At 33.2% G+C, this 59290-nt stretch overlaps 3 protein-coding genes and 1 pseudogene across 4 annotated transcripts; 1 reads left to right on the forward strand and 3 right to left on the reverse strand.

The window, feature by feature from the left end:
• Positions 1-24465: 24465 nt before the first annotated feature.
• On the reverse strand, positions 24466-26288 carry LOC137814125 (uncharacterized). The gene is made up of 2 exons (XM_068616697.1): positions 26076-26288; positions 24466-25108 (listed from the first exon to the last, which is right to left on the reverse strand). Exon 2 carries the CDS (start codon positions 25054-25056, stop codon positions 24646-24648), a length of 411 nt encoding a protein of 136 aa, XP_068472798.1. The 5' UTR covers positions 25057-25108; positions 26076-26288; the 3' UTR covers positions 24466-24645.
• A 3606-nt stretch (positions 26289-29894) lies between these two features.
• On the reverse strand, positions 29895-32485 carry LOC137814126 (transcription termination factor MTEF18, mitochondrial-like). Of its 2 annotated transcripts, XR_011081607.1 has the most exons (2): positions 30326-32480; positions 29895-30233 (listed from the first exon to the last, which is right to left on the reverse strand). XR_011081607.1 is itself a non-coding variant. In XM_068616698.1 (1 exon), the coding sequence occupies exon 1, from the start codon at positions 32255-32257 to the stop codon at positions 30599-30601; it is 1659 nt and encodes a 552-aa protein (XP_068472799.1). In that variant the 5' UTR covers positions 32258-32485; the 3' UTR covers positions 29895-30598. The 2 variants fall into 2 exon arrangements, 1 of the variants encoding a protein (XP_068472799.1); XM_068616698.1 differs by having other exon boundaries at positions 29895-32485.
• A 16389-nt stretch (positions 32486-48874) lies between these two features.
• LOC137816780 (U6 spliceosomal RNA) lies at positions 48875-48985 on the forward strand (annotated as a pseudogene).
• A 5586-nt stretch (positions 48986-54571) lies between these two features.
• Positions 54572-58397, reverse strand: LOC137814127 (UBP1-associated protein 2C-like). The gene is made up of 6 exons (XM_068616699.1): positions 58210-58397; positions 57333-57453; positions 56977-57120; positions 56246-56442; positions 55623-55698; positions 54572-55135 (listed from the first exon to the last, which is right to left on the reverse strand). Exons 1-6 carry the CDS (start codon positions 58332-58334, stop codon positions 54797-54799), a joined length of 1002 nt encoding a protein of 333 aa, XP_068472800.1. The 5' UTR covers positions 58335-58397; the 3' UTR covers positions 54572-54796.
• Positions 58398-59290: the final 893 nt, after the last annotated feature.

The following is a 59290-nucleotide window of genomic DNA, read 5'->3' on the forward strand; positions in this document are numbered from 1 at the left end:
AAAAATTATCTTTCAACTATTTCAAATTACAACTTTTTTTTTGTTTTCGTATGAACATTTGATTTTTTTTTTCTTTTATCTCTTTTAATTTGCCTACTTTTTGTCTCTGTCTCTAAATTAAATTTCAATTTTAAGAAAATATTAATACTTAAGATAAATTATATAAAAGTTAAATGAAATTCTGTATTTAACTATTTATTTATTATGATGCATAATTATTTATTATAATTCTTTTATGGTCCATAAACCATATGTTCTTTGCACCTACTTCATAAAGCGTGATGCAAGAACCTTCATGTAGTTAGGATAGTTTAGTGCACCTATTCGGCAAAGTTTAGTGCAATAAATCTCTTTTATTTCTCATGACTTGATATATTAATACACTTTATTTAAACTATTAATGAAGACAACATATATCATGTTAGTAATGTACTTCAATATTCAACACTACAACCACCACAATATTGGATTACAATCTTAGGTAATAATCTATTTCTCAATCAATATCTATATATCACATCCCTTCTTTTAATCACCACTCAAATCAATACAATTATATTTTCAAATCAAAACACAAAATAAAATCTCTTACGAAATAATTCACTTTTATATTCACACTTTAAATCAATCTATCATTTTAATTCATTTCAATAATATTTTATATTAAAATATAGGCACTTATGAGGTTTTATTGTCAATTTACATATAAAATAATTCCTAATTTATGAACTAATACATTTTTACATTTTTATGATCTTTATTTGAATAAGAGCATTTTATTCCTAAATTTGGTGTTAATTGCAGGTTTCTAGGGAAGATTGGAGATTTGGATTAAAGAGAAATTATTTAAGCTAAAGAAGAGAAAGCTGGACAATCTCAGAATGCATAAAAGCACTGAAAAAGCCAATTTTGCAGCGAGGATTCTCACTTGAGCGAGAATGTTTCCGTACAGTTTTAAAAAATTGACGTCTTTCTCGCTCAAGCAAAAATGCGTTAGACAAATTGGACTTCTTTTTATGTTTTATCACTTAGCCCATCAGCACAACACAAGAAGCCACCTAAACCTAGTAAATTAGGTTAAATAGGGGGCTAGAGGCTCAACCTTAGGGTATCATATTGAAATAAAAACATCATAGAGTGAATTGTAACCCAATTGGGAGAATGAAAGGTGCTAGAAGTATGCATGGCTAATTCTACCCTTTGGGAATTAGAGTAATCTGTTCCAACTCTTATGTATTGAGGTGATATTTACATATGGTAATATTCAGTTTTTGATTGATTATTGATATTGTTGTTTTGCTTCTAAATAGTTGTGACATGTTTGAGAATCTTAAATCTGACTGAAAGGTATTTTTATGATTCTGACTTAAATAACAATACTTAACATATTTGAGTGCTAGAAATATACTTGAAATGTTAATTGTCATTAACGTCTGAGTGTGATTCTAAGTAGTTTTTATAAATATGCGAGAAATTGATATTTAGAAAACATTTTTAAGAATTTTATATGCGAAAAATCAATATAAATGAATTTTCTACTGCCGGTAATTTCAATCAAACAACTTAATATTGACATGCTAATCAAAATACACGAGGGTGAGAGAGATGAAACCTAATCCTTATTTTTCCAAACTTGAAACAACTAATTATGTGTCTGTTTTCTTATTGATCATTGTCAACATAATTACTTCAACACTTTTTATATTATTATGTTCTATAAGCGACTATTGTACTTAATAATTCAACTATTTCTTGTGGGATTCATATTCGTCATTAGGGACAAATTATTACTTTTGACAACATGGTGCACTTACCGTAAAAAGTCATCATTTTCATAATCTACATTTTTAAGGAATAGTTCGTTAAATCATACAAAACATAATTTCAAATACAAGAAAATGTCACTTGAGTGACCAATACAGCATTTGAGTCTCATTCCTTTAGGGGGAGTGAAATTGTTAGAGTCCCTCTCTTTCTTAAGTGTATCACTAATGATTGAGTGTTCATTTTAGTGTTTGAGGAACTAAACTCTCTAAAGAGAAAAAAGAAATCTTAATTCCTTAAGCGATAACCATATTCCTTGAGCAATCCACTAAATGTTGTTATGGTGCTCTCTCATAACATTATATGTCACACTACTGAGTCTCTCTCATGTGACCAACTTATCCCTTAAAGGAAAAACTTCATAATCACAAAGAAAATTTGATATAAAGATAATTAAAAATTAATTATTACTTAAAGCAATATGATACATTAAAAATTAAAAACAAACTTTATATAACTATCCTAGTCATAAAAATATTACTTAATTAAATCACAAATATAAAGATAATTCAATTATCATGATTTAAAATATTTCTATTATTTAGTTAATACTTTTATTTTCAGTATTAAACTATATAGTTGATAATATAGATTAATAAATAATATTAAAATATATAGAGGTATAAAAAAACAAAATATTTTTATAAAGAGTATATATATATATATCACTGACCATGACTTTATTTGGAGTGGAACCATTTTTAAATGTTTGAAGTGCTTTAAAATTATACTTTTTATTAGTTAAATAACAATTAAATTTAGAGATAAAAATAATTAATTATTATATTAACTAAATTAGATACTAATTTACAAACTAAAAAATTATTGGTATTTAAAGTGGTTTCTATTATTAATAAAAATTTATAAAAAAAAAATAATTAAATTAATATCTAAATTTTAGTTACTAATATTTTAAATTCTAAATTGTTCTCTAAAAGACTAATATAAAATATAAAAGTAGTAAGTAACTAAGGATTAGATACAGTATTACCGGGTTGCCGAGAAGGCCGAATGATCTTCTTAATCCAAACACAACCCATAAAATCACAATTAATGATAGTTAAGTCAAGTCAACAATAAATCATGATTAAGGCATGATTAAAGAGGTTTTTGAACTCTGTTGCTTAAGTATGTATCCAAGGCCAATGTCAAATACATTTTGAAGGAGCTACACCATGGCGCATGTGGCAACGAGAACAATGGCAACGAGAGTGCTTAAAGCAGGCTATTATTGGCCCATCCTGAGAGCCGATTGCACCAACTTTTTAAAGAAATGCTAAAATTGCTGAGAGCCGATTGCACCAACTTACGACTTGCAAAACATCAATTCTCTGTGACCTTTCGCCTTGTGGGAGATGGATATAGTTGGCCCTTTTCCAACAGCAACCGGGCAAAGAAAATTCTTGTTGATAGCGGTGGATTATTTCACTAAGTGGATTAAGGCAGAACCTCTCTCTAAAATCACTGCTCGACAAGTTCAAAGCTTCGTTTGGAAAGATATAATTTGTAGATTTGGTATCTTACATACTATCATCACCGATAATGGAAGACATTTCATGGACTAAAAGCTCGTCAAGCTCTATGTTAGCCTCGACATTCAGCTGAAGAAGAGCTTTGATGACTCCAAATCTCCATGGATTGCTTGAAGGTTGTTTTAAGCTTAGTTGGGTGTGTTCGGGGTAGTTTGAATTTGTTAATTCACTCTTAGTTTGAATCCAAAGTTGGTTTAATTCAAAACTTTTTTAAAAGAGTGTTTTATAAAGAAGCAGAAAAACAACCAGTTGTTTATTCGTTTCAATCGGTTGTTTCATACTTAAGGTTTTTGAAACTGGTTTTGGCATATTTGAATTTGGTTGACTTTGTTGTCAAACCAATTCAATCGGTTATTTCGACAAAACAACTCACTGTTTTTTTAACTGTATTAACAGAATTCTGTTAAGTTTGTTAAATCTGCTTTAGATAATTTGAAACTGATTTGGCTTTTATAATAAATGTTTTCAATTGCTAATTGGAGTATAAATGTTCTGTTATACGCTCCTAACATTAAGGTTACAAGATCAGTTTTTGAAATCAAGTTTTCTCTAAGAGTGAAGTAGGACTTGTTGTGTACTTTGATTTGTACTAGGTGTGATCAATCCTATTTCTTCTTGATTTGTAATTCTGTAAGTACTGGTGTTCACAGAGTCAGAGGATGTTCTGATTTGTGGTGTGTTTGTGGTGTGACAAAGGAAGTGTGTGTTCTTGAGGGGATTAAGATCATTTCTTTGGTGGGGTTGTGTTTGTAATCTGGTTTTTGATTGCATAGTGGATACCTAGTGGTTTCTGGGAACTGGATGTAGCTCTTGGGATAAGAGTGAAGCAATATAAATCTGTTTGTGTGCTTATCTCTTTCCCTTAACTCTTTAATATCTATTTTAAGTTGTTTTTACTCACTGCTGATAAAAACAACCGGTTGATTTTCTGGAAATTAACTTAATCAGTTTTGTTCTTTGGCTTCCTTGATTTCTTTCTCTGTGATTCATCATTGGATTTCATTATACCTTCAAAGTTTGCAAAAAATTGTTTATAAAATATTCACCCCCCTCTTGTTTAAGGCCATAAATTCTAACAATTCAGCATAAAACGAGTTTAGTGGAATACTTGCAGACTAATGGGCACGCCGAATCCGCAAACAAGGTCATACTGACCAAGTTGAAGAAAAGGTTAGGCAGCGCAAAGGGAAGGTGGACAGAAGAGATTGTCGAAGTCCTCTGGGCCTATAGGTGCATCCCGCATTCAGCCACAGGGGAAACTCCCTATAACCTCACCTACGACACAGACGCTATGTTACCAATTAAGGTCGGAGAGCCGACAATCCGATGAGAACTTGACAACCTCAAGATGAACGACGAGTGCCTGAAAATCGAGTTGGATTTACTTCAGGAGTTGCGTGATATGGCAAAAATATGAGAAGAAGCATGTAAGCAAAAGGCGTCCAGGAGATATAACTCGAAGACCAAGCCACGAGCATTCCAAGAATGTGATCTCGTATGGAGGATGAGAGGAGAAGCTTGCAAGGCTTCAATAAAGGGTAAGTTCAGTTCGAATTGGAATGGACCATTTAAGATCACGAAAAGCATACAAAATGGACCCTACTACTTAGACAGCTGGATGACCGAGAAGTTCTAAGGACCCGGAATGCGAGCCACTTGAAATTGTACTTTAGTTTATATGTATTGCAGATGTACTCTTTCCTACTATTGGTCTTTTTCTCCAAAAATGGTTTTGGATGAAGTAGGTTTTAATGAGGCATCAGAGGAATGAAAGCAGACTTGTCAGCTATATAATTGAATTACTACCGGCAACACGTCAAAGTAACCTCTCGGCTAAGGAAGAATTCACTTAAGTGAATCCCTGCCGAGAGCGCATTAAAGAAACCTCTCGGCCAAGGAAGAATTCACCAAAGTGAATCCCTGCCAAGAGTGCGTTAAAGAAGCCTCTCAACCAAGGAAGAATTCACCTAAGTGAATCCCTGCCGATAGCGCATTAAAGAAACCTCTCAACCAAGGAAGAATTCACCTAAGTGGATCCCTGTCGAAAGTGCATCAAAGAAACCTCTCGGCCAAGGAAGAATTCACCTAAGTGGATCCCTGTCGAAAGCGCGTCAAAAGAAACCTCTCGACCAAGGAAGAATTCACCTAAGTGGATCCCTGTCGAAAGCGCGTTAAAGAAACCTCTCAGGCAAGGAAGAATTCACCTAAGTGAATCCCTATCAAGAGCGCGTTAAAGAAACCTCTCGGCCAATGAAGAATTCACCTAAGTGAATCCCTTCCAAGAGCGTGTTAAAGAAACCTCTCGGGCAAGAAAGAATTCACCTAAGTGGATATCTTCCGAGAGCGCTTTAAAGAAACCTCTCGGGCAAGGAAGAATTCACCTAAGTGAATTCCTGCCGAGAGCGCGTTAAAGAAACCTCTCGACCAAGGAAGAATTCACTTAAGTGGATCCCTGCCGAGAGCGCGTTAAAGAAACCTCTCAGCCAAGGAAGAATTCACCTAAGTGGATCCCTGGCGAGAGTGTGTTAAAGAAACCTCTCGGCCAAGGAAGAATTCACCTGGTCGAGAGTCGAGTAAGAGAAGAAAGCAAAAGCAAGATAAGCGAAAAGGAATAAATGCAAGTTAAATTCATTAAAGCCTAACAAACCACCAATTTACACAAAACGAGGCACACGTTTACAAAAGACTAAATACGTGTGCCCATTCAAAAAGGAGAAAAAACTCCTAAGGGTCCATGTTTATCCTCTCGGCGTTGGGAGTCCCTGGCGGAGCCAACACAACTTCTTGACCACTTGGAATTTCTTCAATGGGCACAAGTTGACCCAGATAGAAGTTCTTGTCGACATCGAACTTTCCCTCGTCCAAGGGAATGTTGTAGAAGAAAGCCGCTTATTGAAGAGCTTTCCAGAAGTCGAGTTTGTGCCGATCCAAAATGTTATTCTTTGCGACCTCCAAGTTCTTCAGCAACTTCTCCACTTTCTCTTCAGACTGGTAGTTTGAGAGGGTCATGTTCGAAAGACTCTCCTTAAGCCCTCAGATCTCCTTATCAATCTTCATAGAAAGCTCCTTACTCACCTCTCGGCCTCAGCGCATAAGTTCTTCCAGTGATTAATCTTGGCTTCTAGGTTTTGATTCCTAGCCAAGAGATCATTATTTTCATTTAAGGTCGACTGGAGGTTGGCAGCCGACTGTTACAATTGTGCATGTAAGCTATCCAACTCAGTCATTTTTTTTATCTCGCTTCATCAACTCGGATGTTATACACTTGCCAAGTACCAAGGTGCGTGAGCACAACTCTATGAACACATCATGGACTTGGGAAGATCGAGCCGACAGGTAGGCATCTTGCTCGTAGAGGTTAAGTGTAATTGTCACCCCCTCGTCCACTTGTAGATCGTGACCCAAGAAATCATAGCCAATCGAGCTTGACCCCTCGGTCACGGGGCCTTTCCTTGGAAACTTGTCCGAAGAAGAGCGCTTTGACGCCGAGAAGAACGACCACAATCTTTTCCATTGTCTTCTTTCGTCCTCTTCTTTGGATTGATGGGAGGACAGTTGCCCTTTGGTGTCGACACCACAGTCATTGGAACGATAACTTATGCGATAGGTGTGGAGGATCTAACACCTATCTCGGCCCTTCCAGCCCTTTATGCTCTCGAAAGTAGTCCTTGTTGCTGCCTGCCAATGTCATGCCCGCCATTATCCCTACACACGACAAGAGAATTAAGTCAACGTCTGGATAGAAATAAGTTGAGACAAGTAGAATGACATACCATCAACATCAACGATTTTTTTAAGGGACAAGTAAGCACAAACGAGAGGTCGGGTTGGGATCTTGCGGGGAAGCTTGTCCAAGACTGACACTACTTCAAGGTCGTCCTCGGTCATCAGGGATCTCGACCACATATGGAACGTGTCGGATCCTCCTCAATCACGACCTTGAAGAAACTCCCCTCGAAGTTCTTATGAGATGTGGTAAAATGAGCAAGGAGGTTATTTTTCGGTTGGCCGACTAAAGATATTCAACTGATCCGGTCTCCCGACGTCGTACCAAAAAAATGTAAAAAAGACCTAGGCGTGGACTTAAGACTTAGCATCTCATAGCAACCGAAAAGCCTGAAGTGCAACCCAGTTATTCAGATGCAACTGGGTAGGAGCCACATTCAATATGTGCAACACCTCCGTGGTGAACTCATAAAAAAGAAAACAGACATGAATGTCCGAGATCAAACAAGAATAAAAATAGAAAAAATCTTTGGGTTCTCCCCTCTACCCAGAAAAACGGTTTCATACTCTATACACCTACGTAATGCAAAACACCATCTCGCAAACCTTTTAAAACGATATATACACTCTCGGCAAAAGATTAAAGCATAGATAAAAAAAAGTGGTGACGGAAAGGGAAGACATGGTTACTTCCGAAGACTCTTCAACCGGTACACATAAATTATAAGGAAATTCACTCAGCTCTCAAATTCTCGGAGCAAATTCACAATTTACGTGTGAACAATGGAACCCACCACCATCCCTATTTATAGGGGAGGAAAGGGCGAATACGAATCGCCACGCTTGACCTCCACCATTGAATCAAGTCGGCATCAACGGTTCAGATCATGCAACTCTGCGCTTCCTGAAAACATGTCACATTCATGCACCTCGAACGTACCAATGAACTCTTCTACTCAACTTTCATTTCATATGTCGAATCACACGGTAAAGCACTCATGAGGAGAAGACAATCACACGAAGTAGCGACTTCCCGGTCTATCAGTCATCTAAGATCCAACATAGAGTTCCTCTATTAGGGCCTGAGGGGCATATGACCTGGGGTGACCATCTAGCCAAAGATAAAGCAATTTTTCTTTTACAGACTCTATGTTACACTCAAATCACTCCACTCGAGTCTGGGAGGCAAATGTACTACCGAGTTCATCAAAAAGAAAACAGACATGAATGCCCGAGATCAAACAAGAATAAAAATAGAAAAAATCTTTGGGTTCTCCCCCCTACCTAGAAAAACGGTTTCATACTCTCTACACCTACGTAATGCTAAAACACCATCTGACAAACTTTCTAAAACAATATCTACACTCTCGGCAAAAGATTGAAGCATAGATGCTTCTCGGTACTTAGAGAAAACCCCTCGAACTTTATTATCTACCCATACATAATCGGTCTCTCGGGTTTCCTCTCCCTCATAGGCACTCAGGGAAGAGGAAGAAGACGACACTGCGAGCTCTAAGTCATTCCTACTCAAAGGACCAACAACCTGAGAGGACTTCTTAGTGCTCTCGGTATCATTAGAACTAGCATCTAAGGTCGTTGACCTTCCCTTACTCGGACCCCCGGACATAAATGAAAATAAAGTGGTGACGGAAAGGAAAGACATGGTTACTTCCGAAGACTCTTCAACTGGTACACACAGATTATAAGGAAATTCACTCAGCTCTCAAATTCTCGGAGCAAATTCACAATTTACGCGTCAACAATGGAACCCACCACCATCCCTATTTATAGGGGAGGAAAGGGTGAATACGAATCGTCACGCTTGACCTCCACCATTGGATCAAGTCAGCATCAACGGTTCAGATCACGCGACTCTGCGCTTCCTGACAACACGTCACATCCATGCACCTTGAACGCACCAATGAACTCTTCTACTTGGCTTTCAGTTCATATGTCGAATCACACGGTAAAGCACTCATGAGGAGAAGACAATCACACGAAGTAGCGACTTCCCGGTCTATCGGTCATCTAAGATCCTACATAGAGTTCCTCTACTAGGGCCTGAGGGGCATATGACCTGGGGTGACCATCTAGCCAAAGATAAAGCAATTTTTCTTTTACAGACTCTATGCTACACTCACATCGCTCCACTCGAGTCTGGGAGGCAAATGTACTACCGAGTTGTCGAAAAAGCTGAGAAGGCCGAATGATCTCCTTAATCCAAACACAACTCGTAAAACCACAATTAACGGTAATTAAGCCAGGTCAATGATAAATCATGATTAAGGCGTGATTGGGTCTTCTTTTGGACCCACGAGCAGACCCATGACAGTTGGAGCTCATCCAAAAGGTATAAATACCATAGGAGACCCAGCACCAGGTAATTTTTCACTCCCTCAGCTCACTTGTACCTTGTACTCAGACTAACTTGATCGTCAGAGTGTATTTGCAAGTTCCCCCCACTCATATTAGTGAAAGGAAGAACTAATCGGAGACCACCGCGTCTAGAGACCGAGAATACCGGAAGACGAATACAGAAGGAGTCACTATAGGAGGAACCCAACCTTTAAAAAAACAGATACTAATTTAGAAACTATTTTATAAATTTTTATTAATAATAAACGAATTTAGATGTCAATAATTTTTTTAGTTTATAAAATCATTTCTAATTTAATCAAATCACAATTAATTATTTTAATTTATAAAATTAATTTTTATTTAATAATTTAGATGTAAAACCAAGAAGTTAAAATCTAAATCCATCCGCATGATATTTGATACGGTTAAGAATCTAGAATCTACATAGGTGCCTGTGTTGCCTCGTGGATTAAAAAGTTCATCACTCAGTGTTAGACACCTTCAATACAATGTTCAACTCACACCGAATTATTTGATCAACCTAAAAGTCAGTCTTAGAAGAGGAAACTTAATACCTTTCCACCAAATGCAATAAATATTGCATAGTATGTTACATGGGAAAAATAACTCAGAAACTATACAATACAGTGTACGTACTCTGTACACGATTTAAATTATTTTAAGAATGCATGAAAACTAGTAATATATATTGAATGACTTGCATGTACGTGCGTACATACGTAAAAGAAATGGCATGATAGTACATGACTACCCCCATTAAGTTCTCCATGGTAAGACTGAGACATGAATGCAGCCATGGCCAGGATCGTGCCAAGTGTTTCTGATGTAGGTCATATGAATCGATAACCAATATATCTGTCACTTTTAAATATTATATATTATTTAAAAATTATTAAATAAAAACTAATTTTACAAATAAAAAATAATTAGTTCTTATATTTATTAATTTAGAATTAAACAAATTATTAATATTTAATTAATTAATAAAATTTTAAATTATTTAAATTATAAAATTGGTAGATAATTAATTAAATTATAATTTAAAATTTATTTATCAATTATAAGCACTAATTTAAGTATTAATGGTTTTTTTTTCTAAATTAATGTATGATTTAATCAATATAATAAATAATTATTTTTTATCTCTATATTTAATTTTTATTTAATAATTTTTTTAGTGATAAAAATCAATATGAAGTGACCATAAGATGTCAAAGTTTTAAAGTATGATGAATTGTGGTAGATTATGAAGCCAACCATATACTGCAATTTTTTTGTCAGATAGAACTTTTTATGCAATTTCTATCTACCACCAAATAGCACACTATTGAAGAAGATATTTGTTTGCACTATTATGAAAGGAAAAAAAAAGAGAGAACAAGAGACACAAGAGATATTGTATTACACACACTAAACTAGGAGAACCGAGAGAATATAAAAGAAAACCAGAAGCTAGAGAGGCAACATTTCTGGTATAACACATGCCAGTTATATTGTTATACATTATCATCCCCTTGAACTTTTGGGGGTTTAGCAACCATCTTAAGTTTATCTCTAAATATTTTGAAGGAAGATTTACAAGATCTTTGTGAGAATATAAGCTACTTGAAGTCTTCTTGAAAAATGTAGAATGCAAAAGTTTTAACTGATTTGTATAACATTGGTATCTTCTAGCCAGTCTAATAGGATACAACTAGGAAAAAATATAGATAAGAAGCTTCATGAAACAAATATGTATTTTGCCTCCCTCAATGTTTGTTATCATTAAAACTCTCTTAAGAAGCTATATCAGGATTAAACCGTCTAGAGTCTCAACAAGCTTGTAAGGTTTAAAGACATATGGTCAATCAATTTTAAGATGTTTGACTATTATTAGGCTATGTTGTTACAGGATATGAAGTATGTTCCAAAGCTTCAGATGAATATTTTTTAGTTAGCATGTTAGATCTTTTGGGTCTTTCAACTGAAATTGAGAATGGTACTATAAATATTTCAAATGAAGCATCTACAATTGTTAATGGGGTTAAAAAAATTATTTTCTTGATGGCTCAAATGTGATTATGCATGTGTTTATGGCTAGTTAGATTATGCAAGATAAGATAAAGTCGAGATATCTAAGGTTAGGGCACGTCTGCAAGAGAAGTTTTGTGGAGTTGGAGAAGTATAACATCTTGAATGGTGATAGTTTAAAGAAACTGAAGTTTTATGAATCAATGTGTATTGAAAAAATCTCATAAATTAAATGTTAAGACTAGTAAACATGTGTCAAGTAAACTATTTGAGTATGTTCATGCATATGTTTGTGAGATTGTAGTGTATCTATATATCCTACTTTTTGACACACCATTATTTTTGTACCAAGTAAACTTTCTCTCAATAAATGGTATATCAAACAATTCTACATATTCCACAAACCTATTAAATTCATTTATTTCAGTTAGTTTCACTTCTAGTTGGCCTCAACTCTTTCTCTCTCTTGGTTTTCTTATCATGTTAAAATCTCCCATCATACACTAGATTATATTGTTATCACTTCCTTTCAACTTTACAAGCTCCTCGCACAATAATTTCTTTTATGAGAAAGTGATAAGTGTCATATTTCAGTAATATTTCATATTAAAAGACAGACACTTATGAATATTAATTGATAAAAGAACTATAATTTAACTCCTAATTTATGAATTTAAACCTTGTATATTTTGTGATTATAATATGAATGAGAACGATTTATTCCAAAATTTGTGTTAATTTCATGATTCTAGGGGAAAATGGAGATGAAATGGCTAAATGAGAATAAACAAGATGAAAAGGGAAAGTTGGAACGCTCAAAACTCGCCTAAGTCAGATCACTCCAAAGGTACTCACCCAAGCATGCCCAAGCTTGCCCAGGCGAGATCACTCTAAAGACGTTGGTAGTTTTCTCGTCCAACTCGCCCAAGCATGCTATAGCGCGCTTAGGCGAGAAGTCACTTAGCCCAAGCCCAACTAAGTTAAATATGAGGCATAAGGCATAACCCTTAGGGATGGCAAAGCGGGCCAGCCCGCCCCGCATTGGCCCGCCCCGCGCTTGGCCCGCAAAAATGCGGGACGGGTTGGTCCGCCCCGCAAAGTTATTGCGGGCTAGAATTCCCAACCCGCCCCGCATAAGAGCTGGCCCAAAGGTTTGCGGGCCAGCCCGCGTTCTTTTTTTTTTAAAATTAAATATTTATTTTTTTACATTTTGTTATTAAAAAATTGTCAAATTAAACCTATATATTTGTTATTATCAAACCTAATTTTTTTCCCTTCCTTTTCAAATATAGTCAAACATCAAAACATTAAGATAAATATCAAATATCACTATTCTTCCACTTCCAAAACATTAAAAATACCTAATTCCAAAACATTAAACATAAACATTAATTCAAAAACATTAAACATAAATATTATTGACATTCTTCCATTTCAATAACATTGGATGCCACCTTAGTAGAACCTTCATCCATTTTTTCATAATTATAATCTTCCCCGTCATCTGCATATATTAAAACAATGACAATTAATTAATTAATTAATTTTTCATAAAAATAATACAATAAAAATAAGATAACTTTTGGCTCAATTGATGGTTTGGTCATGGGTAACTTCTAAAATACCCTCTGCTTACTTCTCCTTCTCTAACTGGTGTCTTGCTCCTTTATCGTGTTTGAAATTGATTTAATTGGCATGACCCAATTTAGGTTGCCCTGCTGCTACTAAGTGTCAATATTTTTTCTTGCGGGTTTGCGGGCTAGCCCGCCCCGCCCCGCGCGGGTTGCGGGCTAATGCGGGTTAGCGGGTTGAAAAGGTCATCCCGCCCCGTGTTTTTTACCTGCGGGCCGCGGGCCGTCCCGCACGGCCCGCCCCGCTTTGCCATCCCTAATAATCCTATACATCATTGGGAGAATAGAATGTCATAGAAAACCCTAGAGGAGGCAGCCGTCAAGGAGAAACATCTTGGATCTTCTTTTCTTGCTTTTTATGCTTGTAATGGCCAACATGAGTGGTTATTCTACCATTTGAGATTGAGAGTAATATGTTCAAACTCTTATGTATTGAGGTGATATTAAAACATAATAATTTTTTCTTGATTGATTATCGGTATTGTCATTTTGTTCTTAACTCTTGTTTTATCATGATTTTAACCTTAGATTTGATTGAAAAATATTTCTAAGCATTTGACCTAAATGATAATGCTTAACATATTTGAATGCTATGAATAAATTTGAAATGTTAATTTCTATCAACATATGCTCATACGATAAGGATTTTTTTATAAATATGTAAGGAATAGATATTTAGGAGATTATCTTAATAATTTTATATGTGAGAAATCAATATAAATGATTTTTATATGGACATGAATACCAATCAAAGATAGAATATTATTATACTTTTCAAAATACAAAAGAGTGAGAAGAATGAATCCCAATCGCAATTGAATCAAACAACTATTTACTTTGCTTCATTTACATTCTTGCAATCATACATAACAAACTCCCAACAAACTTTATTATATTATTTTCTATTTAGTAAATCTTATACTTGAGAATTCAAATGTTTCTTGTTGGCTCGATATCCCTCCTTTAGGACAAATTATTCTTCTGACACAATACATTTATTGTAAAAAAAGTCATCAGAAAGTGCACGAGGAATATATGGTTACTATATGACAAGTTTTATCACTTCATTTTCCTTTTATCTACACATATCTTTTTCCAACTTGAGATTATTCAATTCTAAAATAGTCCTTCTGCCATATATATAGGATCCTCCTACCCCATTTATTACATGATTATGTATATATTCAAACTTCCTATATCCCCATATGCTTAAACATAATTCATCAATTATTAGAATTGCTTTTTATTTTTTGGATACTAACCATTTTAATGTCTTTTTTTATTAATTATGTAAAAAACCTCTTTTTTATTGATCTCCCAAACCTTGAATATTTATACTTAAAATATTTATTAAGACATATTTTTATTCCATTCCATCCCTTTCGCTCTATAATTATGATCTTTGTTTTCCATTTTCTCAAACTTTCTCAAACCTATTCTTTCATCGCATATGAAATTAACACCTAAAATTTTTTTTTGAGTTGCTAAAGTTTCTATGCTTTTATTGTTTCATTATTAAGACATATTATAACCTATTGAAATTTCTAATTGCTTCATCAAAATTTGAATTGCTAAAAGAATGGACGACTAACCTAATTTGGTGTCATTTTTTAGATTTTGGTATGAATTTGGTTCTTGTTGATTTTCTTTGATTCTATTACTTGACACTCCATGGAGAATGCTTCTACCTTCTTGAAACTTAGTTGGTGATAAGTGTCTAATTTCAGTAATATTTCATATTAAAATATAGACACTTATGAGGATTTATTGCTAATTTACATATAAAATAATCCAATTTATGAATTTATACCTTTTTACATTTTTATGATCTTTATTTGAATAAGAGTATTTTATTCCCAAATTTGGTGTTAATTGCAGATTTTTAGGGACGATTGAAGATTTGGAATAAAGGAGAATAATTTGAGCTAAAAAGAGAAAGTTGGAAGGTCCGAGAATGGAAAAAGATGCAAATAAAGGTTGAACCATTTTTATGTTTTATCACTTAGCCCATTAGCGCGACACAGCAAACCACCTAACCCTAGAAAATTAGGATAAATAGGGGGCTAGAGATTCAACCCTAGGTGCCTGATTGAGAGGAAAACACCATAGAGTGAATTGTAATCCAATTGGGAGAATGGAAGGTGCTAGAAGTATGCGTGGCTAATTCTACCCTTTGGTGATTGGGAGTATAACTGTAGATAAAGATTTTAACAAAAAGCTGGATGACTTCTTAAGAAGAGAGGATTGAGAAAAAATATGGTTTTATCTTTCTAATTCTCTTTTCTTTTTAGTTATTTGAATTTTGTCTTCTTTTATTTATTTTATAGGTTATTTTGTTTTTTGTTTATTTGTTTAGTTTGTTTTTATTGCTTATTTTAAATAAATTTCCTGTTTTGTTAGTTTGTTAGTTTTAAGTCTTGAATTATCTTTCTTGAATAAATTTCAGTTTTAATTTGTTTGTTTTCTAGTTTATTTTTCTCAAATAAAAAAAGAACTAGAATATTAATTTTAAATTTGTGTTTAAATATTAAATAGTGAGATGAATTAGACACATGTTAGAAAAGAAAATATGATTGAATCCCTATTCAAATATAATTGAAATTGTGATACATGAAAATTTAACAGGATGATTGATCAGGACAAATAATGACAAGACAAAAAGGAATGAGACCAATTAAACCAAGTGAGTGTGTGTGAACCTTAAACAATTTTGAGAGTTTTACTGATGAATTGACAGTTGTGGTTGCTTAATTTTTATTTTTGTTACATCATAAAAGAGCATGAAGATGATTGAGGCATTTGTTTTGTTAATTAGGAGCCATGACCAAATAGCCAACCTTTATCTTATTAGAATCCCATTTTTTTATATATATCCCCTTTGGGCTAAGACATTTTTTGTTAATATTGCACCTTAACTTTTAATAATATATTTTCCTACCCTTTAGCATGTTTAAGGAAGGAGAACATAGATGCAATACATATAGAAAAGGGAATGATTGGTTCTAATTGTTGAAAATTCAAAAAGTTGAAAATAGGAAGAATCTTTTCCTATTATTAAAAAAAAAAGAAACAAAAGAAGAAAAAAAAATCATGAAAAGTCAGAAAGAAAATGAAGAAAAAGGTGACATCGAAAGAAAGTGTGAATTAGATAACATATATGTTCTCTGTAATTAAATTGTAGGTATGTTCTTCTTCTTTAAGATGTGCATTTTGTTATCTAAGAAAAACCAATATTTTTTGGAAGCTCAACCTCATTACAACCCTGGAAAAGACCTCAAGATTCATGTTTCTAATATGTTTGTGATTTGAAGATGAAATGAAAAGCAACCGTGATTTGTTATGATTCAGTGAAAATAAAGAGAAACACTTACCTGTGAGTATATGAGAAGATATTTCTTGATGAATTGTCATTTGTTTGTTTTGATTTGATTCTAGAAGTTGATTGTGTCTATATTTTTCTATATTTGAATTTGGAAGCATCATAAGTTTCTAATTTGATCTGTTGTTTAGTGAATTAAGTTGTTTGATATTTAAATTGAAATATATTCATTTACTTGGCTTGAGGACAAGCAAGATTCTAAGTTGGGGAGAGTCATAAGTGTCTAATTTCAGTAATATTTCATATTAAAATATAGACACTTATGAGGATTTATTGCTAATTTACATATAAAATAATCCCTAATTTATGAATTTATACATTTTTACATTTTTATGATCTTTATTTGAATAAGAGTATTTTATTCCCAAATTTGGTGTTAATTGCATATTTTTAGGGACGATTGAAGATTTGGAATAAAGGAGAATAATTTGAGCTAAAAAGAGAAAGTTGGAAGGTCCGAGAATGGAAAAAGATGCAAATAAAGATTGAGCCATTTTTATGTTTTATCACTTAGCCCATTAGCGCGACACAACAAGCCACCTAACCCTAGAAAATTAGGATAAATAGGGGGTTAGAGGTTCAACCCTAGGTGCCAGATTGAGAGGAAAACACCATAGAGTGAATTGTAACCCAATTGGGAGAATGGAAGGTGCTAGAAGTATGTGTGACTAATTCTACCCTTTGGGAATTGGGAGTAATATGCTCAAACTCTTATGTATGGAGGTGATATTTTATATATTAATATTCAGTTCTTGATTGATTATTGGTATTGTTGTTTTACTTTTAATTTTCCGTGACAAATTGAGAATCTTAAATCTGACCGGGAGGTATTTTTAGGGTTCGAACCTAAACAACAATACTTAACATATTTGAGTGTTAGGAATAGACTTGAAATGTTAATTGCTTTTAAACGTCTGAGCTTCGTTCTAAGTTGTTCTTATAATTATGCGAGGGATCGATAGTTAGGGAACATTCTTAAGGATTTTATATGCGAGGAATCGATATAAATGATTTTTATACGGGCATCAATTTCAATTAAAGAACTTAATATTGACATGCTAATCAAAATACATGAGAGTGAGAGAGACGAAACCTAATTCCTATTTTTCCAATTGAAACAACTAATTCTTTGTCTGTTTTTCTGATTGATCATCGCCAACACAACTACTTTGAATACACTTTTAATTGTTTTGTTCTATATTTAGCGATTATTGTACTTGATATTCACTGTTCCTTGTGGGATCGATATCCGTCCTTAGGGATAATTATTACTTCTGACAAAGCGGTGCACTTGCCGTAAAAAGTCATCAGTTGGCTCCATTTGTGTTTGTTGGATTAAGACCATTCTTCCTTCCCCTTTCATACTTGTGCCTCTTCTCATAGGTTCTTTGTTTTTTATTGTTTGTCATCTTCATTTCTACTTCTTAAGTTTGATCTTTCTTCATCTTTGATGCTCTTCTATGTATTTCTTGATTTCTCTTTCATTTTTCCTCTTCGTGAAGACTTGGGATTTCTGCTTTTACTCACCATTTCACAATCAAAATAGATATTCATTGTGTTGACTTAGGTTTCTGACTTTTGTTTATTTTCAAGTGGGCCTTCCTAGGTTTGATCAACTTCTATACAAAGATCCCCATTTCTTTTTCCATACTCCTTGCCTAATAAGTTTTGGGTTTCGTAGGTTTTCTCTCCTAGCACCTTGTCTTAGTCCAAGCATTTATAGGTATTATGGTCTTCTTGCAATGAGTTTGACACATGTGTACATAATGTTGTCGTTGTGTGCTCCACATCATTCAATTTCACCTTTTGCTTCATTTCATAATTCATGAAACATTCACTATGCTTTTGTTGCATGTGTGGGCGACTTGTAATTGATAGCCATGTTTGGAAAGGATCGTTGTTGATTCTTCCTCCATGTTGACTTAGAATTTTCTTCGCCCTGCTCGCTGTCTTGCATATCTCTGATCAAGTTTAGGTTGTTGTTTTCAAAGGTTTCTTTCTCTGATTGGAAACCAAGGTCCCCCTATGTACATATTTTGTCAATAATTTTTGGTTAGACACTTGATCACCCCAATGTCATTTGCATAACTTATTTCTATTACTTTCTTTCTCTTATTCTACTGAGACTTGGTAGATATCACTGTTGATTTTGAAAGCTCTATTTATCTTAACTGAGTTTCCAATTGGTAGCCTAACACAAATTTGAGCATATTCCACCTCTTCCCAGTTTTCCGTCTTTTCATCACCATCATTGTCCCTATTGTGGCCAAAATCTTTCGAAAGCATGATTTACTCCAAAGTGATATTGAGATACCTCTATATCTTACCTAAATGAGCTTATTTCCTGTCACAAATTTTTCAAGCCATGAAGTTCTTACAATAAATATTATTTCAAACCATGTCGCATTTGTTGATATTCTTTTATTCAAGTTTAAACTTTTTTTTTCAATAAGGAGCACGTAGTTGTCTCATATATGTGGAATTTAATGGATTGCAGACCTCAAGAATGAAGTTGTTCCTCAATTCTTATATTTTTGTTATGTTATTTACACTTCTGATCATACTTCTTTTCATCCATTGTTTTTCTTGGTCTTCAATCTGGAACTCTAGTCCATACGATTCATACTTTGTTTTGACATCATTTTTGTCTCCTTGTACCACTTGTGCATAACTGACCTCCTTTAGAACTCTTCTCCACTTTTTTTGTACTCTTTTTTGTTTGTTATTTGTTGTTGTTGTTGTTCTTTTTGGCTCTATAGCACTTTTTCATTCCTTTTATATTGAGGGCGATTTACATGTATGTTGATATTCCCTATTTTGATTTGTTAAGTTGACACTCAGCTTCGTTGCGTCTTAAACTCTGAAAAATCTGACAACTTCAAAGCATTTACCGTTTCTATTCAATCTTCTAAAAATAAATACCTCTAGTACTTTATCCCATCCTTGAAAAATTCTTCTCATTTCAAGTTCACGAAAATTGATAGAAAAGTGCTAAAAAAAAGTAAGCCTTTTCCTTTTCAAATTTCTAGTTTTGCATCGAAAATAATATACAATTTGACAAGTTTTAAAAAAAATAATAGATTAATATTTATTTTATTAATCAATTAAAATATAATGAATGTTACTTCTGATTTAACTTAACCAATTAAACAAAACTAATTCAATTCCATAAAAATAGAATAATTGATTTAATTATCAAACATTCACTTAACATATAAATCATAATCAGTTATTTTTTACAACGGTTCTCACGTCATAGTAAAAACATTTTCACTTTCACTTCTCTCCCTGAAATTTTATCAAATCTCATTTTTTTCTACTTTATCTTCATATAAGTTTTTCTTTTGAGAAGTTTCATCTCCACAAGTAAATCCACAACTCTTATCTCTTCTTTTTTCTTCCCTTAATGGATTCATGCCTTTAGATTTATAAATTTAAGTTCCTTCTAACATTTATTTGAATTTCACTTTGAATCTAGATTTGTCTTCATGCTTTCACTTTTTCTTTTGTTATATAGTTACCTATCTTGTTTAATCTTAGGATTTCCATATCAAAATATTCAAGTTTTTATATCTCGTTGATGTTAGTATTTTCAGATTAAAGTTTCTAATGGTTTTTTTTACTGTTTATGTTGTGTAATCTCTCAAGTGAAGTATAAGTTTTGTGATTTTTTGTTTATGTTCTTGTAAGAATAGAGCTTATACATAGATTTTTATCATTTGACTTATCTTTTTCTACCCTAAACCCTAAATCATTTATATAACTATCTTACTTTGATAATTATTTATAACTTTCGGTCTCTTCCATATTTACAATTATGAGCTTTGGTTATTGGTTTTACTTGTTTGAGAATTACTGTGATTTTGTTCCTTTGATATACATTACAACTTGATATTAAAAATTCTTTTAATTATTTTAAAAGGAGCAACATGAAGTAATGATGATAATGAGTTCTCTTTCATAGTTTGATGACAACAATGTCAATTGTCAGGCATCTCAGAGATGAGAAAGTGCAATAAGAATAGAAAGTGTGTGATAGTGTAGACTTGTATCACATGTATTGGTGTTCTACTTTTCCAGTTATATATATAAAACAACATATATCTAATTTCGCAAACTAAGTGTTTTTTTTTTTACTTCTTGTGGGGTAAGAAACAACATCATAATGTTTAAAATTGATTTTACAATATCACATTTCAGAAACTAATATTTAAATAAAACGAGTAAGAAAATTAAAATTTGAAAAAAACTGAAAGGAAATTAAACTTAAAGTCTTTTGTTATCAAGGTATAAACATGTTTACTTATTTGTTGTCATCATTCAAAATAAGAAGTGTGTCAATGTTTTTTGGTTTAACATTAAACCTACAATTTTATATCAATAATATTTAATTTATATCACTTTAATATTTAGCATACTATATATATATATGTATATATATATGTATATATGTATATATATGTATATATGTATATATATGTATATATGTATATATATGTATATATGTATATATATGTATATATGTATATATATGTATATATATATGTATGTATATATGTATATATATGTATATATATATATATATATATGTATATATATATATATGTATATTAAAATTAAAAATATTAACATATTTTTTTACTTAGTAATTAAAAATATTATTTTTTAATTTCAAAGATCAAATATAAATTAAGCACAAAATTTTAAAAATAATAATATTAGAATGTTATAATATTAATTAATAACCTATTTTCTTCATTCGGTTATATACTATGTTTGGATAATCTACAACTGATACTTCGTTTAGATAATCCATACAAGATATTTCGTATTAGACTTCTTAACGTGTTTATTTGTTTGTGCTCACACAAAATAAAAGTTTGTAATTTTTGTGTTTTAGTTAAAATTATTATTTTATGTCAATAATATTTTAAATATCCTTTTATATTTATGATAGTGTATGTAATTTATTTATTTATTTATACCTATATATTTAACTTCTACATATATACTATATCTTTATTTAAAGTAAAATAAATTAGCTTAAATTTGTTCTCATTAACTAAAAATGAATTATTTTATATTTTAGCAAGAAATGACTAATAAAAATTTCATAAAAAAAATATAAATTAGCCTCAAATTTAAAAATATAATTAAGACAAAAAAATATTAATATTAACATGCGATAATAGTTAATTAATTAATTAATTTTATTTACTTGGATAATTCACAAAATGATATTTTCGTCTTGATTTCCTTAACATATTCGTCTATATTCATCTTTGTTTTATTTATTTATTTTATTATTATGTCTATAATAGTACATCTATTTAACTAATTAAATAAATTCATAGTTATATCATTAACTAAAAATTAATTATATTATATTTTAGCAACAAAAGTTTTATAAAAGTTTCGTAGACTGAATCTAAATTATCCTCAAATTTCAAAATATGTTAAGACAAAAAAAAATCAATAGTGACTTGCGAAGTTGCGATAGTATTTATTTAATTATTTAATTAAATAATTTTGTCTGTTTTAATTTTCAATATTTCACATGGATAATCCACCGATGATATTTCATTTAAGTTTCTTTAATTGGTTTACTTGTTTGTTATTACTCAAAATAAGGATCTGTAAACATTTTTTTTAATATTAAGCTTATTATTTTTTATCGATATTATTTTAAATATATTATATTTTATTATATATTTAGCTTCATATAAATCTACATATTAATTTAAAACTAAAAAATGTATGCTTAAATTTGTACGTTGTAACTAAAAACTACTTTTTTTAATTTAAGAAACAATTAAGAAAAGTCAAAGACCAAATCTAAATTAATGTCAATTTTTTTAAATAAATATAATTAAGGCAAAAAAATAATATTAACATCTAATAGTATTTATTTAATCAATTCGTTATTTTATTTATTTTGTTTTCTTACTTCGTCTAGATAATTCACAAACAATATTTTACTTGGTAAACTCACAAATACCACTTCGTCTACTTTTTCTTAAAATATTTATTTTTATATTACTCAAAAGAAAGAGTAACATTTTTTAATACTAAGCCTATTATTTTATATAAATATTATTTATGATTTATTTTTATAATGGCATATTTATTCAAGTAAATGAATAAATTTATAACTTTATATTTAGCTTCAGAATACAACCTATATCTTTGTTTGAAGTTTTAAAAATATTAACTTAAAATTTGAAATTGGTAAAATAATGTATTTTTTTTATATATAAGATCAACTTTTCTTACAAATTTCTAAGCCAAATCTAAATCAACCTCAAATTTTAAAGTGAAAAATATAACTAAGAAAAATCAATATAAACATGCAACAGTATTTAAATTATTTAATTTCTTTGTGTTGATTTGTTTGTCTGGATAATCCATAAATGATAGCGTGGTTAACCCACAAATAATATTTCGTACGAGTTTTCTTATATGTTAATTATCACTCGAAATAGGGGTATTAAATTTTTTTTATTTAATATTAAATTTTTTTATTTATATTGTTTTATTATTTCATATTTAAAATTGTTTATTTGTTTAATTAAATAAAGAATTTACAGCTATATATTTAACTTAATTGTACAATATATATATCCACGGTCATGGACTATTTCAACTAATTTGATCATTAAAAGGTTTTATAAGTAGATGAAGATTAACCTCTGGTTTATGGAAAAAAAAAGATTCAAACAACTATTTAAGATCTAAAAAGAAAATCTGCTTTATCCTAATGTATTAAGAAAGCGTTTCGTAGGATTTTTAATTATGTTAATTAAAAATGCATACTCTCAAAGCACAAAACCCTTCTTCTCCACTTTCAATAAACCCTAAACCATAAAGAAGATTGGTGGGTCTATACATTTCAATATTTGGACTTCAACTTGAATTATTTAATCATCATAAGACATTTTTAGGCACGGCTTAAACTTTATTAAACCCTAATTCAACTCAAACACTTATTTAGAAGCTCCTAAGTATACCAACAAAGCATGCTATTATATAGGTTAATGGATTTAAGTCTTAAGACAAATTAACAAATATATAATGCCAAGACATACTGTAATAAAAAAAATCAAGAACATTAAAACCAATAATATTATGTTATTTATACTTGCATAGATAAATTGACTCATTAAAATTAAAAGATTTTGCAAATGACTATGTCTACAAGATTTACTTGTATAAGCCAGACTATGTCTATAGCCCCTTAAGTTCTGCCCTTTTCCAATATGATATAACAAAGGTCTAAATTTTGTACCAAAAGAGAGAAAAAGAAAAAAAGACAACACCAAAGCTCATGAAAGAGATTGCAGGTCTAGCTTCCAAGCAAGTCAACCAACCAGATCAAACAATACCTTAGGCCTTCTTTGGAGACTCACTCTCTACAAAAAAAAGGATCCCTATATATCAACATCATCAGGCTTTTTTCAGCTTTACTCCTGATCGATCACAATCATCACATGCACCCATTCTCAAACAGGAACATTTTATCCATGGCTTTTCTTTTCTTCTTTTCTTATGCATTAATCTTTCATATTTCCTCTCATTCTCCACTATAAATGCATATTGCTAGAGATACCTATGTTTCTTTCTCCTTCGAAACTAAAATCACTCAAAAGGCCAATATGTGATGGCAACTAGTTGACTAGATGGACGTGTGAGGCTTTATGTTGAAAACTTCAATGCAAGATTGGAGGATATTGAGGCTCATTGTTGACAAAAGTTGTAGAAGACTTTGAATATTAATTGGCATTGGACCATTCAACAAGATTAAGATTACTTGGCATCACACACACACATGTTTGTGAAGTAAACAAATGTATCTGTCAACAAAAACTTTGTTCATTTGAAAGAAGTGAGAAATCCCCTTATGCCTAACAATGATAAAAAATAATATCTACAAAATTTCAGACTTTCTTTTGGCAATAGTTTTATAGAAGACTAAAGGAGCACAGTCTGCTATGAATCATCAAAATTAAAATTAGAAATAGCATATGGAAATTACAAAGAACAAAATGAGTAATAACAAGCAACCATAACAAGCCTTACACAATCAAACAAACCCTGTCTCTGGTGATAACAAAACTCCATCAATACCAAGGGCCTTGGAACAGAACTTTCATGACAACCTTGCTGCTCACTTGCAATCTACCCCAGCCTCAGCAGCACGACGAGGCTTGTTCTTACGCCGGCTCCCATTCTGTCGGAATCCAGTAGACTTTATTGAATCGTCAGGGCCTGTCTTTGCTAGGATGCCATTGTCCTCTTTCAGGTGATCTATCTTTTCTTTAACCTGTGTAGATCTCTTCCTTTTCCTTTTATTTACTGTGATAGCCGGAGTTTTCAAATCATTGGTAGAGCCGTTAACTTTAACATTCTCCTCATCTTTCTCTATAATTTCAGTTACTTCCACTTCTTCAATTTCATCAGTCAGTGGCTTTAGAGGTCTTCCTCTTCTTCTGTAAGCTGGGACTTTATCCTCTTCGCCACTTCCAGGATCCTCAGCTATAACAGATTGCTTCTTTCCTTTTCCTCTGCCTCGACCCATTGCCAAAAGCCCCCTTGTTGATAAAATTAACTAAAATTTCTCTAAGAAAATTCTGCGCAGATCAAACAATTATACTTCAAAGGCCAAACAAATATCTATCATATAACTGAAACAAAACATGCTGTTTAAATCAATTTTGAGTGATGCTACTTGAAACCAATTCTTGATCACATACACTTTTGTGTTTTGAGTATCACTTGCATCAATTATTTGTTTATACTAAATTAAGAGTAACAAAAGTCAAGTTTGCAATTATAAATTCTCTTCTTGCTATTTAAGGATCAAATAAATACTGATGTGTGCTACACATCGAAATTCTGATGTGTGCTAGATCAAGGACTTTACGATACTATTTACATATGCTCACTCTTAAAATGGACAAGATCAAACACTTAAACAAGGTTTAGAAAACTCATTCCAGATGATTATTCCTTTTGTCAATAATCAGCAAAAAAAAATGCATAAACACATGCATCCCACTAATTCTGAAAATCTGAATAACCAATTTCAGAACAACCAACCAATTAAAGGACCAAGTTATCTTAACTTTCACCAAAGAAAAATTACCAAGACATCACGGTGAAAACTTTACATCGCATTTGAAATCATTTTCCTTAGTAAGAAATTGAACCACATCGCGGATCACCTAATCCTAAACCGAACAAAATGAAGACAGCTTCACTTTATGGCAACAGCTGAGAGGAACCCACTATATAACAAAACTCAATTTCAATGTAAACAGTGTAAATTATTGCAAAGTTTTTCATCTTCGATCTAGTTTAAGCTCATGCAAAGAGACTTCATAAACTCCTCTGCTTCAAAACAACATGAAATCTAACAAGAAAGAGGAATTCAAGCCAGTTTCCAAGTTTATCAAAAAGATCAAAACAGAAGAAGATAAACATCAGAAATAGAAAAAAGAAAGAAAGAAAAAGAAAAGGCAAGCAATAACATTATAGATTTAAACAGAATTGAGATTGACGAAGTAAGAGACATGGAAGAAGAGAAATGAAGCTGACCTCCTATCTTGAATCAACTTTCCGCATAACAAAGACAACCCATTTCACAAAATCAGATAAGAAAAATCCAGAAAGAGGGTAAACCCAGATGGAAGCAGCGCTGTTTTCTATTAATGGCTTGAAGGAAAGCATAAACAGAGAGGGAAAAAGGAGTCAAAAATTTGATCTGGGTCAAAGAGAGTGAAGAGACAGATCAGAGAAGTGATGTGATGAACAGCAATATAAGCTTAAAGACAGAGACTTGATGAGTGAAAAATGTAGAACTAGGTTATAGAGAGAGAATGCTGTGAGCAAAGAAAGAAGTGAAAGAATACAGAGAGAAAGAACACAAAAAGAGTGGAAAAATAGAGAATGGAAGATAGCAAGACTATGTGCAATTTTTCTCTCTTTCTATTGTTTTTAATTAATTACTTATAATAAATATCTGTCAGAAATAATAATATTTTTTAACTAGTATTCTGTATTAAGTTATTGTAATAATAACCAAACACTGCTATAAAAGGTTAAAACTTCTTATCTATTACAAAAAAAAATTCTGTTAAAAGAATAGGAATTTGAATTGTGTTTTTTCCGTCATTATTTGAAATTAAAAAAAAATAAAGAACTTAAGATTAAATGCATGTGATTAAATTAAAAAGAAAAACTACCAACAGAACAGAAAGAAAAAAAATTACTATTAACATTTTTAACTGATTTTTAGATTTGTAAGATCATTAACAAGGTAATTAAAATATTTATTAACACATTTGATATTACTATTTCAAGATTTTGATTATTATAAAAGTAATTTAACAAATTATAAAAATTATAAAAAAAACTTTGAAAATTGTTACTTTAGAATGAAAGAACATCATTTTAAAGAAAAAAAACACTTATTTTAACGTCATTTAATTTTATTTCTCAAAACATTAGGGTGATAATAATTTTTTTGTTAATAAATTATGAAAATATATTTTAGATATAATTTATTTTCAAAAATTAATTTCCATTATTTAACTTATTTTAAAAAAATACCTTTTCTCATTATATTTTTATGAAAATACATTTTATCATTTTATGATATATTGGAGGAGTATATAATAAATATATTTTCTAAGTGTCTTACTAAATAAATTACACAAAACATATATATATATATATAAGCAAAAACATTACAGTATTTAGGTAATTAAAATAGGAGTAAATGCTTCTGCCCATTTCAATTATTTTAATCTTTTTAGAGTTGGTAAAGAACTTAAATAATATCAAAGCAATTATTTAAAAAATGTGAGTGTTTATTGGTTTTTTTTATAACCTTCTCCGTAAGAGAAAAATAAAAATAAAGTTATCTATAAATTATAATTAGTTTATAAAAAAAATTAAAAATTTATTATGCAATTTCTTTAAATTTTTATTTTTAAAATTATACATAACTAATTTTAACTTTTAAAAAAATCTTTTTCAAAAATTACTATAGAAAACTTGTTAAAAGATGTCATATAATAGCACATATAATTACTATGAACATTGTTATCTTGTGTTTCAATGCATTAATTTTGTTTTTTGTTCATATTAATTTCACAGAGGATAACAATAGGTAGAAATTTCTATTTTTGTCTTCAAGTATTAACTTTTCTAAAAGACTATAGTTTCGCACTCTATATTAAACATGATATTTAAAGACTATGCTTATAGAGTTTGACATTGATATTTTATTTGGTTAGACAATAGAGGAATGTCTAGTAATCTTATAATAAATAGTATTTCATGTTGCTATTATATTATTATAGGATGAATGAGCCTTCAAAATTTTGCCTCATACACTTAAAAATTATCATAATAAAACTATGTATCTTTTAAACATATGAAATGCTAGGTTTCATCTCTATACATATTTAAAGTGATAATATTAAAATACAACATTCTCATTCATTTGAAACTTTGAAATATATAAGATTCACTTCTTAATTTTTAAGTAGACTTAACTAAAATATAGATTTTATTGATATCATGTAAAAAGTTTGTTGATTAAAATCCATTTCTACCCCAATCAATTAGCTATTTTTTCTTGCATATTTGTAAAATTAATTGTGTACTTGATTACTACAATTGTAACTTACATTGATTGTATTCCTTTGGCACAAACACTTCACCTTTAGACCCATTAAGGGCATTTAAGCATTACTCCTTATTAAATATTAACTAAAAAAAATCATGTTGTTTTTCTATATTTAGAAGTTAATTATAAGACATAGCAACTACTAGCAACATTTTAACAAGTCATTAAACTTAATAATTTGTAATTTAATTTAAGATAGTTCTTATAAATATTTTTATATATTATTAATTTTCCACGTCAAATATTAATCTCGTTGGTGAATTTCTTTAACTTTGAGTTCTGTATTTTATACATATTATCATCATTACAGCTAAATTATAATTTGTAGCATCATTATAATGTGGACATACACTAAAAGGAATTATATTTTTGAAATTTCTACTTTGTTGGTTAAACTTCGCTTTCATTTTGTTATATCTTTCAAATCATATTCAACATTAATTATCAATACATACATTTTTAGCATTTCCATACCAAAAAAATGCATGGTCACACACCATAACCATTTTGGTGATTATATAACCATTTTCAATTATAATGTTTTTTAAAATTAGTTAAGTATTAAATCAATAAATTTTCTAATATCTAAAAGAAATGTTAAAAAAAATCATCAAATCATCACTCATAGAAAATTAACATCACTTCAAAGAAAATTAACATATGTAAATTACCTAAAATGAATTTAATTTATTTTAATTGAGACCCAAGATACCTCAGATTTTGCTGCTTAACTTACAAATTATTGAGTGAATTAATTAAAAAGTATACAAATAACTTAAACATCATAATTTTAGCTAAATTAGATTTATATATTAAACATTGTTAGCCTCACTGTTGAATGATGGTGATATTTATAGTTTTACTTTCAAACAAATTTTGTAAATTTAATATAAAATAAAATACTTTATAGTTGAAGAAAAAAAAATAAAAGAACAACTTTTTGGCAAGTTTGTAGGACACTACACAATGTAAAATAAAAATTTATTATATTCAACATTTACTAGATTTTTTTTATAAATAACTAAAATTATCAATAAAAGAAAAATAAAATATATTAAATACTACTTAACCCCTACTCAAAATCAAATACAAAATGATAAATTCAACTTGGTAGTTGGGGCCGCCGTAGGGCCATTGTCCCTTTGTAATGATGTCATTTAACGAGTTCCAAGTTGAGTCCAATCTTTAATCATCTAATGAAAGGACAATTGAAATTAGACACTATATTTGCTCCACAAAGTATAGAATTGAAAACTTAGAATTCCAAGAGACAATTGAAGGGAACCACCTAAAATAGGATTCTAAAGTTAGGATTGAACGGTGGTTAGTTAAAAGTAGTTTGGTTGCTTTAAAAAATGTATTTAAAAACTGGACTTTTGCCCCATCAAGAAAGGCAGGAATTCCAACTTATCAGTGTGGAGGAATAACGAGCCACTAATAGTTCAAGATCACTTGTTTCCTCAATTTCTGATTTTCAAAAGATAATAATTCGTACTGTGGCAAATATCTAAAGATTACATTATTCATCATTAAGAAAGTTGATATTCTTGCTAAGTTGCTATGCATTGTGTTTGAAGGTTCTAAATAATTTTAGTTGGCTCTAAATATGGATACCAATTCAGCATAGTTGAAGAGGGACAACATTCTGAGATGACACGTGGGTTTTCTGCAACACCTAGATATCGTTTACCAGCCACTTATATCAATACTTGCACAATGTCTGATTTCAGAGGCAAATTGTTATAAAATGCCAAGTTGCAGAGAGCATGTATGTTCCTTAACAATTTCTTTGATTGGAAACATAATTATAATAACAAATTTATTCAACCCAGAAAACCTGGTCATCTAATTTTCAATTGGAAAATAATACAGTTTCTCATCCTCACCTCACCAGCTCCACTGCCCGTGTGGTTCATACTTGAGGAACAGATCTAGTCAGACTAGAAATTAAAACCTAGTGATCTGCAATGTAACCGGGGTAAGAAGGTGATCTTCACAAAAAATGATCTATCTAGCCAACGTTCTTTCCATCTACAAGACGTGTGATAAATATCACCAATCTGAAATCAGCAATCACCAAGATGTTAGACCTGCATTCATTAGTTGTTCTTTATGATTTCATGTCAATGCGATGCCTGCTAGCATATCTGACCTTCATTTGGCTGTCTGCAATGTTCACACCATATCCACCAACTTTAAGTGATTCATTCCAGAATACAACTTGCAGTTCAATCATCCTTAAAAGATGATGAAAAAATAGGGGATGCACAATTATCTGAAGCAGAACCACAACCAGATTGCCAGATTAAATCATTATTATCCACATCAGAAGCAATTAATCCCATCTCAGTGAAAGACTGGATTTATTGTCTCATGTATGCTTTCATCAAAAAATACAATTGAAGTGCAGGATTTCTTCAAACATCTAAACCTTCGAAGAAATTTGTGCCTTTAAATCCTGCCAAACTTGAAGGCCAGACGGATGGCGCTTCACGTACAGCTTCTCAAACGCTTTTTCAGAGCATGCAATTATAGTGCTCAAAGCAAGCCCTTTTTCTGCAGCTCCATGCTCTTTTAGCCAATTATACATTGAAAACCTCAGCTTAACCCTTTGAGCTGAATAGGAAAGGAAGGAAGGAAAAGTTTCCAAATCCGATATCGAATATCCTTCATTCACAAGAGACTCAATTTTCATGTTGATCCTATCCGTGGTCTGACTAAGAATCCGCGGGGAATCTCGAATTATCTTACAGGCAACCTCATAATCCAACCCAGCATTAACAATAAATTCAAGTCTCTCCTGAAGCTCAGCTCCCTTACCCCTGAACAACTTAATCGTCTCATCCATTGCTTTGGAGTTCTCTTCAAACCCCAACCTTAGCATGAACTCCTTCTTCAGAGCCTTCGATTCAAACTCCACATACGAGTTAACCAGAGGCTCAATTCTCCTTCCCAATGACCAACTCTTCATTACTAGAGGATCATCCCTCACAACTCTACACAGTCGCTTCTTGCCAACATTCAAGTTAGTAAGCAAAGTTATCGTTCTCTTCATGGTGAAGGAACCCAACACCAACCAGTGAGACTGCAAAACCCTCCCAATCTCCGAAGCCTCCATCTCAATCTCAGTCAAGAACAGAAAACACAGCCTCAAATTGGACAAAAATGTTACTACCCGAATCTCCGGAAACTCGTGCAGCATGACACAAACCCGGTTTACAGACAATCCAAATTTCAACAAAAAGTCAATCAAGGATAACACACAACCTCCAGACTCCTCAAAAATCAAACCAGGGTGACGAGAGAGTAAATCACCCCATTGTTTCTCATTGAAAACCCTAGAAAGCAAACTCAAAACCTGAAACATCACCTTCCAATTACAACAATCCTTGTTAATCAACAAATGCTCTCCAATCCAATCACAATCCTTTCCAATAACACCCTTCAACATCTCCACAACCTTGACAAAATTAAAATCCACACCTCCAACCAAAACGCAGGGGCTGGAAGCAACCACATTTATCAAAGTCTTCCGCGAAACACCGAGGTTTTCGTATTCTCGAAGCTTCGAGATCAAAACCCCGGGTTCATACCCAAAAACCTGAGGCGCGAGTTTGAAAACCCTCCCCATCTTGGTTCGGGGAATCCCGTAGTTGCAGAGCGCGTGGTGATTCTCCATTAGCAGAACGTCGTCGTTTAGGTAAATCATGTGAGGCGGGAGAAGGGGCGTGTACTCGGAAGGGGAGAGACCCGCGCTCTCGAAGAAGGGCTCGAACTCGTTGATCGGGTGGTAGCGGAGGTAGCGCGAAATGGAGCGTTTGGTGTCCACGTGCGGCGTGTGCGAGTGGGTTTTGGCGAGGAGGTCCTGGAGGAAGGAGGGCGAGTTTCTGCACATGTTGTCAGCGTCTAAGAAGTTGAGGCTGCGGGTGGAGTGGAGGTACTCGAGCAATGCGGCCTGGGCTTCTTTTACGGTGGTTTTTCCGACGATTTTGGTGGCGGGTTTCGTGCTCTGGAATCTAGGGTTTTGGCAGGGTTTAAGAAGGAAGAAGAAGCATTGAGTGTTGAGTTTTCGAAAGGGTAACATGGTGGGTACGGCGTCGTTGAGGGGTGATAATAGAGAGAGATGAAGAGTGAAGTTAGAGGGAAGAGAAGACACATCTTGGGGTCAACGGCGCAGCTAGGGCGAACCCACTGCCATGTTGGTGCGTTTCAGAAGCCACGGCGAAGCCCACAATCAACAATCTCCCAACTCATGTTACCGGCAGAGGTGGGTAAGTCATAAATACTTTTACAACACTGAATTTCTTATACAAACTTCACACCACCCAATCACTTAAACATGGAATTATTAATGGCTCTCTCATATTACAAAAAAAAAAATCATACAAGCAATCTTACAAAATCCTTCATTTCATAATTTTTTTTCAAACTATATTATTTCAAATAATAGAAATGTAAAATAAAAATGTTTGTATTTTCTCTAATAATAATAATAATAATAATAATAATAATAATGTTCTTCTATGTAATGAGAATGTGTCTTTTTTTTATCTTATTTATTTATTGAAACACTTGTATCTAAGCCACTTTTTGGATTTTGGTTGGAACGCGATATTTGTAAAAGATATTTAATACTCAAGTCAATATTCAGCAATGTTGTAAAAACGTATTTTTCACTAGAGTGATACTCATCTATTTATAGAGGTGAGCATGAGCATTGTTCACATTCAACCTATGTTAGCACGATTTTTTAGATTAATCTTGTTTTTACTTGATTTAGGGTTGTAGTTAGCCCCCTAGGCTCGATAGGCTTAACCTTAAGACCCTAAGTTTTATTTTTGGTCGAGATGCTCTCATTTCTCTCTCCTAGCCCTCGGTTCGAGTTTGTAGGTCGAAGAGTCTTTAGAAAAATTAGGAGCTGCATTCGTCCCTTCATGATTTGTGTCCAATGTTAGAATGTATGGCTTTAAACTAGAAGGGGGTGAATGGTTTAAAGAAGGTTTTCGCAAACTTTTAAGCCTTGAATGAAATTACTTCGAGAATATATTGATTAAGAAATCAGTTTTTCAAAACACAAAGCAAAAAGCACAGCACTAGAAAAATAATCGGTTGTTTCGCAAAAACAATCGGTTGTTTATACCAGTTTACAAATATAAAAATTGAATTTAAGGAGTTAAGGGATAGAGAAAATGCACACAGAAATTTATACTGGTTCACTCTAAACCCAGAGCTACATTCAGTCTTCTCATAAACCACTGAGAAATTTCACTAAGCAACCAAAGAAGTGACCTTGATCCCCTCAAGACACACACTCCTCTTGGTCAACACACCAACACTAAGAATGTTGATATTGATCCCCTCAAGAACACACAACACTTCTCAACAAACACACAAGGTTTCTATCAACAGATACAAGGATTACACTTGTTACAGAACAAATCTGAAATCAATACAAGAGAAAATCCTAGCTCACAATCTTTGATCAATCTCAATCTCTAAGCAATCTCAACTTTTCAAAAACTCAAAAACAATGAAAAACTCAAATATGTTTTTCCGTATATATCAAAAGATGTTGTTTGTTATCAAATCTTAACAAACTATTAATTGCATTTAAAGATTGGTCAAAGCATTAAAAACTGGAGCGTAAACAGTTAGAAAATCATTTAATGCTCAGTCAAAACACAAACCATTTTTCTGTTATGGTACCAAAACAAACAATTGGTTGTTTCCTCGAATCAATCAGTTGTTTTGGTTTTGACAGTAAGTCAACCATAAAAACAGTTTTCAACCTTTTCTAAAAACACCTAAGTATAAAACAATCGGTTGTTTCGACAAAACAACAGGTTGTTTTTCACTTAACTTGAAAAACACTTTTCTTTTAAAAGGATTGAGAGCGATTATGCTTTGGATTCAATCAAGAGTGGATTACATATTAAATCTACCCCAGATCCTATCTAAAGGACAACTCAACAATAGCAAGCACAACCAACCTTCATCATCCTTCAAAGGGTTTGGATTCTTCAAAGCTTGAACACCACTTGATTCAACTATCTCCCCCTATTTGATGAAGACAAATCCCTGGTGCTTGTGTTTGATCTGACTGAATCTGAAGCAGTACCTGCAAAAATAGCATATATACCATCCACTGCTTCTTACAACAACAGGTTAGATTTCCACACTTTGAAATCATAAATCCTGATAAACAATCGGTTGTTTCTATCAGCAGCAGCAGAAAACAACTTTATATCAGAGATTTTAACAGATTACACAGTTTCAGATAAAGATATACAAGAACCAATTAATTCTCCCCCTATTTGTCTTCACAAAAAGACTTTAACATGTATTTAAAACAGATTTAGGAGAGATTATTAAGATCAAGGATACCTAACTCATTTCTTAGGAAGAAGAACCTCTCTTTTGGTAGAGGTTTAGTGAAGATATCAGCTAACTGTAGTTTGGTCTCCACAAACTTCACTTCACAGTTCCCCTTGTTTACATGATCCCTGATGAAATGATGTCTTATCTCGATATGTTTTGTCCTTGAGTGTTGAATCTGATTTTTGGTAAGATTAATGGCACTTGTGTTATCACACATCAAAGGAACTTTGCTGATTTGTAATCCAAAGTCTGCAAGTTGTTGTTTGAGCCACATAATCTGTGCACAACAACTTCTAGTAGCTATATACTCAGCCTCAGTAGCAGAGAGAGCAACACATGCTTGCTTCTTGTTATGCCATGAGATTAGGCTTGAGCCAAGAAGGTGACAAGTGCCACTTGTGCTCTTCCTATCTAGCTTGCAACCTGCAAAGTCAGAATCTGAATAACCAATTAAATGAATTGGAGAGTGAGAAGGATACCATAACCCAACAGATGATGTTCCTTTGAGATATTTCAGAATTCTTTTTGCAGCTTTGAAGTCTGACTCTTTAGGATTTGCTTGATATCTTGCACATAGACACACCGCAAACATGATGTCCGGCCTACTAGCTGTTAGATATAACAAAGAGCCAATCAATCCTCTGTATTTGGTTTGATCTACACCCTTTCCAGCAGCATCAACATCCATGTAGCAACTTGATGGCATTGGAGTGCTTGCTTCTTTGCAACTCTCCATTTCAAATTTCTTGAGAATCTCCTTGCAATACTTTGATTGACATAAAAAGATTCCATCCTTTGTTTGCTTAACCTGCAATCCAAGAAAGAAAGAAAATTCTCCCATCATAGACATTTCAAACTCACCTTTCATTGCAGCCACAAATTCTTCGCACAAACTATCTTGTGTAGCACCAAAGATGATGTCATCAACATAGATTTGCACAAGAATTATTTCTGAATTTGACTTTTTGATGAAGAAAGTCTTGTCTACCATTCCCCTTTCATAACAATGAGATAGCAGAAAGTTGCTAAGCCTCTCATACCACTACTTTGGAGCTTGCTTCAGTCTATACAAAGCTTTCTTCAACTTGAAGACATAGTTGGGATGTTGATGATCTTCAAAGCTCGGTGGTTGATCCACATACACTTCCTCATTGGTGTAGCCATTCAAGAAGACACTCTTGACATCCATTTGGAAGAGTTTGAAACCACTCATACAAGCAAAAGCCAGCAGCAGCCTCACAGCCTCCAACCTTGAAACAAGGACAAAGGTTTCACCATAATCTATGCCCTCCTCTTGATTGTAGCCCTTGGCAACTAGCCTTGCTTTGTTCCTTGTGATCACACCATCTTCATCAAACTTGTTTCTGAACACCCACTTCGAACCTATGATGTTCATCTCAGCTGTTCTAGGGACAAGAAACCATACCTCACTCCTTGCAAACTGATTCAACTCTTCATGCATAGCTTCAACCCACTTTTCATCCTTGAGAGCTTCATCAATTGACTTCGGTTCAATTTGTGAGACGAAAGTTGTGTGCCTGCAGAAGTTTGAGATGGAGCTACGTGTGAAGACACCTTCTTTTATCTGCCCTATGATGTTTTCCACTGACAGATCTCTAGGAAGCCTCCACTCTTTGGGCAGCTCACTCTGTTGCAGAATTTCAATCGGTTGTTTCTGCGAATCAACCGGTTGTTTTTCTGCACAGATTTCCAGCTTCTCCAAACTGATGCTCTGTTTATCCTCTTCAGCACTGGTCTTCGGGATTTGGATGTTTCTGCGATCTACCTCATCAAAGACAACGTGAACAGACTCTTCTACATTCATCAACCTCTTGTTGTAGATTATGTATGCATGACTTGTGAGAGAATACCCTATCAAGATGCCAAGATCAGCTTTCTCATCAAACTTCCCCAAGCTTTCCTTTCCATTGTTGAGAACGAAACAACTGCAGCCAAAGACTCTGAGATGATTGATGTTAGGCTTCCTTCCATTGAAGAGTTCATATGGAGTCTTCTTCAGAATAGACCTAATAAGCACTTTATTCATCACATAACAAGAAGTGCTCACTGCATCCACCCAAAAGTACTTAGGAAGAGATGATTCACTAAGCATTGTCCTTGCTAGCTCTTCAAGTGACCTGTTCTTCCTCTCTATCACACCATTCTGTTGTGGAGTTCTTGGAGCAGAGAAGTTGTGCAAAATCTCCATCTTTTCACAGAACTTGCTGAACTTCTCATTTTGGAATTCTCCTCCATGATCACTTCTAATAGAGCCTATGTTGCTGTTCTTTGTATTTTGCAACCTTCTTGCTAGCTTCTTGAATGCAGAAAAGACATCACTCTTTGATTCCAAGAAAAGAGTCCAAGTTTACCTAGAAAAGTCATCAACAATAACAAGAGCATAGTAATTTCTACCAAGGCTCATAGTTCTTGAGGGTCCAAAGAGATCCATGTGAAGAAGCTCAAGGGGTTTTAAAGAAGAAACAACATTTTTTATTTTAAAAGAGCTTTTCACTTGTTTCCCTTTTTGGCAAGCTTCACAAATGTGATCCCTCTCAAACTTGAGCTTTGGTAGCCCAATCACAAGATCCCTTGAAATTAGCCTGTTCAAGTGATTCATGTGAATATGAGCAATTCTTCTATGCCAAAGCCAAGATTCATCTTGCTTTGATAGAAGACAACCAATTGAACATGGTGAAGAGATATCTAGAAGATACACATTATTGATTCTCTTACCTACCAACATTACCTCTTTGGTGTTGGGTAGACAGATTTCACATGTGTTTGTCTTGAACATCACCCGATATCCCTTGTCACACAGTTGGCTAATGCTCAACAGATTGTGCTTTAGCCCTTCTACATAGAGCACATCATGGATGACCAAGATGTCTTTGTCTCATATGGATCCTCTCCCAAGAATCATTCCCTTGTTGTTGTCCCCATAGGTGACATGCCCTTCTTGCCTAAAGGAGATACTCAGGAACTTTGATTTGTCCCCTGTCATATGCTTGGAGCATCCACTATCCAAGTACCATTGTTGCTTGCTCTCCTCCAAGTTTTCCTACAAAGAAGATTTTCAAGTACAAAGATTTGGTCCCCTTATGAATGTGGGTCCATTTGGTTTACATTCATGAATTGAACCTTTACTGCACTTAGGAATCCACTTCATAAAGTCCCTAGGAACAACATATTTTCTAATTTTATAGAACCTTAGAATGGCCTTTTTTCATGTAATAGAAGCATGTAACAATCGGTTGTTTCGATGGTCCAATCGATTGTTTTTCTGGCATTTTCGAAAATGATTTTGAAAATCTATCTTGTTGGTTTTGTGGGTTAAAACCCAATCCAACTTTTCCAAAAACACAGTTTTGAGATGCCAAGACATTCTCAAAGTTGGATTGACCTTTAGAAAGCTTATCCACAATTTTAACAAGATAGTGGACATTCTTTTCAAGATTTTCGCAATTTTCACAAACAAGACTATCACACTTGCAAGAGGAGTTTTTATAAACAATTTCAAGGTTTTCAAAATCTGTTTTTGAATTTTCTAATTCCTCTTCCAGTGATTTGACTCTGTTTTCAAGCCAGCTATTCATTCCCTTTAACCGATTGTTCAAGAGGGTCAATCCGTTGGCTTCTTCATGCGTTTCTTGAAAGGCTTGAAGCAATTAACCATAATTTTCAGAGTTTGAGGAGTTAGATGAACTTACACTACTTGAGTCATCTTCCTTTCTGGCCATGAAGCAGAGGTTGAAGCTTTTCTTGTTTTGCCTTCTTTTCCTTCTTGATTGACTCTTTGACCTTGCTTCCTTTGGTTCATTGTTTCCATGAGCAGCCTTGAGTGTGTCCCACATCTCTTTAGCAGTTTTGCATTTTGATACCCTGAAAAACTCATTAGTATCTAGTGCGGAAGCTATTATGTTTTGAGCAGTACAATCAAGCTTGGCCATTTTACATTCATCATTGGTCCATTGAGACCAAGGTTTTGCAATGAAAGAACCATTCTTTTTAAACTTTGGAATGTAAGGACCATTCTCAATTGAATCCCAAATTCCTTGATCAATAGATTCCACAAAGATTTTCATTCTGGCCTCCCAATACTTGTAATTCAATCCACAGAATAAAGGTGGTTTGTAGATTGAAGCACCTTCCTCAAAAAATTGTTTTCCAGCCATAGAAAAAAGATTTTTGGATCAACTTGAAAATTTTTCAAGAACCAAGCTCTTAATGCCAATTGTTAAAATGTATGGCTTTAAACTAGAGGAGGGGGGGGGGGGGTGAATGGTTTAAAGAGGGTTTTCGCAAACTTTTAAGCCTTGAATGAAATTACTTTGAGAATATATTGATTAAGAAATCAGTTTTTCAAAACACAAAGCAAAAAGCACAGCACTAGAAAAACAATCGGTTGTTTCGCACAAACAATCGATTGTTTATACCAATTTATAAATATAAAAACTGAATTTAAGGAGTTAAGGGATAGAGAAAATGCACACAGAGATTTATACTGATTCACTCTAAACCCAGAGCTACATCCAGTCTTCTCATAAACCACTGAGGAATTCCACTAAGCAATCAAACCTAGATCACTTACACCACAACCAAAGAAGTGACCTTGATCCCCTCAAGACACACACTCCTCTTGGTCAACACACTAACACTAAGAATGCTGATCTTAATCCTCTCAAGAACACACAACACTTCTCAACAAACACACAAGGTTTCTATCAACAGATACAAGGATTACACTTGTTACAAAACAAATCTGAAATCAATACAAGAGAAAATCCTAGCTAACACTCTTTGATCAATCTCAATCTCTAAGTAATCTCAACTTTTCAAAAACTCAAAATCAGTCAAAAACTCAAATTTGTTTTTCTGTATATATCAAAAGATGTTGTTTGTTATCAAATCTTAACAAACTATTAATTGCATTTAAAGATTGGTCAAAGCATTAAAAACTGGAGCGTAAACAGTTAGAAAATCATTTAATGCTCAGTCAAAGCACAAACCATTTTTTCTGTTATGGTACCAAAACAAACAATCTGTTGTTTCCTCGAATCAATCGGTTGTTTTGGTTTTGACAGTAAGTCAACCATAAAAACAGTTTTCAACCTTTTCTAAAAACACTTAAGCATAAAACAATCGGTTGTTTCGACAAAATAACAGGTTGTTTTTCACTTAGCTTGAAAAACACTTTTCTTTTAAAATGATTGAGAGTGCTTATGCTTTGGATTCAATCATGAGTGGATTACATATTAAATCTACCCCAGATCCTATCTAAAGGACAACTCAGCAACAACAAGCACAACCAGCATTCATCATCCTTCAAAGGGTTTGGATTCTTTAAAGCTTGAACACCACTTGATTCAATATCCAACACAATCCTGATCATCATGACCATGTGGTCATCTTGATCAAGGTCAATGCCTTGAAGTCAACATTGCTAAAGGTGATTGGAGGCCTCCTTTGCCGAGTGTGAGACATGATTGTGTTTACTGACTATATTGCAAATGTCATTTTCTCTTCGAGGTCGAGGCCCGACCCCGACAAACCTTCTGGCTATTGTATTGATGACTCCCCTAAGCGAAGCATCTCAATCAAGTTGTTCCTGGTCGACATGGGTACATGGCATTGGTCTTGACCTGTCATCATCATCTCGACAAGACTCTACTCGATAGTCCTATCATTCATAGTCTCAGTGTGGTCATTCCTCCCTTTGTTTGGGAGAGTGAGGCGTATACCGATATTCTTGTGTAACGAACCTTCGAACGTGCCTTGCTTGTATAAAATCCTCTATCTTATCTTTCAACGTCAAACACTCTTCGATCGAGCGGTCAAAATTACGGTGGTATCAACATTTCTTGCTTGTGTCGGTATTTTGTGGTGTAGGAACCTTTTGAGGGGTTGGGATTAGGTTGACTCTTAGAGCCTCATCTCGAATCTGGCTCCTTTCTCTATTTAGTAGGGTGTAATACGAGAACTTAGGCAATCAATTTTTCTTGATTTTATTTGATGGTTAAGGTCAGCTTGACGTCTCTTTCTCCTTAGCTTTCTCGGGTCCCCTCTCATCTTGGACCTAACTCCAAAATTCATGAAGTTCTTCTAGTTGCAGAAATTTCGCAGCTTTCCTTTTTAGCTCATTTATGTCAACGACGAATTTTTACATAAACTATCTACAAATGGCCTCTATCTCAATGTTGTCACCATGTGATGAAGGGCCACCTCCAGGTTGAAGTTTCAGATGTTCAAAGCTACTTTTCTGAACCTCTCCATTAGTGTTATCGATATCAAATAATAGAAAAAGTCGGGGATCCAAAAATTCTTTTTAAAGTTATAATTAAAACCATGACAAGTTATGGCAGAATCATTGTAGTCAAAAGAAGTTCAATATATACATATAGATAATTTTAAAAAATACAAAAATATAATTGTAACACAAAAATGATGAAAGAGACAATCATAACTAATAATAATATTATGTCTAGAAATTCAAATAATAATAACATCAAATCAAAACATTACCAATTTCAAAACTTAAAATAACAACAAAACATAAAATAAAGTCTTAAACTCTTAATTATCCAACTCTTCTTCAATCTCAACATAATTGTCTACATTATTTTCTAATGTGGCACATTCATCCTTTTCTTCCCTTTCAGAGAAACTCTTATCAAAGTTAGTAATTTTTCAAACTCAGAATCAGAGCTATCATGTAATTCATTCTCAACCACAAATAGAATCTTCTCTATGCCTTTCTTTGTCAGGGTTGAAGTTGCACCGGGACCTTTCTTAAAAGCATGGAAAAATCCAAAGACAATACCACCACTTGATGGTTGCTTTCTTTTACTGGTTCTTTGTCTCCTTGTATAAGTTATTGGTTCTCCAACACTCAAAACTTCATAAACAATTGCCCAATTAAGAGTGAGATCATCATAAAAAACAACTCATTCCCCATCCCTCTTCATTATCATTATCATCATCTACTTATTTTATTAACCACTCATTATACTCGTCAATGTCATATAGTACAATAAGGCTTATTTCATCCCTAATATTATATATTTGAACAATTTTTTTATTATACTTTATGTAAACCAAAGCATGCAACCTTTTGTAGTCTAGCCTACTCCTTTTTTTTAATTAATCAACATTATGAATAAGTAAAATGTGAATGAAATTTCTTTCTACGTTATACAAAAAAAAGATAATAATGAAATGATTCATAGTTATTACTTGCTCAAATGCTTTGTTCATGTCCCAATTAACTATATGTCAAATTTAAAATCTTGATTGCTAGCTTTTGTAAGTTGCGAGTTGCATGCCCATAATTCTTCCACCATTGAGTTATAAAAGTAAAGAAAGTAACTTAGAATGTAACTATTATATGATATAATTTATATCTTAACGCATTTTAGAATATGTTTAAGTGTCTCACCTAGGGTTATAGTCTTCCTTGATTCCTTGGTAATGTCATCACGAAGAGTCCACTTCCACTCTTATAAAGAGACAACTCAGTTAAATTTTTTTATTACACATTTTTTCCAGGGAACCAACCTCTTAATGAAAGTATACAATCCATTTATAACTTTCAAATTATATTATATTCATGGGTTGGAATAATAGAACTCTAGGTTCAAAAAGTGACCAGTCGCATGCAAAGAGAGATGAAGTTAGCATGTCCATCTATTATCAATGATTGTAAATACATAATTGTATTTGCTTTCATTGTTATTGAATGACTTCATTATTGTTTCCTTGACTTTCTTCATTGCTTCATATATATAGCCCATAATTGCTTCTATTTCCCCATCCACTAGACAAATTATATGAACAAAAGGATTTGTGACTTTGAGAGTAAATATAATACGATTTCAAAATGAAGGCATAAGAACAATGTTTGTATCTTCCCTCTCATTAGCTTCCTTAGAAAACTTGTTCTTGCTCTATTCATATGAAATGAACATCTTTCTCAAATTTCCCTTCTCTTTATGCAACCTTTGTAATGATAAATACGAGGTAGCAAACTTTGTAATCGCATGTTCTACCAATTCCCTCTTATTTGTAAATTGTCTCAACAAACTCAAGGAATTAGAATGTGTATATATAAATCCAAAAAGACTAACTTTTCTTTGAATTGTCTTCTTTATCAAAGGAAGTTTTCCAATGTCTTCAAGCATTAAATGTATACAATGAGTAGCACAAGGAGTCCAATAGAGATGAAGTTTTTTTTCTTCCAATACTTACCAGCCAACACATAATTACTTCCATTGTCTGTGATAACTTGAACAACATTTTCTTCTCCAATCTCTTCCATAAAGGTATCAAGCATCTCAAAAAGTGTTTTCCATATCTTCACAAATTTAGAACCATCAATGGACTTTACAAACATTGTCCTTGGGATCTCACTAAAAAGTTAATCAAACATTGTTGCTTTTGTTTAGTTCAAGCACCTGGCATAATAGAACAATCATGTTTGCTCCACTGCAATTTGTGATCCTTCAACAAATTTTTAGTGTAATCAACCTTTTTGTTGAGAATTATAAATCTAATTTCATGTGAAGTAGGAGCAGTCAAATTAGGTTTATGACGTAGGATTTAGGGTTCCATAAGCACCTATAACATCAATCATAAGCACCTATAACATCAATTGTACCTTGAAAACTATTCAATCTTACAAGGTTGAGTGACAAACATGCTTGGTACCAAATTTGAGAAATGTATTGATGATCTGACACCTTTAAATTTTTGTTATATGATTCTTTGATATTAGCTTGCCTTAAATTTTCTTTTTTTCTTTCTTATTTATTGCACCACTTGGATTTCTACATAACATATCTATTGGTCATTTTTCCCACTACTATTTCCCCTTATCATTACTAGTTGTGGAAATTTTAACTTCATCTTCACTGTCATTATTATCATAAGTTGTATGTAGGATTGAGCGAAGATGTGTTTGCTCTTCCTTTAAATAATTTTCAAAGCTCTTCTCTCATACTTTTTGGAGTCTTGGTGCAAGTAACAATGTTGCCATTCCTTTCCATCGAATGTTCTTTAACTATAGTAATTTTTCCTTTCATAATTTTCACATGGTGATTACATACAATTGTATTTAAATTTCAATGTTTCCAACCAAGATCATTTATTTGGGATGTTCTTAAAGTATCATGGTCCTTTCCATTATGGTTGTTGGAAAATATGTATATTTTTTCAGAAAATAATTATAGTGGAAGTGGAAAAAAAGAAAAAAAAAATAGGAACTAAGACTAGAAGTAAATAAAATATTTATAAAAAAAAACACTTGCAAGAAAGTAGTGGTAAAAATGAAGACGGACAATGGTGACGAGGACAAAAGAAACAAAAGCGATGATCAACGGTGAGCAGTGGCGGTGATCGATGATGAGCAACGACAATAGGCAACAATGAGCAACTAATGGTTGAAGTGAACAAGCAAGTATTGATTGTTATATATAGGATATTATTACGTTAACTTATAACATTTCAATTGGGTCCAAAAACTTGGTGACTCCTTACGGAAAGTGATACAAACCACCTTGACAAGCAAATGACTAAGGACACAATAAATACTTCACAATTAGGTCAGTCATCTCAGCATACAAGACCAGGCCCCACCAAACTTCAAGAAAGCCTCAACAGAAGAAGAACCAGACATAAACCAAAATATCAGATGTTCTTCCTTCTAGTTTTTTCATAAGACAAGTTTATGTAAATAAATTGGGGCTCACTTTGGGGGTCTAAATAGAAGAATAAGCTAGAGTAAGATTCACTTAGCATAAATTGGGTGTACTTAGCATAAATTGGGCTTGTGTCAAGCTCGCCTTTCATGACAAGTGCACCTAGGGTTAGGGTTTTTTGACCTACCTTCTAGAAGGCTTCTCACAAATGACGTCCCTACCCCTCTCACTCTTGCTCCCCAAGTCACTCTCTCTTATATAAATGGTCCCTTGCCTAATGTAATTTACACATTATTGAACTTTGAATAGAAAAGAAACTTTATCATAGTGTTTAGTGAACCGAGTCTCCTATTATCGTTAGATCTTATCTTGAGTGTTCTACACTTCAAGTGGCAGCTCTACACCACTCATCTTGAAGTATCCCATCATCCAAGTGGCGTGACTCCTTACTCCATTTTTCCATAAGCTTTCTTTATCTCTTCACCTTTTCCTTTCCTTCTTTGCACCAGTTTTCTTCCATTTTTTATGTTTTTCCTTTTCTTCATTTACAATTCGGTTCATCTATTATAATTGTTTCCTTTTTTTGTTCTTAATTCAACACCTCATCATCATCATCATCACCTTATATTGTGTTTTTCTCTTTGCCCTCTAGAAGTAAACCTTTACACTTACTTAACCACTTCCTTAAGTTCGTGTCCAATGAGAATATTCTTTGGGTTTCTCACCATATTGCGCTTAAAACAAAAACCCAAAAACAAAGTGCAACCCATAAAATGTACAATCTTAAAATCAACTCACATCATGTAGTATTCAGAGCAAGGTTTCTGAGTTGATTTTTGCCTTTAAATTTCAACCATTTCAATTATGTTTTTATCTTCATGTAATTTCAATTTTACCTTTCAATTTAGCCTTTAAATTCTATCATTTACAATTTCGCCTTTTTATTCATTAAGAATTTAAAATTCTACTTTTGATATATTTGTGTCAAAAAAAATTCCTTACCTATTTTGCTTGAGTCTTATGTTCTTAGTGTTCTAGGAGTCTTTAAATCCATTCTGCTTATTTTGCTTTTAATTGTGAAGAACTAAAAGTAATTAGAGTTTGTTTAAGTGGTAGTTGATTTAGTGTCAAACAAAGAATTCAAGTGATCATATGAATTGATTCCCAATCTATTTGTGAAAATTTGAAAGTGAAGTAAAAATATGTGTCAAGAATGTGGACATTTTAAATCCATAAAAACAAATACAAAAACAATTTGAATGCAATTCACTTTTCAAGATTAAAGTATTAAAAGGATTATTTTCATGTGGCAAATTGTTTTCACATTTGTGAAACTTTATCCTTCTTGCTTTTACATGTTCTAAGAAAATTAAAACTTCATAGTTAAAAGTTTAAGTAAATTTATTTGAGTCTTCATAAGTGCTTTTCTTGTTGGTCTTGTTTATGTTTTGTCATCATCATACTTTTATTTTGGTTTAGCTTTCTTTCTTTAAAGTTTTCTTGCTTGTATTTAAAATTTTCTTAAAGTTTTGTTGGAGTTCTTTGTATGAGCAAGTGATAAGAGCTTTGACCTCTTTCACTTGAAGTGTTGCTACCAAGTGTAGACCCTTAGGAAAAATTGCAAAACCTTTATTGAGTGAAGTTAACCTTTTTCCATCCTTTACTAAACTGTTGAGTGATACACGTGAGTGAGTTCATTAAATTATTGTTTTCACTAATTGTTTGCTTTCATTTGTGCAAATCATGGCTCAATTGTGTTCGAGAGAATCTTCAAAACTGCTATCTCCTCAAAAGACACGTCTTTTGTGGGAGCTTAAGGATACCAAAAGGAGTTTGGCCCACAAAGAAGAGGAAATGCGGCAAATAGTGGAAAGAATACAAAGGCTAAAGGATACTCAAGAGAGACTAGTTAGAGAAAGGAGGCGGGAACCTGGACGAACTATAAGGTACCATATGCACTATGGAAGTGAGGAAGAAAAAGAAGAAGATTGGAAAGTAAAAAATGTGGGAACTAGGCACCACCAACACCAACCACCAAAGAATTATTTTCCTTTTGTAAAGTTACCTAGTTTTAATGAGGAAAGTGGCCCTAATTTGTATTCACTACAAGAAAATCATTAAATACAAACTAGTTTTAAAGACAAAAAATAATTAGTTGCTATAGTGACTAAATTAAAGACCATTTTAGAGACTAAAAAAATTATTAGTTTCTATTATTGATAAATAGTTTCTAAATTGGTATCCAATTAATGACCAAGGTTTTTGCTACCAAATTTAGAATCTAAATAATTGGTAGTCAAAACCTTTGTAGCTAATTAGATACCAATTTAGAAACTATTTATCAATAATAGAAACTAATTTAGAAACTATTTATCAATAATAGAAATTATTTATTATCCTGTCTTATATTTAGTGAATTACTTGATTATTCAATTGTTCCTTGTGGGTTCGATATTCGTCCTTAGGAACACATTATTACTTCTAGCAACTCGGTGCACTTGTCGTAAAAAGTTATCAGGAAGCAACACATATTCTATTGGGAAGGCCTTGGCAATATGAAAGGAAAAATTTACATGATGGTCATACCAATAAGATTTCTTTCAACTTCCAAGGGCACAAAGTTATATTAAAACCCTAATCTCCCAAGGAAGTTAATGAGGACCAAGTAAAAACAAAAACCAAAAGAGAAAATGAAAAAGTTGAGGAAAGTAAAATCAAAACAGATCTCATCATCTCATCTCACGCAGTCAAAACAATAATGTTGACCCGTACAAAACTAACTGTGTTTCCTAGGTATACTTCTTCCTTATCCTTTTCATTACCAAATCATTCTAAATACTTGACATCTTTGATAAAGAAGTATAGGGATGACATTCAAAAACCTCCTAAGGGTTCTCACCTTCTAAGAGGATTTTTCACAAACAAATCACTTCTTCCCTAAACATTCTCTAGAAACATGGCCTGTTTCTAAAACTTATCCATGCGAACTCCCAAAACTTCATGAACATAAGTTTGATTCACAACTCAATGCTATAAATATTCTATCTATTCTGTGAACAAACTAATTATGTTATTTACATGAGTTATTAATTCGAGGTCAAATTCTTTCCAACTTGGGGGACATGATACAAACCACCTTGACAGATGATTAAGGACACAACAAATACTTCACAATTAGGACAGTCATCTTAGCATACAAGACCAGGCCCAACAGGAGAAGAACTAGACATAAACCAGAATATCATATGTTCTTCATTCTAGTCTTTTCACAAGACAAGTTTATGTAAATAATTTGGACTCACTTTGGGGGTCCAAATAGAAGAATAAGCTAGAGTAGGGTTCACTTAGCATAAATTAGGGCGTACTTAGCATAAATTAGGGCGTACTTAGCATAAATTGGGCTTGTGCCAAGCCCACCTTTCATGACAAGTGCACCTATGTTTAGGGTTTTTTTACATACCTTCTAGAAGGTTTCTCACAAATGGCGCCCCTACCCATCTCACTCTTGCTCCCAAAGTCACTCTCTCCTATATAAAGGGTGACTTGCCTCATGTAATTTACACATTGAATTTTGAATAGAAAAGAAACTCTATTAGAGTATTTAGTGAGTTGAGTCTCCTATTATACTTGGATCTTATCTTGAGTACTCTACACTTCAAGTGGCAACTCTACACCACGTGGAGCGGCTTCTTACTCCATTTTTCCTTAAGCTTTCTTCATCTCTTCACCTTTTCCTTTCCTTCTTTGCACCACTCTTCTTCAATTTTTTATGTTCTTCCTTTTCTTCATTTACAATTTGGTGCACCACTCTTCTTTTTTTGTCAAAAATAATAATTTATCGTAAAAGACGGATGTCAAACCCACGAGGAACATTTATTTAAAATCCTAATCATAGTATTCACTAAGTATAAGAATATGTACAATAATTGAATTTAAAAGATATAGATATAAATTTGCATGAAAATTAAATTAAAACAAAATAAATGAGAAAAATAATTTAATTGATAAAATCGGGATTGAAGTTAATCTTTCTCACTCGTCTTTATTTTGGATAAATAAAAACATACAATCTTCTAACTTAATTTATATTGATGCAACATATAAGAGTCATTCATATTGATTCCTTAATTGTGAAATTATTTGGATTATCTCCTAAATATCGATGTCTCTTATCTTTAGAAAACATTCTTACCATTAAGAAAAAAAATATTATATAGCAATTAATATATTCTAATTTGTGTCTAGTATCAAAACATATCAAGTATCCTCATTTATGTCAGATTTCTTAGAAGTACTTTTCAGTTATATCCAAGAATCACGTTCATGAATAAAAATTTGAGCTTTAAGCACAAAATACTAGATCCAAAATTCATGTTCATGAATAAAAATTCAAGCTTTGAGCAAAAAAATATATCCATTTGCTTCATCTCTCCTTAAATTTTTGAAAATAACACAAAATTGGAAATAAATAGTTCTATTAATCTCATAACTCCAAAAATATATTATTAAATTCTATTTTTTTTCAAATTAGGGTTGAATCATAGCTTAATCAACAATTAAAATCAATAAATGTCTAACTTTTTGCATGAAATTTCACTAAATAATGACACTTATAAGGTATGGTATGACCAGTCCGCTCAAGGACATCCGGTAAAATTGGAACGATATAGAGAAGATTAGCATGATCCCTATGCAAGGATGACATGCACAAATCGAGAAAAGGTATGGTATGACCAATTCATTTTAGGGTTTTGTTGCAACTTTTTTAAAATTATCAAGGTTCCACACACACCACTCTAAGTCATGGGGCGCTACATAACAAATCAAACATGACACTTAGGATTTCTAATGTTGTCGTCGTCGCACACCCTCATCGGACCTCATGCCGCCACTGCACACCCTCGTCGCTTCTTGCATTGCCACTATTGATTTTGGCTTAATCCCAAGTCCCACATCGGTGGATTCATTGTTTGGGAAGGAGGTTTGAGGGTTATAAATTAAACTCTCCTCCTTCACTGTTATATATCCCAATTTGTAATATCTTCTCCCATAATAATAAAAGTGAGCTGTTTTTGCTGTGCTCGGAGATTAGGCTAAATTGGCCGAACTCCGTTAACAATTTTCTGGTGTGTTTTTTTCCTCTTTATCTCTTTTATTATTCTGCTCTGTTTATTCAATATTATTTGTCGGGTAGCTTTGTTAGGGTTCTGTTTTAGTGGGAAAATTACCCATTTTTCCCAACAACCTCCTTCTCGCATCCTTTTCCTCCATCTCCTTTCACCACTAGCATCCCATGATGCAAAAAGTGTCCACCAAGGGCCGCCATGACAAACATACATCGCCATTGCCATGTTGTGGCAGTAATCTGTAACTCCCCCACTGATTTCCGCCATGTCACCACAATAACCACTTTTAGATAACATTGTTATCCATAAACAATCTCAACGACTCACCCTTCTCTTGCCAGATATTAGTGGGGGTGATTGATGTCATGTGATGTGGTTAGCTTGTTACAAATTACATCCCAAACTTTGCCACCAAGGTCTTGAAGTTATCAATGGTGAATGGTGGGAGGCGAGTAAACTAACTCAATGTCACTCATTTCGAGGATGTTGAAAAAACATGGTAGAGCATTGTGTTGTTCAAGGTGTAAAGGCCCATTTGGGTCACATATACGTCAACATGCTCATCGAGGTCGATCATCCCATCATATCAGTCAATACTCAATCCCTTTTAGTTAGGAGGGAGTTAAACACTCATTATTTTATCAACAAAAGGGTGTCGACAGGTACTCCCCAATGTCATTGAGGTGTTTGTCGACATATGAAGATGCAATTATGCTTCCAACGTATGGGTATCATGACAGAGGGTGCTCAGGGTCTTGGTATTCCTCTTCTTAGGGCCAGGACAGGTGAGTCCCTTCCAACCTCCTTTTCATCTTCTAGTTCTCTTGTCTGAGGACACAAATTTCTTTGGTATTCCTCTGTTTCATTTCGACTACCTCCCTCTGAAAATCCAAAAGAAAAGTCATGTGTTCAGTCTCAATTACTCGAGTCTATGTCCTTTGATCATTAGTCAGGTTTCTTGTAAATACGATTGAGTTCTTTAGCGTTGTACCTTCTCAGCCCCATAGTGGACGCCAATTGTTTTTATATGGACTCAAAGTGTGTCTTATTCTTTAACTTACTTATATGAAACACTTGTGTATAGGTCACTTCTCGGGTCTCGTTCAGAATGGAAGATCATTGCAAAGGATTCTCTAACACTCAAGTCAATATGTGATAGTAGATGTATTAAATAATGTAAAAATGTACATTTCATCATGTGACATTCACCTAAATTGTAGTACCGAATGAATTGAGTTAGCCCAAAACTTTGAGAGTCTAAGGAATTAAATGGTCCAAAAGTGCTGATGATTTTTACGGCAAGTGCACCGCGTTTGTCAGAAGTAATATTGTCCCTAAGGATGGATATCGATCCCACGAGGAACAGTGAATTATCAAGTACAATATTCGCTAAATATAACAACAGAACAATAAAAAGAGTGTTGAATTGAGTGTGTTGTCAATGATCAATAAGAAAACAAACAAAGAATTAGTTGCTTCAGTTGGAGAAGTAGGGATTAGGTTTCATCTCTCTCACTCTCATGTATTTTAATTAGCATGTCAATATTAAGTTCTTTGATTGAAATTGATGTCCATATAAAAATCATTTATAACGATAAAATCCTTAAGAATGTCCCTTAACTATCGTTCCCTCGCATAATTATAAGAACAACTTAGGATGAAGCTCGGATGTTTAATAGCAATTAACATTTCAAGTCTATTCCTAGCACTCAAATATGTTAAGTATTGTTGTTTATGTCCAAACCCTAAAAATACCTCCCGGTCAGATTTAGGATTCTCAATTTGTCACGGAAAGTTAAAAGTAAAACAACAATACCAATAATCAATCAAGAACTGGATATTAATATATAAGATATCACCTCAATACATAAGAGTTTGAGCAGATTACTCCCAATCCCAAAGGGTAGAATTAGCCACACATACTTCTAGCACCTTCCATTCTCCCAATTGGGTTACAATTCACTTTATGGTGTTTTCCTCTCAATCTGGCACCCTAAGGTTGAGCCTCTAGCCCTCTATTATCCTAGTTTTCTAGGGTTAGGTTGCTTCATGTGTCGTGCTAATGAGCTAAATGATAAAACATAAAAAGACTCAATCTTTCTTTGTATCTTTTTCCATTTTGGAATCTTCCAGTTTTCTCTTTTTAGCTCAAATTATTCTTCTTTACTCCAAATCGTCAATTCTCCCTAGAAATCTGCAATTAACACCAAATTTGGGAATAAAATGCTCTTATTCAAATAAAGCTCATAAAAAATGTATATATTCATAAATTAAGAATTATTTTATATGTAAATTAGCAATAAATCCTCATAAGTGTCTATGTTTTAATATAAAATATTACTGAAATTAGACACTTAGTGCATGTAAATTGATTTGAACGAGGTATTGCAAGTGCATATGATAAGTGATAAGTCATTATGGGTTAAGTCATCATTTTGTAGGTGGTTGGTTAAATTAATCTTATTAATTTTAGGGTCATGTGATTGTACCATCAACAACAAAAAATCATGCTTGCACTTGTGACCCAGATGGTACTTCTTAATTTTGAAGTTCTGCAAGGGATAATATTTTAATGGAAAGAGAATTAAGGTTCAATTTGTGTTCTGGAAAATAAGAGTTGGTTTGGTTTGGGCTCGTGATTGCTTGTCAGGTGGTGTAAGAAAGTGGATTGTGACCACGGTGAATCTTGCAGTGGAGTAAAAAAAGTGATTTCTTATTTAAGCTTTTGTAAACTTTTCCTCTTGTAATTTCCCCAAACTTATAATCCAAGATAGAAAAAATCAATTAGAACGTTTGTCCTCTTACAAGTTTTGGGTTTGAGAGTTGAGACATAACAACTGAGAAAGAAAGGAGGAGGTAGACCTGCAATTCGATTTCCTTATGATTCAAATTGATTTTGATATTATTGAACAAGTGACGATTAAGAAAGTTTGAACAACATCCTTTTTTATCCTTGTAATTGGATGGTGCAAAACAAACATCTAATGCTTGGAGGAAGATTTGCCAAGTTGGAATTAAGTTTTGTTCTCGAACTAGGTTGGGGACTGGAAGAACTATTATCTTCAGATGTCACTCGGTTGGTCGTGTCTCACGTTCCTCCTTGTCTTCCTCGCCGAACGGCTCCTCCGACTGGTGGGGTACCTGCAGATGGCACTCCAACGCTCAAGTCAGTGGGGTATCGTACTCGGGTGGTTAGAATACTATAGATAATGACGTACCTTCTTCCTTGGAATGCGTGATATTTATATTACCTTGATGGGCCCTTGTTGTTGGGCCGGATTAGGGGGTTGTTTAGCGATTAGGGTTGGATTAGGTCGTTTCCTAACCATAGGTTAACCTTTGCTAATTGGGTCAACCTTTGACTTGAGCACCTTATGTCGGTCGGCCACATATGACACGTGGTCGACCTCGTACCTTAAAGTATGGTCTTGACGCATGGGTTGACCGGGTCAATAGACCGGTCGGTCATCCCGGTACAAGTTTGTTTTCATGCAACCATTCGAACTAAGTGAGGGCTTTGCCTTCCATGGAGAAAGAAGCCATTTTAATCTTTTTGATCTTTGTGGTTTATTGGTAGTAAAAAAACTACTTGATTTTGAAAATCTTTTTTATCTTTTGTGGTTAAGTGATAGTAAAGAAACTACTTGAATTTGAAAATCTAGACCAATGAGTAAGTCCATTAAAACGGGGCATATCTAACTTACGGTGTAACAAAATGGTTGAAGGATGAAGTTATTGGTCACAACTACCCAATCTCCCCTACGACCATTACGAGCCACTATTTGTGTCTCCAAATTATTCATACAAGTATTAATCTCTTCGAAGGTTTTTTGGTTTTCTAGTAGTTGAAGTATGATGTCCTTTTTATCAACATTTTTTATGAAGTCATGGTGTCCCTTGAGTTCAATGGATAATTTCTCTCAATGAAAACACCAAATTGTAATACGTCTCTTACAAGTTTGGTTTCCTTCATAAAGATAAGAAAAAAAATGATAATTTTGCTTCCTTTATTCAATGCAAATATTGACACACATGTAATATGATGGTGCCTGCCAAGATGGATATGTCATATTACAAAAAAAATCTATCAGAGAAGATAATAACTAAGCCTTTAATTGTTTCCACCTTTGTAGTGTTCTACAGAGAAAAGTGTGAAGCATGAGTGTTTGTATTTGCAAGTATGTGAAGAAATGAAGAAATGTTAAGACAAATCTGCAAGAGAGGAGGATTTCCACACATTGGAATTGTGAGAAAAAAACCAATTAAATTTAATGTTTTATGTTTTTACCCTTACTTTTATTTTTCTACTAACGTCCACGACAAAATGTTACCTTATATAACAATTGATTATCTATGTTACGCTGTATAACCTAATATAGTTAATTATGCTATATAATAAAATAACAATAATAATAAAAGGATAAACAATAGTAATGCTAATAAAATTATAATTTAATATTAAATTAAACTAATTTATAACAAGATAATTTTATATATATTTTTAAAGTTTTTATATCAATTCAATCATTCATAAATTACTTTTTATTTTTATTTTTCTTTTTATATGCTCAAGTGTAACTTTTCTAATCATAATTTACAAATGAAAAAAAAAATAGAAGTAAAAGATATGTAAGTTTTGTTATTCTTTGATTTTTTTTACATGCTCATGTGTTCTTCTAATAATAATTTACAAATGACAAGTGAGAAATATGTATGTTTTACTATTATTCTCCTTTTGGTTTGCTTAAAATATTAGACAGAAGAACTTCAAGTGAGATCCCACTTTAATAATCACTCCTTTAGTAATTATGAAACAACTACAATTACAAAATGATCTTTATTTTTTTCATTTCTTTGTATTCAGAATATTTGTCATTGTATCTTTTTACTGGGCAATTTATACATCATTTCCATTTCTATTTTCTCTTTACTTTTCTTCCTTCCACTTAATTTCTTTTAACCTGAACCGAATATTCCATTAAAGTTCCAAAAGAAAACTATACAACAGCTACGAGATGTATCCTGGATGGACATTGTACATCCTCCAGTAGTGGTGTGGTTCGTGAACAAATGTCAATAAGGGTAAGGCTGGGAATTTTAGAAATGTAAGCTGAGGCTAAATAACCACTCAAAAGTTAGCAATTTTGAAAGTTTGAAGTGCTAACTTATATGCAGAAAAAAAAATGTTGCTCCCGTTCAAGATATTCAGAAAAAATACATATAAAAAATTTCTAGTCAATATTACAGGTAATAAATAAGAATGCCAAAATTCAACTAAATGAAAAGCTGCAAAGTGAGGAGGCAGAGGTTCATTAACAGGTGATGGGATGACTTAAGAGATGGGTGGTAACTAATTGCTAAAATGATTTGAAAAGAAAAGCAAAGAAAGGAGTGCCAAAATAATCATATTCAGTTAAATACATTCATTCATTGCTTGGGATAGTAATAAGGGTAGTTGTTCATTCCTACAGGTTGGGTAGGCGGAAACCCATGTTGGTCTTTCTTTGCAGAAACTGGAGGGTAAGGAATCTGCCCTTGTGTTGGATAAGGAGAAGGTACTGTGTGAGGGTTTGGATAAGAAGATGCAGAATATGGTGCTACGGTTTGGGGGTAATTGTAATTTATTGGGGGGCCAGAGCTTTTACCAGGCTGCATATAGCCTGTGCTCATAGGTAAGGAAGCCATTGGAACCACTCCAGAGGGAAATGGCGGCTGCCCAGTTTTACCTTTGTTAGAATCAGCATATTTTACAATTATATTCCTTCCCTGAAATGAAAACAAGTACAATAAGTCATAACTTCCAAAATTTATGCAGCTTCAATCCTAAAGCTATAGCAGGCGCTGTAACAAGTTTTCAGTTTACAAGGTCCAAAGCAGTTGATTTAAAATGAAAAACATATGAATTGCAATTTCCATTTGAGGAAATAACAACTTCAATCAAAAACACATGAGATTATAATCGATCTTACTAGTTTAATGTCTATTTAGATAATTACCAATTAGAAAGGAACCTCCTCCAAAACAACTACATGAGGAGCTTTATATTTTTACATATATTTGTAAATTTTGGAGGTGTATAAAGAATTTATTTAACCCTAAAGTCTAATATGCAGATAAAACCGCAAAGTTATCTAAGATGGCTTTTTCAATGATCTTCCATTTCTTCTTGTCACATTCCAAGACAGTTTTAAGCCCAGAAATAACCAGGTCCCACCCTAACAGACTTGATATAAAATATGATGCGTTTGCTTACCCCAAGAACCTTTTCAAGATCATCTATGGCCTTCTTGGCAGCTTCAGCTGTCTTGTACGTGACAAAGCCAAAGCCACTGCAGTTGGAAATAAAACAATAATAACACGTTACAGTAAAAACCAGGAAAGGAAGCTACTTAGAGCATTACTGATAGAGAGATAATAAAATCGGTTGATAAACATGACTTTTTGAAGTTCATAATTTACAGAACAAAATTTTGGAACTTCAAATTGAGACTTCGATAGAACAAATCGGTACAAAAACAGATACATGATATTGATATATTGAGAGAACGAACTATTAAACTATAGTTTTTGCTCTATGTAACTGTGCAAATATATAGACAGAGCTCTATATATGACCGTTGCTCTATATAAACCAGTTTCTTTAAAAGAAAAATAATGAAAAGTCGCACCTAGCAGCAACCCTTTTCTGGGCTGCTACAGTGAGAACAAATAGATTTTTTCAAAAGTGATACTGGATGCTCTCCACCACTGAATACATACTTAAGTGGACTGCTGTAACAAATTAACAACTATCTTTCTCAGGCATTGGAGCTTCTCTCAGGGAAATTAAAAAGACTATAAAATTTTGTATCCGAGTAATACTGTTGCTACTTTTACCGTGATTCATCGGTATCCCTGTCATATGCAACTGAACCTTCTTCTATTTCACCATGCCTCGCAAAATAGTGAAGCAGCATTTCACTTGTGACTTCTGGTGATAAGCTTCCAATGTAAAGCTTCCTCAGGGAAAGATCAGGGGCACTACTTGTTCCACTTAGACCCTCACAGGCTAGATTACAGACAGCCAATCTTCCCTGAAAACACAAATTCCTACAATCAACCAGGGAATGTCGGAATGACGACTGCATACAGTTTCACAGATTAATAGTTTTTCATTTTTTGGGGGTTGGGGACGGACAGCACCTACACAAAACTAAACTACTAAAATCTACAGGTATAAATAAAATACTAATTACAAATAACCTTCCTGTGTATTATCGACCTTAGGCCCAAAGGTAAAAAATATCACTAATCCTGAGTGTTTCTCAACAGTATAAGGTAGATACATGTCAATTGGATTCTGCAACATGAGACAAAATAAGCATGCAACAAAGTGTTCAAACCCTAATCAAAGGTTGTCTGTTATCAGAAAATAAGCCCCCTCAAAAAAGAACCACATACAAAATAATCTTCCTGATACATCTCATAGTTTGGGTGTATTGGGATTGGGAAGTTAAGAAATTAAAAAGAGACAAACTCAGTTACCATAATGTTTCAAAAGCAAAACTGCAGATTCATGCATATAAGAGATCAGAATCCGAAGCAACAAAATGGGGTAAAGCTTATACATCAATTAACTTGCTAGAAGCTTTCAATGCTTGCTGAGTTGATTCCATATTTTTGAAAGTGATAAATCCATAGCCACGGGACTTCCCTGTTACTTTATCATGGATCACGGCTCCTTCCTCAATTTCTCCATGCTCTTCAAATGCCTGGAAAAACAAGCAATGTATAAGAGACAACATACTGAGAAAGAAGAATTTTATTTTTGTCTGAAGGCTTGAGATCAGAGACATGGTACTGGGTGGCAAATAAAGGGGCATAAAATTGGCGCTCTAGAAAATAAATTTTGTTGGGCTCATTCCATGTGACAAGGAAGCAAACACATGCATGACACACTAAACACAATCACCAATGCACTCACAGCACGCAAAGTTTCTGAAGTGGTATTCCATGCCAAGCCACGAACAAAAAGCTTTCGATGGGCAGGATCTGCACTTGCAATACTTTTTATTTCTTCTGCTATTGAAGGATATTGGGACCCTCTTTATGCCTCAACATGAAAACAAACACACATGCACACGGTCAATCACACAGCGTACAAGTGGGAGCAATTTCTTTTGGCCCCTTTTTATGCAAAGCACACCAAGCAAGCAGAAGGTACGAACAATTCAAAGCTGACAACTGCACATTGTATGCACACACATAAAGCAATGCCCAAAAAGGATTCTGTTCTGACCAACTGAGGCAGAAAATTAATATCTGCCTCAAAGTATACAAAATTATTTTCACCCAGCAATTATTGATTTTATTTTAACGTTTTAGGTACAAACACCGATTGTTTGTTTCATCTCGTCATAATTATAATAATGCTAAATTTGTCAATGAACAACAATGATGATCTGAGATGAGAAGCCTCGGCACACCAGTAACTAGTAAGGTCACTGCCTTGTGTCCTAAACGCATAAAGACTATTTCATAAAGACCCGTGCTTCAACAATTTTAAGGTCAAATCCTGCAAGTCCAAGCTTTATCACATACTCACAAATCCAACTACGTTAAAAAAACTATATATTACAGTCCCCAATGGACACTACTACAAGACAAAAGTTCCACACGAGCCAATTCAAAATCAAAATACCCTTACACAATTCAAGGAAAGAACAGCAAAAAAAACGGATAAAAGCGAAAAAAAAGAGAGCAAAGAAGCATGGGGAAACTGATTGCACGGAGAGGATGAGGAAAAACAGAAAGAAGAAGTAGAAGAGGGAAAGAAGTGAAATGAAGAATATGAAACGCACAGTTTAGCTAGAAGATCAACGAGCTGGGGTTTAGCTAGAGGTTCAATGAGGAAGCGAAGTTCTTCCTTGGAAGTAAAATCACCGTTTCCTGCTTCGTCTAGTTTTCTCTTCTTCAAATCTTCCATGTCTTCTTCTTCTTCTTCTTCTTCTTCTTCTTCTTCTTCTTCCACTCAACACCTCCGAACCCAATGCTTTAGGTCTTTAATTGGGCTTCTCTTATCAATGCAGCGTGGGCTTCTCTTGCAAGAAACTCCAAGGCCCATGTCCGGCCCAGCCTCATCATAAATAAATTTGTAAATATACTTTCTATGTACAATCAAATTAGTTTGTCCTTTTTTACCTGAAAAAAAATACTTTGTTCATATATTTTTTTTGAATTGTTTTGCTATTTATGTTGTTTCTCTTTCCTATGACTTCCATTCCTAATCATTTGTGAGTATAACAAATTGTTTATTCTCTTCAACTTCACGAAACTTTTTTTTTATTTGAATTTAATTTTACATTATAAAAATTCTTAAAATTTTGAAAGTTAGTTCACAATATCAAAGTAAATTTATATTTGACCTATTATATAGTTTTTAAAAATGTATTAAGTAACTAGAATTTTTTCTTAACATTACAAATTTTTGAATTTATAATAGAAGGAATGATCAACTTACACTTTATTTAGTTAGATTGAATTAGATAGATTGGATAACAGATTTTGAATTCTTCTTTTAATTTTTTATTTCAATTTTTTTTTTGTTATATTTCTAGAGTAATTTTTTAAAATAAAATATACTATCGTTTTTTGAAGTAGATTTGTATCGTTTTTTGGGTCAAGTTGGAACAACTAGGAGGAGATTAAGATAAATCATTTTCATGTGATCAAATTTTAGTTTGGGAGTTGTTCCTACTAGGGAGATGGGACCTAGAGAACTATTGAAGTCTTCTTCTCCTTCCTTCGGTCGGTCAGGTTACTGGGTGATGAGTTGGGATTCCTCTCGTCCTCCTACTTCTCCTTCGGCACTCGGTCTCGGGTGAACACCAGATGGTGGGAGTACCTGCGAAGGCACTCCGACGCTCAAGTCAGTAAAGCGGG

This window comes from Phaseolus vulgaris, chromosome 1 (genome assembly GCF_000499845.2).
Source record: "Phaseolus vulgaris cultivar G19833 chromosome 1, P. vulgaris v2.0, whole genome shotgun sequence".
Classification (NCBI taxonomy): domain Eukaryota; kingdom Viridiplantae; phylum Streptophyta; class Magnoliopsida; order Fabales; family Fabaceae; genus Phaseolus; species Phaseolus vulgaris.

Bases quoted from the DNA above. Each gene is read 5' to 3' on its own strand.
- LOC137814125 (XM_068616697.1), bottom strand. From the start codon at position 25,056: ATGGGTCGAGGCAGAGGAAAAGGAAAGAAGCAATCTGTTATAGCTGAG.
- LOC137814126 (XM_068616698.1), bottom strand. From the start codon at position 32,257: ATGTTACCCTTTCGAAAACTCAACACTCAATGCTTCTTCTTCCTTCTT.
- LOC137814127 (XM_068616699.1), bottom strand. From the start codon at position 58,334: ATGGAAGATTTGAAGAAGAGAAAACTAGACGAAGCAGGAAACGGTGAT. The intron at 55,699-56,245 runs GTAAAAGTAGCA...TTCCAACTGCAG, and splicing joins AGGGATACCGATGAATCACG to TGGCTTTGGCTTTGTCACGT. The intron at 55,136-55,622 runs GTAAGCAAACGC...TTTTCATTTCAG, and splicing joins ATCTTGAAAAGGTTCTTGGG to GGAAGGAATATAATTGTAAA.